Source organism: Grampus griseus (genome assembly GCF_964374135.1).
Source record: "Grampus griseus genome assembly, chromosome: 2".
NCBI classification, from domain to species: Eukaryota; Metazoa; Chordata; class Mammalia; order Artiodactyla; family Delphinidae; genus Grampus; species Grampus griseus.
The window spans coordinates 82,166,956-82,239,044 of NC_139018.1; the positions used below are offsets into that span (position 1 = coordinate 82,166,956).

General features: G+C 37.3%; 2 protein-coding genes and 1 long non-coding RNA gene across 8 annotated transcripts in view; 2 read left to right on the forward strand and 1 right to left on the reverse strand.

Moving 5' to 3' along the window:
* The first annotated feature begins 15,550 nt into the window (after window positions 1-15,550).
* On the forward strand, window positions 15,551-50,991 carry FAM98B (family with sequence similarity 98 member B). 5 transcript variants are annotated; one of them, XM_082649749.1, is made up of 9 exons: window positions 15,551-15,658; window positions 23,726-23,871; window positions 25,023-25,157; window positions 30,818-30,996; window positions 34,115-34,195; window positions 34,797-34,913; window positions 46,348-46,515; window positions 48,803-48,926; window positions 48,999-50,991. In XM_082649749.1, exons 1-9 carry the CDS (start codon window positions 15,588-15,590, stop codon window positions 49,142-49,144), a joined length of 1,167 nt encoding a protein of 388 aa, XP_082505875.1. In that variant the 5' UTR covers window positions 15,551-15,587; the 3' UTR covers window positions 49,145-50,991. The 5 variants fall into 5 exon arrangements, with proteins under 5 accessions (XP_082505875.1, XP_082505877.1, XP_082505876.1 ...); XM_082649751.1 differs by having other exon boundaries at window positions 49,020-50,991; XM_082649750.1 differs by having other exon boundaries at window positions 48,803-48,917.
* A 3,976-nt stretch (window positions 50,992-54,967) lies between these two features.
* Window positions 54,968-72,089, reverse strand: part of RASGRP1 (RAS guanyl releasing protein 1) — a gene marked incomplete at its 5' end in the record, with an annotated part of 82,770 nt that continues 65,648 nt past the window's right edge. The window contains 8 exons of one of the 2 annotated variants that reach the window (XM_082649316.1): window positions 54,968-55,195; window positions 62,355-62,740; window positions 63,791-63,943; window positions 64,677-64,713; window positions 65,438-65,582; window positions 66,286-66,395; window positions 67,243-67,347; window positions 71,887-71,967. In XM_082649316.1, the coding sequence (XP_082505442.1) occupies window positions 55,061-55,195; window positions 62,355-62,740; window positions 63,791-63,943; window positions 64,677-64,713; window positions 65,438-65,582; window positions 66,286-66,395; window positions 67,243-67,347; window positions 71,887-71,967 (1,152 nt within the window). In that variant the 3' untranslated portion in view covers window positions 54,968-55,060. The remainder of the gene's footprint in view (window positions 55,196-62,354; window positions 62,741-63,790; window positions 63,944-64,676; window positions 64,714-65,437; window positions 65,583-66,285; window positions 66,396-67,242; window positions 67,348-71,886; window positions 71,968-72,089) is intronic. The other variant, XM_082649317.1, reaches the window with a different exon arrangement.
* Window positions 61,228-72,089, forward strand: part of LOC309819169 — a 23,220-nt gene continuing 12,358 nt past the window's right edge. The window contains exon 1 of the long non-coding RNA XR_014296421.1: window positions 61,228-61,261. This is a non-coding gene — a long non-coding RNA (uncharacterized lncRNA). The remainder of the gene's footprint in view (window positions 61,262-72,089) is intronic.

Here is a 72,089-nt window from a genome sequence, read left to right on the forward strand (position 1 = left end):
GTACAACATGTAGGGAGCCAATAATTGCAAGTACTTGACAAATGGGAAGATTTAACAAAAAATAACTTAGATCTTAAATGGCCAAAATGGGGCTCTTTTGACATTCCAAAATTGGTTTTTTGCATACACAGTGAGAAAGCCAGCTTGATGAAACGTCTTTTCAAAATTCTGATCCTAAGGGAACTAAAGTCCTTCTAGAGAAAGCTTACATTTTCTTTCTTTCTCCCTTAAAGTTATAAATCTTATGTCTTTGAAATGTAAACACAGCCCACATTGCCTGACACTACAACCTTGGCTCGATCAGAGGAACCTAAAACTAAAAGGGAAAAAAAAAAAGGAAACGAAACCTTTTTAAACTCAAATGAGTAAAGTTAACTTATTCCATCTGTTATGTATAGACTAGTGAGTTTTATATTGTAATACCTGATTCATGACTAAGTCTTAAAACGAAAACTGAGACCTCTGTCTGTGTCTTTCTGGATGTATGTATGTCTATGTATGTATATTATAAATGTTTCTACCTTCAGATGGCATTACCAAAATTAACTTGTAAAAGGGCTATATTTAATTGGCTTAAAGAAAATTAAACACTTATATAAATTCTCTCAGAAATATAATGGAAACTACCCAAAGGAATTTCAGGTTCACATGATCTGGGAAATATTCAATATTAAATTAATATTGATTTATTTTTACTTTTTATTGAAATATAGTTGATTTACAATGTTGTCCTAATTTCTGCTGTACTGCAAAATGACTCATTTATACACATATATACATTCTTTTTTTATATTCTTTTCCATTATGGTTTATCCCAGGAGAATGGATATAGTTCCCTGTGCTATACAGTAGGACCTTTTGTTTATCCATTCTAAATGTAATAGTTTGCATCTACTAACCCCAAACTCCTACTCCATCCCTCTCCCTCCCCCCATCCTTGGCAACCACAAGTCTGTTCTCTATGTCTGCGAGTCTGTTTCTGTTTTGTAGGTAGGTTCATTTGTGCCATATGTTAGATTCCACATATAAGTGATATGGTATTTGCCTTTCTCTTTCTGACTTACTTCACTTAGTATGATAATGTCTAGGTCTATCCATGTCACTGCAAATGGCATTATTTCATTCTTTTTTATGGCTGAGCAGTATTCCTTTGTATATATGTACCACATCTTCTTTATCCATTCATCTGTAAATGGACACTTAGGTGGTTTCCATGTCTTGGCTATGGTGAATAGTGCTGTTGTGAACATAGGGGTCCATGTATATTTTTGAATTGTAGTTTTGTCCAGGTAGATGCCCAGGAATGGGATTGCTGGATCATAGGGTAATTCTATTTTTAGTTTTTTGAGGAACCTCCATACTGTTCTCCATAGTGGCAGTACCAATTTATATTCCCACCAAAAGTGTAGGAGGGTTCCCTTTTCTCCACACACTCTCCAGCATTTGTTACTTGTAGACTTTTTAAATTAATTTATTTTATTTATTTATTTTTTTATCTTGGTTGCATTGGGTCTTCGTTGCTGCATGGGGGCTTTCTCTAGTTGCGGCAAGCGGTGGCTACTCTTCATTGTGGTGTGCAGGCTTCTCATTGTGGTGGTTTCTCTTGCTGTGGAGCATGGGCTCTAGGCAGGTGGGCTTCAGTAGTTGTGACATGTGGGCTCAGTAATTGTGGCGCATGGACTTAGTTGCTCTGCAGCATGTGGGATCCTCCCGGACCAGGGATTGAACCCATGTCCCTGCATTGGCAGGTGGATTCTTAACCACTGAACCACCAGGAAAGTCCCACTTGTAGATTTTTTAAAGATAGCCATTCTGACTGGTGTGAGGTAGTTTTGATTTACAATTTTTGAATAATTAGTTATGTTGAGCATCTTTTCATGTGTCTATTGGCCATTTGTATGTCTTCTTTGGAGAAATGTCTATCAAGGTCTTCTGCACATTTTTCGATTGGGTTGTTTGTTTTTTTGTTGTTGAGTTGTATGAGCTGTTTGTATATTTTGGAGATTAAGCCCTTGTTGGTTGCATTGTTTGCAAATATTTTCTCCCATTCCATAGGTTGTCTTTTAATTTTTCTTTAATGCTTCCTTTGCTATGCAAAAGCTTGTAAGTTTGATTAGGTCCCCTTTGTTTAGTTTTGTTTTTATTTCTATTGCCTTGGGAGACCTAAGAAAACACTGGTATGATTTATGTCAGCGAATGTTTTGCCTATGCTCTCTTCGAGAAGTTTTACGGTGCCATGTCTTATGTTTAAGTCTTTAAGCCTTTTTGAGTTTATTTTTGTGCATGGTGAGAGGTGTGTTCAAATTTCATTGATTTACATTCAGCTGTCCAACTTTCCCAGAACCACTTGTTGAAGAGACTTTTTTTGATTTTATATTTTTGCCTCCTTTATTGAACATTAATTGACCATAATTGTGTGGGTTGACTTCTGGGCTCGCTATTCTGTTCCATTGATCCGTATGTCTGTTTTTGTACCAATACCACGCTGTTTTGATTACTGTAGATTTTGTAGGATTGTCTGAAGTCTGGGAGAGTTATGCCTCCTGCTTTGTTTTTTTTGTCAGGATTGCTTTGGCAATTCTGGGTCTTTTATGGTTCCATATAGATTTTTGGATTTTTTGTTCTAGTTCTGTGGAAAATGTCATGGGTAATTTGATAGGGATTGCATTAAATCTGTAGATTCCTTTGGGTAGTATGGACATTTTAACAATATGAATTATTCCAATCTAAGATCATGGGATATCTTTCCATTTCTTGGGATCCTCTTCAGTTTCCTTTATTAATATTTTATAGTTCTCAGTGTATAAGTCTTTCACCTCCTTGGTCAGATTTATTCCTAGGTATTTTTTTTTTTTGGTGTGATTTTAAAAGGGATTGTTTGTTTACATTTCCTTACTGTTATTTCATTGTTAGTGTAAAGAAATGAAACTGATTTCTGAATGTCGATCTTGTATCCTGCTACTTTGCTCAATTCATTTATTAGATCTAGTAGTTTTGTGTGGAGTCCTTAGGGTTTCTATATATATCAGTAGTATCATGTCATTTGCATATAGAGTTTTACCTCTTCCCTTACAATTTGGATACTTTTATTTCTTTTTCTTGTCTGATTGCTGGAGCTAGGACTTCCAGTGGTATGTTGAATAGAAGTGCCGAGAGTGGGCATCCTTGTCTTATTGCAGATTTTAGTGGGAACGCTTTTAGCTTTTCACCGCTGTGTATTATATTGGCTATGAGTTTGTCATAAATGGCTTTTATTCTGTTGAGATATGTTCCCTCTATACCCACTGTGGTAAGAGTTATCATGAATGGATGTCACATTTTGTCAAATGCTTTTTCTGCATCTATTGAGATGATCACGTGATTTTTGACTTTTCTTTGTTGATGTGGTGTATTGCATTGATTGATTTGCATATGTTGAACCATCCTTGTGAACTTGTGATGAATCTCACTTGGTCATTGTGTATGATCTTTTTATGTGTTGTTGGATTCAGTTTGCTAATATTTTGTTGAGAATTTTTGCATCTATATTCATCAAAGATGTTGGCCTGTAATTTTCTTTTTTTGATGGTGTCTTTGTCTGGTTTTGGTATCAGGGTGATGGTGGCTTCATAGAATGTCTTTGGGAGTGTTCCCTCCTCTTCAGTCTTTTGGAAGAGTTTGAGAAGGATCGGTATAGGTTCTTCTTTGTATGTTTGGTAGAATTTGCCTGTGAAGCCATCTGGTCCTGGACTTTTGTTTGTAGGGAGTTTTTTTTTTTTTTAATTACAGATTATATTTCCCTTCTAGTGATCAAGGTGTTCAAATTATCTATTTCTTCTTGATTCAGTTTTGGTGGGCTGTATGTTTCTAGAAAGTTGTCCATTTCTTCTAGGTTGTCAAATTTTTTGGCATATAGTTGTTCATAGTATTCTCTTATGGTTTTTTAGTATTGCTGTGGTATCGGTTGAGATTTCTCCTTTTTCATTTCTTATTTTGTTTGTTTGGGTTCCCTCTCTTTTCTTTTCTTCTTGGTGAGCCTGGCCGGAGGTTTGTCAATTTTGTTTACACTTTCAAAGAACCAGCTCTCGTTTTTTTTGATTTTCTTTCTATTGTTTCCTAATCTCTATTTTATGTATTTCCTCCCTGATCTTTATTATTATTTTTTCCTTTTTCTGACTTTAGGTTTTGTTTGTTCTTCTTTTTGTAATTCTTTTAGGTGGTAGGTTGTTTATTTGAGATTTTTCTTGTTTTTTGAGGAAGGCCTGTATTGCTATGAACATCCCTTGAAGACCTGCTTTTGCTGTACCCCATAGATTTTGTATGGTTTAGTCTTCATTGTAATTTTTATCAAGGTATTTTTAAATTTTCTTTTTTATTTCCTTGTTGACCCATCGTTCTTTTAGTAGCATGTCGTTTAGGCTCCATGTCATCATTTTTTTCTCATTTCTTTTCCTGTGGTTGATTTCTAGTTTCATGCCATTGTGATCAGAGAAGATGCTTGAAATAATTTCTATACTCTTAAATTTGTTGAGGTTAGTCTTATGCCCTAGTATGTGGTCAATCCTAGAGAATGTTCCATGTGCACTTGAAAAGAATGTGTATTCTGGGTCTTTTGGATGTAATGTCCTGAAAATATCAATTAAGTCTAACTGTTCCATTGTATCATTTAGGATCTTTTGCCTTACTGATTTTCTGTCTAGAAGATCTATCCACTGACGTGAGTGGGGTGTTAAAGTGTCCTAATATTATTGTATTCCCATCGATTTCTCCCTTTATGTCTGTTAGCATTTGTTTTATGTATTTGGGTGCTCCTATATTAAGTGCATATATGTTGATGGGTGTAAAATCCTCTTGTATTGATCCTTTTACCATTACATAGTGTCCTACTTTATCTTTCTTTATGGCCTTTTTTTTTTTTTTTTTTTTTGCGGTATGCGGGCCTCTCACTGTTGTGGCCTCTCCCATTGCGGAGCACAGGCTCCGGACGCTCAGGCTCAGCGGCCATGGCTCATGGGCCCAGCCGCTCTGTGGCATGTGGGATCCTCCCAGACTGGGGCACGAACCTGTGTCCCCTGCATCGGCAGGCGGACTCTCAACCACTGCGCCACCAGGGAAGCCCTATGGCCTTTGTTTTAAAGTCTATTTTTGTCTGATATGAGTACTGAAACTCTTGCTTTCTTGTCATTTCCGTTTGCATGAAATATCTTTTTCCATCCCCTCACTTTCAATCTATGTGTGTCCTTTGCCCTAAGATGGATCTCTTGAAGGTAGCATATTGTAGGCTCTTGTTTTTTTTATCCTGTCTGCCACTCTATGTCTTTTTTTAAAATATATAAATTTATTTATTTTATTTTTGGCTGCGTTGGGTCTTTGTTGCTGCACGCGGTCTTTTCTCTGGTTGCAGTGAGCGGGGGCTACTCCTCGTTGCGGTGCATAAGCTTCTCATTGTGGCGACTTCTCTTGTTGGCAGCACGGGCTCTAGGCGTGCAGGCTTCAGTTGTTGTGGCACGTGGGCTCAGTAGTTGTGGCTCATGGGCTCTAGAATGCAGGCTCAGTAGTTGTGGCACATGGGCTTAGTTGCTCTGTGGCATGTGGGATCTTCCTGGACCAGGGCTCGAACCCGTGTCTCCTGCATTGGCCGGCGGATTCTTAACCACTGCCCCACCAGGGAAGTCCCCACTCTGTCTTTTGATTGGAGTATTCAGTCCATTGACATTTAAGGTAATTATTGATACATATGTATTTATTGCCATTTTAAACCTTGTTTACCAGATGATTTGATGTTTCTTCTTTGTTCCTTTTTCTTTTTTTTGTGGTTTGATGATTTCCTTCTATTTTATGCTTGTGTGCTCTTATTTTTGGTCTTTGTGAATCTACTGTATGTTTTTGATTTGTGGTTGCCCTGTTTTTCAAGTATGTTAACCCCTTCCTATATCTGCTTACTTTAGACTGATAGTAATATAGGCTCAGGTACATTCTAAAAAAAAAATTCTACATTTTCTTACTCTCCTTCCCCACCTTTTATGATTTTGATGTCCTATTTCACTTCTTCATGTTTGTCCTTTTGCTGTTCCTTATGTTTATCATCACTTTCATAAATAGTTTTTTTTCTTCCTGATCTGTTTACTAGCTAATTTAAGTGATTTACTTTCCAATTATGATTTCCTCCTTCCTGTATCATCTTCTTTACTATTTAGAGAACACTTTCAGTATTTCTTTTAGGATAGGTTTAGTATTGCTGTATTCTTTTCATTTTTGCTAGTCTGAGAAATTCTTTATTTCTTCTCTTATTCTAAATGGTAATCTTGCTGGGTAGAGTATTCTAGGTTGAAGTTTTCTTTTCCTTTCAAGACTTTGAGTATATTTTGCCATTCCCTTCCTGCCTGTAGAGAAATCAGCTGATAGCCTTATGGGGGTTCCCTTGTAATTAATTCTTTGTTTTTCTCTTGCTGCCTTCAGAATCCTCTTTAACTTTTGCCTTTTATTATAATATGTCTTGATATAGGTCTGTTTGGGTTCATCTTGTTTGGGACCCTTTGTGCCTCCTGTATCTGGATATCTGTTTCTTCTTTAGGTTTGGGAAGTTTTCAGCCATAATTTCTTCAAATACATTTTCAGTCCTCTTTTCTCTTTCTTCTCCTTCTGGAATCCCTATTGTGCATAGATTGACCCAGTTTATATTAGCCCATAGGTCTTTTATATTGCTTTCATTTTTTTAATTTGGTTTTCTGTCTGCCATTTTGACTGGGTAATTTCCATTATTCTTTCTTCCAGATACTTATTCTTTCTTCTGCATTATTCATTCTACTATTCATTGCCTTTAGCTCAGTTATTGTCTTGGCAAATTAATTTTCTAATTTTTCTTGACTCCTCCTTAAAATTTCGAATTCCTTTTTACAGTAATCTGCTTTTCTGTTGATAGCCTTTCTTAATTCCTTCAGTATTTTCATTACCTCCTTTTGAACGCAGTGTCTATTAGACTGAAGAGGTCTGTTTCACTGTTTGTTCCTTCAGGGGAATTCTGTCAGTCTTTTAACTGGGAGTGGTTCCTCTGCTTCTTCACTTTGCTTATATTTCTCTAAGGAAAAACAATTATCTACTGTAGTCTTGGAGGGCTATTTATATGTGGGAGTGGCCCTGTGTAGCTTGTGTGGGTATAATATGTTTTTGGTGTGAAGGCTGTTTTTGGTTTGAATGCTTGCCCTCTCTTTCCTCAGTGTGTGCTGGCCGTTATCCCCTTGATAGGGTGTGTGCAGGTGCGCAGCCCACACACATTCCCAGGAAGGCAGGGGCAGCGGTTGGCACCCTTTTGTGGGACCCTCAGTGGTGGCAGCGGTCTGCGCCCACCTCTGGAGTCTGAGATGGTAGTGGCAGCTCACTCCTGCCCCTGAAGTTCATGTAGGCAGTGCCCTGCCACCTGAGAGCTTGAGTGGAGAGAGAAGTTCCTATGGCAGTCCCTCCCCTCTTTTCACACCCCCTCCCAACAATGGCACCTTGCCTTTTTGGCGGGCCCAGGCTTCTTCCTGTATTCCCTGGGTTATGGTACACCACACCCTTGCCCCCTCAGGCTGTCTCTACACAGCCAACCCCAGTCCTTTCCCCAGGTCTGACCTCCGAAGCCTGAGCCTCAGCCCCCAGCCCCCTGCCCATCCCAGTGGAGGGGCATTTCAGGTTGGGGAGTGCCAGGTGGTGGTACCAATTGTGCAGGTCCCTCTGTGCTTTGCCCTCCTCAAAGCAAACCAGTTGCTGTGCTCTCCTCTGAGGCTCCAAAGCTTCCCCTTTGTCTCAGCTATCTCCCTGCCAGTGAGGGGACTTACAGTGTGTGGAAACCTTTCCTCATCTTATTTCTGTTGCAAAATTTTGTCAACAAGAAAAATGACTTGGTATGATAAAAATTTTTATAAGTAATGAAATAGATATAAATGATATGAGAGTTTTTAGCTAAAAGAAAAATTATGTTTTGGGGTATGTCTATTTAAAAATAGTTTCCTCAAAACTTTTGGTAACTTAAACCTTAGAGTTTTGTTAAGTTAAATTAAATAATGGAAATTCATTGAATGTCTAGATAATTTTTAAATGAGATAAAATACTGAAACATTAATTGCTTAAGAAGTCTATTTTTATCTACTTTTGACCCCTTATTATAGAGACTAAATATGTTTGAGACTATTAATAAATATATTTTGTGCTTTATTGAAATATTGTACTAAAATTATTAGAAATAATAAGATTAAAAAATGACTGTATGTGTAAAGTAGGATATATGTTGTCAGTAAGAGAAAGTATAAGGAATGGAAATGCATCTTGTTAAAGGAAAAGAAAATAATTTTATCCTAAGAGAGGTAGGAAAAAAAGAGAAAAGAGAAAGAGGGAAAGCATAGGACAAAATCTGAAGGTAAAAAAAGAAGTTATAGAAAGCTTGTGGAAAAGAAATCCTAAGAAAAAATTTTGTATGTGATCAGGACTGGCTAAGATTGGAATGAATTTAATTAAGTAAATGAGTTTTAATATTAAATGTAAGGGTGGTACAAAACTAGAATCTGATTTTCTCTGTCTATTAAGAAGACAAAGTCTTCTTGGAATAATTATCTGGTTTTGATAAAAGATTGTAAAGTTTCTTTAACCTTTTAAGGAATCTGTTGCAACTTTCTGTATTTGCCTTTGAAATCGTTTTCATTACCTTGGTTTAGAGAATAAGTATTGTTTCGCAGTGACCTATGACCCCATTTGAGTAAGTGTTTTAAGATCTTTTTGGTATTTTTGACAAACTTCCTCCAAATCAAATTCTAATAAAGTCTTTTGACTTACAACTTTGGATGTCCTCTCTCCTTACAAAAAGAGAGACATTTAACTAATCATGTATATTTGATTTGTTAAATTACATAAGAAGCATTATCAGATAAGAAGCAATGTTAAGCTTTCTTTATGTTGTGTCTGTACAGATATAAATGTTCCAGAATATTATGTGAAATTTCTAGAAGCCTTGTATGTCCTGAGGTAAAATGTTATCTGTCATCAAAATTGAAGCTCACACTAAGAGGACTGAACCCAAGTATCAGGGAAATGCCCAAACTGACTTTCATACAAAGGCAGAAACAATAAAAGAATCTGTAAAGATTGTGACACATGTGGATAAAGCCCATTCCGCTGCAAAAATTTGATCTCTCATTGCCAGGCTTTTGCCATCCTGATGTCCTTGTAACATGGCAACAGTCTGCTCCTGAATCAGAGAATTTAAGATGAGTAAACAACAGCTATAAAGGAAACAAACAGCGCAGTGGGAAACCCAAGATGGTCGCTTGGTTCTTCCCAACTCCCTGGCAAACCTCCTTTTTCATGTGATGTGTGAAAGCCTCCTCTTGCCATGAGGCTGATGCCCTCACAATAGCAAAGAAACTTTTTAAAAAATGTGTTTTCCACTTGGGGTATACCTTTCACAATGTCTAGTGAGGAAGGCACCCACTTCACGAGGCGAATCGTGAAAGTGTTAAGAAAAACCTTGTGGAGGCATCCCTGGTGGTCCAGTGGTTAGGACTCTGTGCTTCCACTGCAGGGGGCATGGGTTTGTTCCGTGGTCAGGGAACTAAGATCCCACATGCCATGCGGTGTGGCCAAAAGAGAAAAACAAACCTTGCAAACCTCTTGAAATTGTCACTGTCCCTAACACCTTCAATCATCAGGCAAGGTCAGTGGAACTAATGGAAAAACTGGACTCAAGCAGAGCAAGAATTAATTACATGGGGGACTTCCCTGGTGGTCCAGTGGTTAAGACTCCACGCTCCCAATGCAGGGGGCCCGGGGTTTGTTCCCTGGTCAGGGAACTAGATCCCGCATGCCACAACTAGAGATGCTGCAAGCCACAACTAAAGACCCACATGCTGCAGTGAAGATCCTGTATGCTGCAACTAAGACCTGGTGCAGCCAAACAAATATTTAAAAACAAAAAAAATCCTTTAAAAAAGAATTAATTACATGGCGGGGGGCTGGTGGTGGTGGGATGAATTGGGAGATTGGGATTGACGTATATACACTAATATGTATAAAATAGATAACTAATAAACTGTATAAAAAATAAAATGAAAAAAGAATTACATAGGATTGAATGAACTGATAAATATGATTATAATTTTTATCGTTTTGTCTAAAATACTACTGATTTTTAATAATTTGTTTTCCAGATAAAAGGAAAAAATTTTAAAGACTTAAAACAATTTTGTAAATTAAACATTTTTAAGCAGAATTGAAACACTTATCTTTTTCTCCCTGATTTCTCCAGAATTCTCAAACTAAGCCCTTTTCCTGAAGCTAAATGACTTGATACAAACTTCAGAGAAATTGCCACAACAGCTCATATTTAAATAATCCTCATGTTTGTTTCTGTATGAGCCACTCAGAAAGTTTACTTGAACACCTAGTGACATCATTAGAGACATTTCAAACTGCAAAAGATGCTTTGACCCTGACATCTAGAAATCTTGATTGACTGCCTCTTGGGCCCAGAAACTGGTTTATAAGTTGCTTTATTGATTAACCTTTGTTTTTCTTTCATTTCTATGAAAGTCCTCTTATTAAATACCAGATTGCTTGCCCCATAGTCCCAGCTTTGGGAACACACCTGTATCACCACCTCCTAAAATGAGATATAACTCTTTAACTAAACTGAGCTGTTTTCAGAACTAAAAACTGGTTCAAAGAAATGGAAGACTCTACTAACCCATTCTCTTCACAGTTACCAGCTCAGCTTTTAATACGTGAAACTTCCAGGGATGTTTCAGAAGAGGAAACTATTGGGCCCCTAGGTAGGCAACCACAAAATGTGCCTCAATGGCATATTGATTATTTTGAATTAAAGTTACTTAAGAAACAGCCAATGCAAGGGGGACACTCTCACCCTCCTTTCTGTCTCCCTGAAAGCAGGAAATATATCTCCCATGTGAAAAGTGCACCCCTGCATCTGGAAGTAGAAGGACACCCTTATCACCAGAGATAGGAAATTCAGGCCAAGAATCCTATGTAAACAAATATTATATCTTTAAGTTACTATACCAAGCCCAAACTCTGTTAAATTCAAAGTAATTAAATTAAATAATCAGGTGTAATTCTGGTTATTGTAACCAAGTTTCTTTATTGATTACTCTGTAACCAGATATTTAACCATGCCTTTTAAGTCTTATAGACAGTTATTAGTGTACTCTGATGCTGTTGCAAAAGTGCTTCATCTTCAAGACGATTCATAAGAAGCCTATGGAAGCAGTTAACAGTTCCACATCAAGAGGATGGCTGTGCGAGGATTCTAGCCCACACTGACTTAAAACAAGGAGCTGTCCTGCAGCTAGAGCCCCTAAATAAAGCATCCAGAGATTTTTACTCCCTGACAGGCAGGGTCAATGCCTCTACTCAACACTGAAGCAGCTACAGGAAACAGATCATCTATCGCCCCTCTGCTTCCCATACAATCATAGGAGTAAAATCTCTGAAGGGGGAATGAGGTTTGGGGGGAAGGGGCAGGGCACATGAAAAGAATGACACAGCTGTTGAAAATATGACAAAAACTGGTTAGAGCCAATTAGGCCCAACATGGAGGAAGATTCGACTTCCAGTAGACCTTGAGCCTCATTTTATGCTCATTGTAATATAAATATAGGCATCTAAATGACACACCCAGAGGTGCCATGACAGTTCTGAGGCCAACCATAAAAGGCCAAAAAGTGGGTGGTGGCCTAATTCCTGGAAATCCCTGCCCCTTCCCCAAAATAGCTGGAATAATCCTCCCAATTATGAGCCTATGAAATTACCCACCCTATAAAAACTAACCACCTCCACACCTTTGAGAGGGCCCACACTCTGTCTATGGAGTGTGTGTCTCCCAGGGCTGCTTTCCACTTTTGAGACAGACACATAAGGAACGTGTATCTCTCTAAATAAACCTGCTTTCCCACTTAGAGCCCCCTTGCCTGTCCGCTTGTATCCTTCACAAGCATCCTATATTAATCTACTTCTTGCCTGTCTTCTTTGCCTCTTGCAGAATTCCTTCTGTGCTGAGACATAAAGAACCTGAGCTTCATTAAGTCCTGAGACCAGGTATGTGATTTCAGCTGGGAGGTTGTGGGTTTGAGTCCCCTCCTAAGCCAGAGATTGTGGATTCAAGTCCCATCTGAAGTGCAAATGGGTTCGAGTCCGAATCTGAGATGTGCAGTTTCAATTATATCCCTGAGGGATCAACTAACCTCGATTGTAATCAAAACGCGACCTGCCTGAGACCATACTCCTGAAGTCTATCTGGGCTCAAATGTGACCCAAGCTTGTAACAGACTCTTTTTTTTCCTCCTTGCAATGTGAATTTCCTGGGGGCAAATCTACCCCAGCTCTGAGGAACTCAATGGATTTGGAGCAGGTTATTAGCCATTCCGGCGATGAAAGGACATGAGACCAAAATTGATCATCAGTGCTTTCTAAAGGAAAGATTTCAATGATGACATATTTAAGATCAATTAAAAATTAAGATGGAGTAACTGGGGTTCAGACATCCAAAATGGAGCCTGGTGGCCATTGTGGATATGGTTTCAGACATGGTCCTGCATCCCTGAGAACTTGAATTTTCTGAGCTGTATCAAACTCAAGGATACCACCATTCATTTTCAAAACAGTATCTGCCAGAGGCTGCCAGCTGCAACCTTATGGTCTCAAGGTCTCCCTCTGTGACTGTGCAACTATTTTGGACATCAACTAACCTTGCTTAACAAGCATCCTTACTTCTTGCCAGCTCCAATACTATTTCTTGACAAACAACTTCTGTAACTTTGTGGTTTTTGCCTATATAAGCCTCCCCCGTTTTGCAGTCAGGCAGAACACAGTTCAAGTGCTTCTTGAATCTGTGCTCCCTGGCTATAGTCCTCAGCTTGGCTTGAATAAAACTCTCTTCTATTCCTTAATATAGATTGTTTATTGATTATTTGTGTTGATAATAGCATGAGGTAGCACGATTTGGATATCCCATTGACCCAGCACCATGTATTGTAAAGACCTGAACTACAATGGTGATTTTGTCATACTCGAGTGACTGTGTAAGTGCAGCTATCTGTTCACTAGAGGAATTGGTCAATAAATTCTTTTTAATAATGTCCTTATTGATGATTGTTTTAAGGTAATGTTCTCTTAAAAAGCATTGCAAACTACTACATGTTTTTCTAGTTTCTGGAAATGTTTGTATAAGGTTGGTGTTATCTCTTTCTTAAGGGTTTGGGGAAATTCATCAGGAAAACACTTTGGGCTTGGAGTGTTCTTTGTGGGTGATGTCTAATTTGTCATTCAATTTATTTAATAGATGTAGAACTTTTCATATTTTAAATTTTCCTTGTGTCATTTTTGTTAAATTGTGTTTCTCAAGGAATTTATCAATTTCATCTAAATTTTCAAATTTATTGGCATAAAATTATTCATGACATCCTCTTACTCTCCATTGGTACTGACCAGTACCAATGTCCCCCTTTTCATTTCTCATATTGGTTATTTGCTTCTTCTTTTGTACTTATTTTTTCTTGATCAGTTTGGCTAAAGGTTTGTCAATACTATTATCCTTGCAAAAAGACTCAAATTTGGCTTCATTTCTTTATTGTATTTTCCCTCATTTCGTTGATGTCTACTCTTTATTATTTCTATCTTTTTGTTTCTTTGAATTTAATTGGTTTGCTTTTTGGCTTCTTGAGATTGATACTTAGATAATTAATTTTCAATCTTATCATTTCTAATATTTGCATTTAATGCTATATATTTTCTTTTAAGAATGGGTCTACCTGCATCTTTCACATGTTGATGTGGTATTTTTTATCACCATTCAGTTCAAAAATATTTTCTTATATCCATTTGTTGTTTAATTTAATCCCTAGTTTAATTCTAGTTTAATCTGATTATTTAGAAGTGCATTGCTTAAATTCTGAACATCAAATATTTGGGGACTTTTTTAGTTTTCTTTTTTTCTTATTGATTCCTTGTTTAATTCTAATATGGTCAGAGAACATACTTTTTATGATTTCGGTCTTTGAAAGTGATGAAACTTACTTTCAGTTACAGTATAAAGTCAATTTTATAAATTACATACATGAACTTGAAAAAATTCATATTCTGAAGGTTTGAGGAGCAGTGATTCTTATATCACATTTGTAAATCATGTTTTCCAAGTCTTGTGTATGTCTATTGATTTCTTTCTCGTTTTTTTTTTTTTTTTTTTTTACTGCTTATTACATCAGTTAATGTGTTTAAAATCTTCCTTTGTGATTGTGGATTTGCCTATTTCTCCTTCAAGTTTGTTAAGTTTTTTATTTATATATTTTGAGGCTGGTTGGGTCCTATAACATTTAGGGTTGTTATAGCATTGTGTTGTCCTGACACATTTATCATTATGAAATGTCCTTATTGATGTCTCCTAAGGTTACTAAGAATAGTACTTTCTATGACTTCAACTCTTTGAGAGAGGCAGTAACCACTTAGAACATACATTCTCTGCCTTTGGTTTAGAGATGAATTCAAATACATTAAGCTGCAAATAATTTTATACTTAAGCCTGGGTATATGGTAGAGGAGTCATTATTGATATTTGTTCAAATTTATGTGTAAGCTTCCCTCAGGGGATTTTACAAATTTATTGGTAAGCTTTTAATTTGTAACAGTGATTTGGGAGGTGACAGCATTAGTGTCTTTAGTGCATTAGGGCCAGGGATGTTATGTATTCTGTGAGGCATGGGACAGTCCTTTACAAGGACCAATAGTTACTGTTTTGCACAACTTTCAATAGTTCATTTGGTTATTCATTTGGGTGATATAACTGTTAATAATTTTATGCTCTATGCTGACTCTTTTACATATGAACCCTAAAATATATTTTGTATTCTTTAGATAGACACTGAATTCTCCATAAATAGTACACAGAGGGACTACTGTGTTTTGTTTGTTTGGAGTTTTATGGAGAGTCAGTCACAATTTGGGGAAAGCACATCAGCTACCCTATTCTGCCCATGGAATTTTTGTTTTTTATACAACTCGCCTATATTTTGTCAGCAGTGCAACACATAGCCTGTATGTGTGTTGAAGAGGATTCTATAGATAGATGCAAGCATCTGATCACTTCATTGATCTTCTACATTTCATAATGAAACAATATTTTGTTATAAATTTCCTTCTCTATTTTTTCTTTAAAGTTGGAGCTTTGTTGTGTATATTCATTTAAAAATTATTTGTTTAGGTACATGATATTATGTACAACTTTAGCTCAAGATAATTAATATTTCATTTAGGGATTTTTGTTGTAAAAAGGGAAAGCCGGAATCTGATTGGTTGAGAACTTGGTAGAATCACGATGTTTGCTAAGACAACTCAAAGAAGTCTTTTTATTTCTACTATTTATTGTTATTATTATTTTTAAAAGTTAGCATTGTTACATAAGTTGGTTTTAGGCAGGAGAGCCAATTGCCTCCGGGCCGGGAACGTTTTGTCCCCCAGTGCCAGAGGCACGCCTAGGCAGTCCAGGTTGAGAGCCGGCCGGAACCTTGGCGCCGCGACGCCAGTTTCCGGCGGGCTCCTTAGAGCGCGGAACAGCTTTGGGCCGAAGGACCATGAGAGGGCCGGAACCGGGTCCCGAAGCTACGATGGAGGGGGACGTGCTTGACACTCTAGAGGCACTGGGGTGAGTAGTCCTGGGGCCGCCTTTCCCCCGAAAACGTAAGCTGTACCTCCGATGGCTGCCTCAGTCTCCTCCCCGTGGGCCTTCGCTGAGCTCTTGCCGCTCGGTGCAGGCCTCCGTCCCTGCCTCGCTGTCTCCGGCGCGGACAGAGTTAAGAGAGAGGCGGGAGAGAAATCCGCTTGGGGGGTGGAGCAGGCCCGGAGAGCTGGGGCGCTTGTCCCCCTCTTCCGAACTACTTGCTTCGGAACTCCGCAGCCGGGACCCGCGGCGAAGGCGCGGAGGGGCCCGGCTGGCAGCACTGCTGTGGGCAATTAGTTGCTGCCCCGCGGGTGGTATTATTGTTGACGCTCCGGGGGAGAGGCGCTGGAAGTCGGAGTGCAGCTGTTGACTGTTGTCTCCCACCTTGTACAACCTGTGGATTAATTAGGGCGCGGGAGCGAATCTCGTGCTTCCTTGACCCGAGAAAGGGGTTTTAGTTCAGTGCAAGTCCATTCATTTCACCGTTTCTTCCATTCATTAACAACATTAATTTAGTGTTAATCTGTATTCATTAATGCGTATTTGTGTGCTAGGCCGAGGAGGAAGACAGTTTTCAGATTACTAGTAGGTTACCTAGTCGGGAACTATAAAGAGTCTACTGCTGTTTGCAATTCAGGGTGGTTAAGTGCTATGAGAGCTCCTGGAATGATGTTAATACTTGCAGGCATGGGTATCAATACATGCAAAATAGTCTCTCCTTCAGCCTCATCCTGTTTTTCTTCATAGTCCGGGGGTCCCAATCCCAAATTATCTTGTCCTGAACATTTATTTATTGTCTCTTGAACATCCACCCTCCCCACCCTCCACCCCCTAATACACAAAAGTCAGCTCCAGGAGAACAGGTACCTTACCTGTCTTGTTCCCCAAAACATCCTACAACCAGATCTGCTACAATAAATAGTGGTTGGATGAATGGGTAAGTAAATGAAGAAAAGTTCAAAGCAGAGAGTGCACAGAGGTAAGCATAGGGCCAGATAGTTGCAAGTCAAAAAAATACACATTAATTAAAGACATTGGAGCCATCTGTAAAATTGTGTGCCCTGCCACGTCTGGAGTTTCTTGGATAGGATAGGCTGTGCCTTTGCAGTACTGTCGTGAAGCTTGAACCACCCTCTCGCCCCCCTTTATTTTTCTTAAAACTGCACTTGCTCCTCTATTAATTGCTTCTTTGGGACCCTGATAGTACCTACTTTGCAGTGACTCATTGTTACAGAGCCTTGCACTTACTAGATCCTGAATAAATATTTGTCAAGTGAAAGAACAGAGCCAGTGATTATTTAGGGGGCATTTTTACTTCTGTGAAATCCCGTGGAAATTTTCACGGAACTTGGTTAAGGAAGTAACCAACACAAAAAGTTAAAATAATTAAAGTGTTTCGGACCCAAATGGTTTGAGCTCCCAAGTATTCCAGATAAAACTAGTGGGATTCTATAAATAGTTTTTGAAAAATGGAAAGTCAGTGCTTTTTTTTTTTCTTTCATTCTTTGAATTTGTTTATATTATAGGTGTTTTGAAAAATGAAGTTTGGTATAATCTTGGCTTTTATCAAGGAAAATTATTTCAGATTATTCACTATAGAAAGTAAAACAGTTTAGAACTGATTTAAAACATACTTTAGAACTGATTTTTCCTGGAATAATTAAGGACAAGATTTTGAAGTTTGAATTTTCCTATAATGATAATGAAAAGTGAAAAAAGTAATTGTTTATTTACAATATGTGTTGTAATTGAACATGCGTTTCAAAATCTCCATGTAGATTGTGAATAACGCATTTTCTGTTGTGATTAAAACATTTAGGATATCAGTGAAGGTACTTCAGTTTATCAGATAAAATAGGAAATTAAAGGGAGGAATTAAAAGGGAAAATCTATGTGAAAGAACAGTTTAGTGATGTAGTACGTTATAAAGGAAAACAGTGTAGTAATAACTTAGTTTCCTAATCTGTGAAAGGAGCAGGCTGGATCAGATTTCAGAAGTCTCTTTCAGTTCTGACAATCTATGATTTTGTAGAACAGTGTATCTCAACCCTGGTAATACATCAAAATCATGTTTGGAGCTTGTAAAAAAAATGTTTCAGTGTGGTATATACCACCAGCTGTGTGAAGCATGATCTTCAGGGGTGCGATATAGGCATGCATATTTTTAAAAAAGCTTCACAGCCTAGGTTGAGAACCACCATTGTGGAGGGAAATTTATTTCACATATTTACTGAGCACAGCTCTGTATTGGACGCTGTTCTGAGAAGTCATTGGTGAGCAAAACAGACTTGGTTCCTGTCCCAATGGAGCTTACAGTCTGGTGGAGAAAAAGACATGATCACACAAATATTTATAAACTAAAATAAGTGTTTCAAAGGAAAAGAACAGGGTGACATAATGTGGCAGGAGGACCTATGTAGTCTTAGGGGTTAGTGACAGATTACTGAGGAAGTGACATTTGAGTTGAAATAGGAAGGGTGAGTAGGAGTTAACTAGGTGAAGTTGGCTGGGAAAGGAGGACAAAGGTGTCCTTACAGTGAGGACAAAATATGAAAGACCTTAAAGTGGAAAGGATCTGCCATATTAGGAGAACTGGAAGGGGGCTGATGTAGCCGGAGGGCAGAGAGCAAGGACCAGTGTTAGAAGATTGGATCAGCGAGGAACAGGGCATGCAGCACCTTTCAGGCCATGTTGAGGATTTTGTTCTTTGTCATGACAGCAATACGACATGATTGAAGAATTTTAAATAAAACAGGGAGTGATTAGATCAGGGGTCCCCAACCCCCCCGGGGCTGTGGGCCAGTAGTGGTCTGAGGCCTGTTAGGAACCAGGCTGCGCAGCAGGAGGTGAGCGTGGAGCGAGCGAAGCTTCATCTGCTGCTCCCCATGGCTCACATTACCGCCTGAACCAGCTCCCCTACTCCCCTCCCTCCGCCCCCTCTGTGGAAAAATTGTCTTCCACAAAACTGGTCCTTGGTGCCAAAAAGGTTGGGGACCGCTGGATTAGATGTCTAGTTTGAAAAGTTACCTCTGTCAGCAAGGTGGAAAATAGATTGGAGAATTAGTTAGTAGTCTAGGCAAGAAGTGATGGTTGCTCAGTGGCAGTGGATATAGAAAGAAGTATATTACTGGTCTCAGTGATTTGATTGGCTATTAGAGCTGAAGGAGATGACAGTATAAAGAATTCATTTCTTCAACAGGTATTTATTGAGCAACAAAATAAAATGATACACTTTGGAATCTCAATTGGACAGGGAAGAAAGTGAAGACAGCCGGAAGCTAGGAAATGCAGAGAATGTGGAGGGACCATAGGAACTGAGGTAGAGATGATATTAAGTGTGGTCAAAAGAGCAAGCTGGAAGGATAGATAGTAGGCTATGGTCAGGGAGTGTTCAAATTAGTGATTTCGGAGGTGACGTAGTTCCAGGTGATGGCATGATCTGGGTGTGGCTTACTTATGTGCAGTGGCAAAGGTTGGAAAAGAGGAGGTTAGGGAATTGAGAGCTCAGGGTATTGGAAAGGGTATCCATACGGACTTCGAAGAAACTCAGTATAATTGAAAAAAATAGGAATGGAGAGGAAAAACTGAGCACAGGGAATGTTGAAGAGTGTCCAAGAGATTGACAGGTGAAAACCACGAGAGAAAGAGGGTGGCATATCTGACTGGCCTGAGCCTGGAGAGAGCGGGAGATATTTATAAGATAATGAGGGAGTCGATCAAAAAATGGGCAGAAGATCTAAATAGACATTTCTCCAAAGAAGATATACAGATGGCCAAAAAGCACATGAAAAGATGCTCAACATCTCTAATTATTAGAGAAATGCAAATCAAAACTACCATCACCTCACACTGGTCAGAATGACCATCTTCAAAAAGTCTACAAACAATAAATGCTGGAGAGGGTGTGGAGAAAAGGAAACCCTCCTACACTGTTGGTGGGAATGTAAATTGGTGCAGCCACTATGGAGAACAGTATGGAGGTTCCTTAAAAAACTAAAAGTAGAACTACCATATGAGCCTGCAGTCCCACTCCTGGGCATACATCTGGAGAAAACCATAATTTGAAAAAATACATGCACTCCAATGTTCATTGCAGCACTATTTATAATAGCCAAGACATGGAAGCAACCTAAATGTCCATCAACAGAGGAATGGATAAAGAAGATGTGGTGTATTTATACAGTGGAATATTAGTCATAAAAAAGAATGAAATAATGCCATTTGCAGCAACATGGATGGACTTAGAGATTATCATACTAAATGAAGTAAGCCAGAGAAAGACAAATATCATATAATATCACTTATATGTGGAATCTAAAAAAAGAATGATACAAAAATGAACTTATATACAAAACAGAAATAGACCCACAGGACATAGAAAACAAACTTACGGTTACCAAAGAGGAAAGGGTGTGGGTGGGGAGGGGTAAATTAGGAGTTTGGGATTAACATATACATGCTACTGTATATAAAATAGATAAACAAGGACCTACTGTATAGCTCAGGGAACTATACTCAGTATTTTTTAATAACCTATAAGGGAAAAGAGTCTGAAAAAATAGGTATATATGGACGTATAACTGAATCACTTTGCTGTGCATCTGAAACTAACACAACATTGTAAATCAACTATATTTCAATTAAAAAAAAAAGATAATGGGAGAGCAGTGATATGGATGCTGTATTCAGAAGCAAGGAGGACAAAAACCCCACCATTTGACCGTCAGGCACTTAAGAGTAAAATACCCAAAGCTAGAGGCAGTAGGGATAAATCTTTCTGAGAAGACATTGACAGAATAGGAGAGTTGTTTTTTATGGATGGAACATATGGAAGAGTTTGAGAAGCAGGCAGAAGTGGAGAGCTGGATCAGAGGCAAGCCAGTAGGGTGGGTAAATGACAGGGGGAAAGAAAGGGTCTAATATTTTATATGTTGACCGATGAAAATAGAAAACAGAAAGTAAGTTAGACCCCGGCTGTGTCTTTATGAAGGTTTACCAATGGCCCTACTGGACTGAAGGTTTGGTTCACCCAGCTTAGAGCAGTGTCAGATCAGCAACTATGGTTCAAGTGTGCATGGCTCTGGGGGAGTCTAGGCCTAGGGGAGGTGTCCCCAGTTACTACTAAGTTATTACTCTTCGGAGTTACTCTTTGGAGTAAGAGTAGCACTTTCCTAATTCAATAAGAATTTATAGAACAAACTAAGCATGATAATAATACCTATCTTATAGGATATTGTGACAATTAAATAAGGTAATATACATACAGCACATAGCACTGGCCTAAGATTAGTTTATAAATGTTAGTTGCTATATGATTATGTTTGTTATTAGATATTCAGGTTTGTTAAATGCATTTCTTTTTTCTTTTTACCTATTTTGAGGAACTGAGGCATTAAAGCTTGTGTATTCAGGATTTAGTATTTTTGGTGATTTAGTAAATTTTTGCTGAATTTTAAAATTGGCATTTCAGTAAAAATAACTTACCAATAATATGAATTAGTTACATTTTTTCAGGAGCTTATGATTATTGCTTTATTGCAGAAGTGAAAGCAAGTAGGGGGAATAAGATATTTACTGTTAAGTCTCAGTGAGAGGTGCTGTAAGATATGGTAGAAAGGTAATACAGGGGAACCAGTCTTGGTTGGAGGAGCAGAGACTGGTCTAGTCCCAGCTGTCTTTACCTGGCTGCATTACCTGGCCAGGTTATTTACTTTGTTTCCTTATTAGTGTAGACAGAAGTTTGAGTTCACATGGAGCATTTGGGGTCAAATCTGGATTTAAATCAGTGTCGTCATTTATCTTCTGATATTATCTTCTGGTCCTACAGAATTAGGATAATAATAACTTCAAATCATTGCTGTAAAGAGTAGATGAATTGGAATATTCATCTGGCCTGCTACTTAAGGCAGGTATCCTAACCTTGTTGAGCCTTAATTTCTTATCTGCAAAAATGGGGCTTTGAAACTACTCACCCTTCGTGAAATATGACCAGAGAATTTAGAGAAAAAGAAACACAAATGGCCTTTAAACATATCAAAAGATGTACAGTCGTGCCATAAGAGAAATGTAAATTAAAACTATACTGAGATACCAGATGGTCAAAAATCCAGATGTTTGACATGAGTCAAATGTTTGGTAAGTTATGGGTAATGGATACTCTTCTACTTTAGTGGTACAACCCCTGTATAGGCAAATTTAACATTATCCAGCAAAGTTGGATAGCCATTTACCCTTTGATCCAGTGATCCTACCTCTAGAAATCTATTCCAGATATACACTGACAAGAATTTGCCCAATTTTTTTTAATAGCAAAGCATTACAAAAAACCAAAATGTCCTTCAGTGGGGGCATAGCAAATAAAATATGGTATATCCAGACAGTGGATACAACTATAAAAATGTTTGAATAGTATCTCTACAGATCTCTAGTATATATAAATACGTGTCTGTGCATGTGTATGTTTAAAAAAAGGAATAGAACAGTAGATAGTAGGCTGCCTTTTATCTAAAAAAGATACATTTATATATATATATATAGTGTGTATATATATGTTTATATTTTAAAACATTATGGTTTGACAACCCCAAACTAATAAATACGGTTTCCTATGAGGAAGGGAGGAAACAGAGTACTAGATGGAACAGTATTAAGATTGCAAGCTAGAATTGTCTGAATGTACCTTGTTTTGTTTTAGACTTTGAAATCGTATAAATGTTTTACATAATTGTAAAGCAAAATTAAAATGAAATCAAAACAAAAAAAGAGAGACAAATCCCTAAAAATTAAAAGCAAAATGAAAAAAATACCTATCAGTGTATTGAGTAGGAGGTTTAATCACATGGAAAGGAATTGTTTTTCTATACATCCTTACTGGAATCTATCCTAATGATAAAAATATAAATTGTTTTCATTAATTTTATTTTTAGTAATAATGCTGTTTTTTCTATTTTGAAACTATGTAATTTATGTTATTTTTATATTTACTAGGATTCTGTAAATGTCATAAAAAAACAGAATTTTCATTGTAAGAGAAAAATAGATAAAAATGTAAAACAAAATAGGTAAAAACCCTATAATTTTAAATTTGAACTGGAAATAGCAGTGTGAACTCCTGATATAATTTCTTTTAAAAAGGTACAGATACAGTGATTAACCTTTACGACCAGATTGTGTATTCTAAATACCATTGAAGAGAATCAGGGCATCTTGGAGAAATGGCTGATTACAGGTATAGGGGAGGAACATATTGTCATAGAAAGCAAGGAAAATATTCAAAGAATAATGGGGACAAATCAAAGGACTCATTGAGTAACATGAATGTGCTCCCACTAATCAGAGATAGGACAATTTGAGTATCAAAAGAAAAGTAAATGCAATGGATTAAAACCCATCAACTGTGCTAAAACTTACAAGTTTAATAATGTGGGGGAAAAAGGCTCAGTTACAGAAAGAACAGTAAAAGTAGAAAACTGGTATCAAATTCAATTAAGGTAATATATAAAAATGGTTTGAAAATTTAAGGTTCTATTCAAATACACTTTGTAGCAGTGTTTAAAAGTATAAAATTATAAAAGAAATGGTTAAGGTTAAAATCTCATATGTCCTCAGTTTTAATTTTTTTAATTTAAATTTGCATCTGTTCTTTTTTCACTATATTGCCTTTTTCTTATTCTTGTAAGAATAAGAAAAGTTATAGTTATTAGACTCTATTCTATTTGATTTTGTTATATGTAATATTTATCTTAAAATTGGTTGATAATTTTACTAAAAAATTTTAAAACAAAGTCAAATGTTAATTATATAGAGCAGAAATCAGCAAACTATTTCTGTAACAGACCAGATAGTAAAAATTTTAGGCTTTACTGGCCACACTGTCTCTGTCACAAATACAGGAAAACAGCCAGAGAGAGTTTGTAAATGGGTACAGTTGTTGGCTGTGTTCCAGTAATATTTTATTTACAAAGACAGGCAGCAGACGTTGATTAAAAAGTATTAGGTGTATTAGGGTTTTGTTTGTTTGTTTGTTTTAACCTTTTATATCTTCCTTTCTAGGTATAAGGGACCACTGTTAGAAGAGCAAGCCCTTATAAAGGCAGCAGAGGGTGGACTATCTTCACCTGAATTTTCAGAGCTCTGTGTTTGGTTAGGCTCTCAAATAAAATCATTGTGCAACTTGGAAGAAAGTATCACTTCAGCTGGTATTGCTATTGAGTTTTATTTACTTTTCTGTTTACTAGTAAAATGAAATGATAGGTTATGATTTACAGTTTTATCTATAATGTGCTCACTGTACAAAGAAAAGTCATTACTACAAACAACTTCAATATGTGATTTAAATATCTTTGGATTATATTTTATATTGACTAATCCAAAATTGGTTCTTAAATTTATGTAAAATTATAAAAAATTATTTATCTGCTGTCTTGAACTTAGTATTGTTCTTTAGAAAAAGAAGAGTCTGAATTTGGTTATTTAAAAAGTTTAAGTTTTGAATACTGCTTATTTTGAATTAAGGTGTTTTTTTCCCCTAAAGTATGCATATATTTAATCCCTAATTTAAGTTGTATTACCAAACCTATAACTCAGGACGTGGATTCACATAGGAATACGTTTATAAAAAACTCCTGTACTAGCTCACAAGGTTTATTTAATTCACTACTGTATTGGTAGCTGGAGTTCTTGTGGGTCTTTGATTGGTAGAATTTCAGACATGTAATAAAATGAAAAATAAAATTTGTGGGGACATTTGCTAGGAGACCAGTAGCCTTCCCTTCTGATGCTGTCCTTACTTTTAAATTGTTTTTTTCCTTGCCAAATCTAATAGAATTCACTTGAAGCTAAGTAAAATAAGCTGAATTCAGAACTTATGACACAAGTTCCCACATAATTAGATGATGAAAGAAAGATAAGCGCTGAGGCTTAATTTGATGATAGCATTTATTATCCAAATCCATAGAAATACAATAGAAATGGATCATTTGCTCTGAAGCCAATTAATAATTATAGCCATAATAATGCTTTTAATATTTCAGTTACTAACATAAAATATTTCCATTTTATCTGCTTTTATGGAAAGCCCATTGGAAGATATCAGAGATTTAAATATAAAAATATTTATAATTTCATGATTAGATACTTATGTTCTTGAATTTAAGTGTTGCTTTCCATATGTAGAAATATGTTTTGGTTACTTTGACCTAAGCTTTTGGTGTCACACATTTAAGGATTTAATGTCAAAGTGAAAATTTGGAATTGAATATAAAATTAAAATCAACTAGTGGTAGATTTGATAGTATCAGATTACATGGTAAATATTTAGTAAATGTTTTATACCTTTTCTTGTTTAAAGGGAAAGATGATCTAGAAAGCTTCCAGCTTGAGATAAGTGGCTTTTTAAAAGAAATGGCATGTCCATATTCTGTACTCGTATCAGGAGATATTAAAGACCGTTTAAAAAAGAAGGATGACTGTTTGAAACTTCTATGTAAGTTATGTTTCTTTGAACAATTTAAATGCATGTGTTTAATCTGGTTTGTGTTATTTTCAAGTCAAGATTTATGAACTTTAATTAATGAATCATTAGATATTTTGTGTATTAGAAAGTTTTTAATATTTGGCTTAAAATATGAAACTAACTCAGATTTTTATATAAATGTAGTATAAATTCTACTAAAGTACTCTTTAAGATTTCTAACACTTATGATTTATTTGGCCAATATAGAATGCCCAGCGTTTGTGACTTGTATGGTACTTCAGTAATTTTTCCTTCACCTAATTCATCTCTTTACATTTATGACTAATTGGCTAAAGTGGTGATCTCCAAACTGCTATTTAATCTTAAAACTCTCTGAAACTAGGCTGCTAAGCAGATTATTAGATGATAGGCACTGAATGATGGTTCAAAAATATTCATTGATCCCTTTCTACTGTACCAGAAACTGCTCTAAGCATTAGGGATGTATCAGTTTAAAGAAAAAATTGTGCCCTTGTGCCACGTGAATTTTAGTGAGTGTGGCCTATTTTCATCAGGCGTGAATTTGGAGTACAGATTACCTATATCTAAACAATTACTATGAATAACATCCATTTATTTATATTGGCTCCCTTAAAAGTTTTTTAAATTCAGTTAGTTTAATTTCATGCTATTTTGGAAGTTCTACAAGTGGTGACTATTTGAAAGAATTTTTCTAACATCTTCTATTATTGAAGATTTCTATTTTAGGTTGTACCATTTATAAAAAGATGCATGTGATATATTCCTCTATGTTCTAGTGTTAAAATGTTAGTTTCATTAGAGCAGAAATCATGTTTATGTGTTTCTATGTTCTAGTGTTAAAATGTTAGTTTCATTAGAGCAGAAATCATGTTTATGTGTTTAACTACTGGTGGTGTTGGAAGTGTTGACATTTGAATTATCTTGTTTGTTTTGGGGAGGATAAAAATTATGTGCCTTTCCCCCATTTCTTACACTATTTCCTTGTCTTCCTCCCATTCAGTGTAAGTCACTGATTTAATGAACCATTGTTACTAATGGGAGGTCACAGTAACCCTTAGGTGTATTGGGACACAAAGGAAGGTAAGAAGCACTGGCCATGAGGAACTTGCATATAGATATAGGTAATCCTTAGATTACCTTATCCTTACCTTAGATATAGGTAATCTGTAATTCTTTATGTTAGTCAGTGAGAACTGTGTAAATCATCATGTTTCCCTTTTTGCCTTTGCTTCTAAGAAGCTCAGCAATAACGGTAATATAAGTTTCTGGTCCAAATAAAAGTAAAGAGGAGATATAAGAGAGGTTGGTATAGTTTTTTCTGATTATAAAAATACATGCTCAGGAGGTGGGGTGAAATGGGGAATTGTTAAATGAGTACAAAGTTTCAGTTGAGGAAGATGAAAATGTTCTGGAGATGGATGGATGGATGGTGGTGATGGTTATACAACCGTGTGAATGCACTTAATGCCACTGTACACTTAAAAATAGTTAGAATGGTAAATTTTATGTTACATGTTGAAAAAATACATGCTCATCATAGAAATCTTACAAAGTAGATAAATATGAAAAGAAGAAAATAATTTATAATTTCACTCCCCAGAGAGGATCATGAATAACTTTTCAGTGTATTTCCTTTTCCTTTGTACACACATATTTAAATAAGATTTAGATCTGTTACAGATGTAGTTCCTGCTCTTCCTCTTCTTCATTTAATGTATTGTGAGCATTTTCCCATCACTTAGTATTTTTTGAAAAAATAATTTAAATTGGCTACATAACATTCTATGTTATGGGCATTTTTACTTAACAGATTTCAAATTTGGGGGTATTTGGATTTTTCTAATTTATCTATCTATCTATCTATTTATGGCTATATTGGGTCTTTGTTGCGTGTAGGCTTTCTCTAGTTGCAGTGAGCGGGGGCTACTCTTCGTTGCGGTGCGTAGGCTTCTTATTGTGGTGGCTTCTGTTGTTGCAGAGCATGGGCTCTAGGCGTGTGGGCTCAGTAGTTGTGGCTTGCGGGCTCTAGAGCGCAGGCTCAGTAGTTGTGGCGCACGGGCTTAGTTGCTTCGCCGCATGTCGAATCTTCCTGGACCAGGGCTTGAACCCGTGTCCCCTGCGTTGGCAGGCAGATTCTTAACCACTGCGCCACCAGGGAAGTCCCAATTTTTCTATTTTAAATTAATTTTTTTGTTCATATTTTTGGTTACTTAGACAAAGATCATGAACATTTAAAAAAATTCTCTGGTCTAGATATATTGCCATAATTTGCTCCAGAAAGGTTATACCAATTCACAATCTTACCAGCATCTATTTCATCTTTATCTTTAGTTTGACTACCTTTAAAACATGCTGATATAATAAGCTTCTTCATGTTCTTTTAGAATTGTTTGCAACGTGTGTAAAATGAAAAGGGCCACATTCCTAAATATGTGGAGAGCTTTTATAGAGATAAAAACTCACTGGACTACTGAGCCTGCGCGTCTGGAGCCTGTGCTCCGCAACAAGAGAGGCCACGACAGTGAGAGGCCTGCGCACCGCGATGAAGAGTGGCCCCCGCTTGCCACAACTAGAGAAAGCCCTTGCACAGAAACGGAGACCCAACACAGCCAAAAAAATAAAAATAAATATAAATAAAAAAACTCACTGGAAAAATATGTAAAGTACCTAAGGCATGAAAAGGCATTCTACAGAAAAAAGTTAAAAAAAAATTGCTTCTAAACATGAAAAGATGCACAGTTATACCCCAGAGTTAAAGAGTTACAAAAAAAAAAAAAAGGATACCATTTTTCACTTACCAGACTAGCAAATACCAGAAAAAAAAAGTCATAATACAAGTTTGCGGGGAGTAAGCCTTCTCATATACTACAGGCGTTGGAGTGTGGTGGGAGAGTAATTGGTACAATCTTTTGGAAAGGCAAATTTTCAATAACACAATTAAAATTCACCTGTCTTTTGACTTGGCAGTTCAGTGACTAGGAGTTCATACTAACTGTACAAAGATATATGAAAAGAATGTTCATTATGGCATTGTTTGTAGTAGTTAAATAGAAATGGTACATCTTTGCAGTGATACCATTCTATAGCCATTAGAATGAGAGTAGATAAAATGTGTAAATATGGAATGATCTCTAAGATATATTGGTAAATAAAAAATATATGGAACATGTATCGTATGCTCTTGTTTCTCTAAAAGAAATAAAAGTGCATAGGTGGTAGAGACATATACTAAATACACACACACACACACACACACACACACACACGCGCGCGCGCGCATGCCTAAAAATATGCCCAAGAAACTAACACTGGTGATTGCCTCTGGGGAGGGGGAATCTGAGGATCTGTGGTGGGAAGACGACTTTTCACTGTATTATTTCCCATCTGTGAGGATTAGCATTTTAAATACTAGACTGAACTCTTGTTTGTACTGTTACATACAGCATGTTTCCATAGAACATAGACAGACTTCAGCCATGATTGTGCACAAAATATAAATTTTTGAAGAACTGGTGATCTGCTTAATGAAGTTAAAAAATCAGAGGGACCTTGGCATAGTCCTCATGTGCAAAGTTTGATACGTTGGTCTTAACTTTTTGTGGGTTCTTTAGACTATCGTGTATAGATTACATGAAAAAATCTTAAATTAGTGGCTCTCGATTCTGCCTGCCCATGAGAGTCACCTTGGGTCTAAAACCACACAGATTCCCAGATCCTACTTCAGACCTACTGGTTCAGAATCTCTGAGGGTGCGACCCTGGTACTTGTACTTTTAAACAATTTCTCAGATATTTTTTCTGCTCAGCTGAAATCGAAACTGTTGTATTAAATTGTGTGTGTGTATAACTTTAAACAAATAAAAACAAACCCCAATATCTTTACTGTTGTAAAAGTTAATTTTAAAAAAGACTGTAATGATTTAAGATAATTTTTTGCTTTCCAAAATGATATTTTTTAGGTTTTTTTTAATTGAAATAGAGTTCACATAAAATATTATTAGTTTCAGGTGTACCACATAGTGATTTGACATCTGCATACATTATGAAATGGTCACCATGGTAAATCTAGTAACCATCTGTCCCCATACGAGGTTATTACAGTATTATTGACCGTATTTTATATTGTGTGTTACACCCCCAAGGCTGATTCCTTTTCTTTCTGGAGGTTTGTACCTCTTAAGCCCCTTCACCTATTCTACCCCACCCCCACACCCCTTCTCTCTGGCAACTACCTATTTGTTCTCTGTGTATATGAGTCTGTTTCCATTTTGTGTTGTTTGTTTCGTTTTTTCCATCTAAGATTTTGGAATGATTTTTAAAAATATGGCTGTTGAAAGGATGAAATAAAATGATGACAGTGAAAGGACTTGTGAACAGCCTGGGGTGGTCTGTCTTAAAGGCAGTTTTTCAAATTGCTCAATCTGCTTAATAGATCAGTTAAAGCTATACATTCTCCCCTGGCTTGAGCTGTGCGTATCAGAGAATATTTTATCAGTCTTACACATTCTTAAGCATTTTAAAATCGTTGAAGTACAGGTGGGTCTCTCCTACTAGGCTTTAAACTCTTTGCAAGTAGGCACTATTTAAAAAAAAAAAATTTCCTTCTGCCCTCTTTATTATTATTTCTTTTTGTGATAAGAATACTTAATGTAAGATTTACTGTCTTAGCAAATTTTTAAGTGTACAATATAGTATTGTTAACTATAGGCACTATGCTGTAAAGTAGATCTCTAGGACTTATTCATCTTATATAACCAGTATGTATCAAACTTTGCTTATGAGGACTATGCCAAGGTCCCTCTGATTTTTTAACGTATTTATTTATTTTTTGGCTGCGTCGGGTCTTAGTTACTGCGCATGGGCTTTCTCTAGTTGTGGCGAGTGGGGACTACTCTTCGTTGTGTTGCACGGGCTTCTCATTGTGGTGGGTTCTCTTGTTGTGGAGGACAGACCCTAGGTGCATGGGCTTCGGTAGTTGTGGCTCGCGGGCTCTAGAGCGCAGGCTCAGTAGTTGTGGCGCACGGGCTTAGTTGCTCCACGGCATGTGGGATCTTCCCAGACCAGGGATTGAACCTGTGTCCCCTGCATTGGCAGGCAGATTCTTAACCACTGCGCCACCAGGGAAGTCCTGGTCCCTCTGATTATAAAACTTCAATAAAACAGATCACCAGTTCTTCAGAAATTTATATTTAACCAATATAAAATTTATATTTAACTAAACGCCTTGTTTCCTCCTTCCCCGGCCTGGCAATCACCATTCTACTTTCTGCTTTAGGAGTTTGAGTGTTTTAGATTCCTCATAAAAGTGATATCATTAGTATTTGTCTTTCTGCGTCTGGCTTATTTCTCTTTGCACGGTGTCCTCCAGGTTCATCCATGTTGTCACAAATGGCTGGATTTTCTTCTTTTTTAAAGCTGGATAATAATTCCATTGTATACATATACCACATTTTCTTTATCCATTCATCTGTTGAAGGACACCTAGGTTGTTTCCAAATCTAGGCTGTTATGAACAGTACAGTAGTGAATATGGTAGTGAAGATCTCTTTGAGATCCTGATTTTTCCTTTGCATGTATACTCAGAAGTGGGATCTTTAAAGTATTCTTGTGCATTTTAACATTATTTGTTTTTCCCTTTTCTTATTATAGTATTTTTAAGTACAGAGCTTCAGGCTTTACAGATATTACAGAACAAGAAACGTAAAAATTCTCAATTAGATAAAAATAGTGAAATTTATCAGGAAGTTCAAGCTATCTGCGATACCCTTGGTATTCCCAAGTCAACAACTTCTGACATTCCACTTATGCTGAACCAAGTGGAATCAAAGGTATTGTATTTGTTTTATTTTTCATTTCCCCCAAATTCAGTTAAATGCTGATATGTAAATGTTGAATTAAAAATGAAAGTACAGTTGACCCTTGAACAATGTGGGACTTAGGGGTGCTAACCCTCTGCAGAGTCGATAATTAACATACAACTTCACTGTTGTCCCTCTGTATCTGCAGTTTGCATTTGTAAATTCAACCACCTGTGGATCAGATAGTACTGTAATTTTATTTAGTGGAAAAAATTCACATATAAGTGGACCAGCACAGTTCAAACTCATGTTGTTCAAGGGTCAACTGTATTTCCTTTAAGTACAAGATATACATTCTATTTAAAGAAACATTTATCTTCGTGTAAACTAAATTTTGGATTTGGAGTTAATATGCATGTGACCTAATTTGACTATAAGTAATATTCAGGAATCAGATCTTAATGAGTGAGTGCTAGGCTTTGTGAAGGTTTGCCCTGATAGAAATCGTTTTGCAAATTTAAGGGTCCCTTTTCTAAACAAGGTTGTATTACGGTATAATGAAAGAAGTATAGTTATCCTATGAAGTCAAAGGCAAACTAAATTTCTTTTTAATGGATGTTGTTAATAGAATTGCAGTGTGGTTGTCTTTGGCAGTGAGCAAAGAAATGCACAATTTCTGGTGGATAAGTGTTTAGTAAATGTTTGTTGTATAGTGAATAAATGAATGAGCACCCTGATGGAGTAGTTAAAAACAACTAAAACCTGTGTACTTCTAGCTTTTTTTTTTTTCCAGTTATTAAACTATCCTTGTTCCCAGTCAAGCCATCGATTAGAGAGAATGATACTCTCACAGACCAAATTCTGGCTTAATACCTAGGTTTTGTAGGAGTCCTCTAGGGGAATAATACAAGATTCATTTTTAAGGAAAAGAAAATTCTCACCCTCAAGAATAGGTACTAAAACTCTGTTTTTAGACATGCTCTTTTAAACTAAATTCTTGAATAAAGTACTCTTTGCATTGATAATTTATGAACTGAAAAATAAAAAGATTTGTCTTACTGAATGTCAGAGAATTTTAGTATCATTAAGATGAAAACACAGTATAAAAACTTTTTTTTTTCCCCTAGAACTTGTAAACCAAAGAATAAGCCTATGAATCCCAGCTCAGAAACACTGGTTAGAGTGTAGAGTTAATAAGTTGCTCTTCAGAATTTGTTTCTCTGGATTAAGAATGATCTGGGGTTGGCTAAAATATCTGGGGCTATTTCAAATTGAGACAGATTTCTAGACTCTTCCTAATCTCCCAGTGCTTACACATATTGATCCCAGAGAGGTTTTTTCCTTTTATGAGTTTCAGTTAGAATTTAAAAATACCCCCAAACCTCTTTTCCCTGCTTAAAGCAGGCTGTAATGCCTGTGTTCAAGTGCTGGCAGGCTAATTATAAGGTAGTAGTTACTATGGCCATCATGGCTAAATATTTACCTATAATGACTTACTTCTCCATTCAGTTCCTATCAAAAGCAAAAATTTCCATATTTTCTTCTATGTACGATGTGTCCAGAAGACACTTCTCACCATTGGGAAGGAAATTTATCATTATCTTTTAGCTCGAAGCTGTTCAAATGTAAATCTAAAGTAATTATAGTAATATTAACAGCACACATACAGCATTTACTGTGCTAAATGTTTATACGTAATAACTCATTGCATTCTTACATCACCTATAATGAAGTAGTAATATTATTATTTACAACAGCCATTTGAGAAAATTGAGGTACTGAAAGATTTAATAAATTCGACAAGCAAGTTTCTAAGTAGTAGTAGTGGTAGACTGGAGTTTCAAACCCAGGTGGTCAACCTCAGAGTCTGCTCTTAACTCCCTCTTTATCACAAGTAATTCTCAAAGTTATTAAAACTTTTATCTAATGTTGAAATACAGGGAATGTGATTATATGTGAGAAACTTAAGCATGCATTCAGAGTCCCTCTTGAGTAAGGGGTTATGACTAAAACTTTTAGTAGTATATGAAATATCAAAATCGAAGGTACTTACAATAGTGAGGAATCTACAGAAATGGTATGTTTTAAGAAAATAATAATTCTTTTCAATGTGTAAGAGCAGTGTCAGTAATCACTGTTGTAGTGGTAGATTTACTGTGATGTAAAGCTTAAGCTTTGGGACCCCCTAATTTGCACAAGTTCTTTCTAAGCTCATTTTTCAAAGATAGCTTTCTCAAGATTTAATTTAAGTGCTATAAAATTCGCCCATTTAAAGTGTACAATTCAATGAATTTTAGTATATTTACAGAGTACAACATCATCAAAATCTAATTTTAGAACATTTCCATCATTCTCAGAAGAAACCATGTGCCCATTTACAGTCACTTCCCATTACCACCACCAGTTTCCAAGCTAATTTTGTGTTCATAATTTTTAATTCTTTTTAAAAGAGGTCCCCCAACATTAAATAAGGTTCATACTCCTCAAAATGTGAACTCTTCCTGATTATTTTCTCTAGTTACTTTATAACTAAGCAACTGTAAATATTTCATTCTGTTTGAATGACCTCTGATATTGCTGAAGCAAAAGCGAATGTCTAAATCTTGTTCACCAAAATAAAAATGTTTCAAGTAATTCAAATCAGTGGCTTTGCAAAAGTAATGAAATGTGTATGTGGCGACTAATTGAGAGGGCTTGCTCTCCTGTGTTGTCTTGCTGAACAATGGAATGTGTACAGAATATTTAAGGGAGTAAAACCAACATACTCAGCAAAGGTTTTAGTATCCCTTTTGAGAATTTGTCAGCATGTAAGAGCGTGCCATCTTAAGAAGAAACTCTGAATTTATTTCACATATAAATTATAGATTCTCATAATAAAACCTTTTAGTAGCTACTTCTTTAGTTGTCCATGTACATTATTTCTTACTCTGGAAAAGGTGTGCTATAGCTTGAATTAATGTAACTAATGCTTCTTTGAGAAAGATACTCTGCATTGTAGTGATATTCTTTCCTATTATGTGAAGGTATATTTTAACTATTTCTCTTTAACATTTTATTAATTCTCTAGCATTCAAAGCGTTTTAAGCAAGAATAAGATCGTTTTAAATTAGGGATACACATTTTCACAATCTTTTATGTTTAATTTTAGGTGAAAGATATTCTCTCACATGTCCAGAAAAATCACGTGGGAAAACCACTGCTGAAAATTGATTTAAATCTGGAACAGGCGGTAAGTCACCCCCCCCCCCACCTTTTTATTAGCTTTATGTAATTAAAGTAGTGAATATGACTTAATTTTATAGATGGACATCTAGATTTTACAGTGTGTAGCATGCATTTTTTATATTGGAGAATTAAAATGGAATGATATTCTAGAACAGTAGGTCCTAACATTTCTTCACTCAGATTATTAATTAAAAAAAAAACCTGGGCAAAAGTATTTATAGTGCCTAATATGTTAGCATAGTTGTAATTTGAAAAGTGTAGTAGCTCAACGCCAACAAGATGGGAAGTTGTTGGTATTTTCTTTCCTTATTGGTCCAGACTACTTTGCAAGTAGACGTTTTACGTAAATTAACATGTTTGATTGAAGATCAGGTAAACTGTACCAATTGTAGAGTTTAATTTGTATGTTTAGTATCTTCCGAATATTTTATATGTTCTATCAAATATCTTTATCTAAATAATTTACTGTAAAGTCTCATGGGATCAGAAAATGACCATCAAGTACTACCTTTTGAATTAATAGGATGTATTGACCACAATTCTGAAATTTCTTTTCTGTGCATAATGAGTCTAAAGGTGATGATTTTTGTTTCCAAATTCCTTAGGAACAACTGGAAAGAATCAACGATGCCCTTTCCTGTGAATATGAGTGCCGTCGGCGGATGTTGATGAAACGATTAGATGTAACAGTGCAGTCCTTTGGATGGTCTGATAGAGCAAAGGTAAGGCTGTTTTTCCATTTGTGTCCTGTAGGTGGTACTCTGTGACAGCTCTTCAGGCTCTCTTGTCTGTTAGGTAACGATGCCACATTTGTACTTTATCACTCTGTCTGAAGCTCCTGCCCAGGCCAACTGCTGGTCTTAAATAATGATCCTGGTCTTGTATAAGTCCCTGTTTGCAAATATCTTAATTTCTCCCCATATCTTTCACATTTATTTAAAACTCATAGATGTTGTGATTTATGTAAGGATATACATAAAAGAAGGCATCATATGTGATAGTGAGATAGATATAGTGAGCAACTGGTCAAGAAAGAAGGATTTACTGCTAAACACCCTACAGTACACAGGATAGCCCTTCACAACAAGATCTGTCTGGTCCAAAAGATCAAAAGTAGTGGTTGACAAAATCTGTTTCTGATGATATGAGATCAGATTTTTCTTTATACATAATATATTGTTATTTTCATTCAACAGATAGTTGAATGCCTACTCTATTTCATGTACACATTAAAGGACATTTATTAAAACATATATTTGAACAGCAAGTGCAATGTGGCACACTGTACACAAAAAGAGGTGACTCTTCTGTAAGCATCATGCCTGTCTGCTTATTGTGCTTACTGTCGCTTTGTTTATTTAACTAATGTGAGGTTCACTATTCTTTTTCACCTTTGCAATCTGGTTAAAGTAACACATCACTCCTCAATGTTATCCTGTCTAAACCTTCTCTGATAAATAGCACCTGTCTGCAGAAAGCACCTGCTCAGAAGCAGTGTTAGACTCCCTGTTACTGTTAAGCTTGTGAGAGGTCACCCAGGCTGAGAGGAAAGAAATTAACAGACAAGCTGCTACTGTGTTCTGAAATTATGGGACTGAGGCCACGTATTCTTTGGTTTCTCTCCTCATGGTCTTTGCAGTCTTTCCAGTATAGTATGTCTCTCTTCCTATTCCACAGAGGGATTAAAACCCTTTTTTCCCATTTGATATATGTCTAAATCCTTTTATTCAACTGTCAAAAAAGTAAAATACTGATTTTTTTCTTCAGAAAAAAATAAAAAAGAAAGAAGGATTTAGGAATGAATCAGGTAGCACTGATGCCTGAACAAACCTTCTTAAAGGTGGCTTAAGGCTGTGGAGTGTGTTCCAGTTGAAGAGGGTGTTGGAGGGTGGGGGCATTCCCAAATATGGATCTCTTCAGGTAGTTTTCTAGAGAGCTGTCACCCATCATTCCCATTTTATGCCTCTAATCTGTACCCAGGCGGCATCTGGGATCCTCCACTCCAGACTGTAAGCTGGGACAATTATAGGAAAACATTTGCTTCCCCTGTTTGAGGGAGCATTGTGTCCTGTGCTCCTTGATGTCCAGTGTCTGAAAATCACTGGTTCTCGTGGGTTGTCCAGTTTTATAGTTGTTTCAGGTAGGAGGGTAAATCTGTGCCTGTTACTCTCAGATATTATTATTACATTCTTTGGATTAACTGGGTAGTTGTCCTGCCCCCATATTGTATCAACTGGCGTCATTTATGCAGCTTCATTCAACTGATACCTGGGCTGGGTTGGGCTGGAACATCCAAGACGGTTGCCTCACACGTCTGGGTTTTGCTAACTGTTTCTTGGGGTGCTTCACTTGTCATCTTGGCCCTTAGGTGGTCTCTCTCTCCTGTGGTGCCCCACATTGGTTTCCTATGGCTGCTGTAATAAATTACCACAAACTTAGTGGTTTAAATAATACACATTTATTTTCTTACAGATCTAGAGATCAGAAGTCCTAAAATGAAGGTATTGGCAGGGTTGCATTCCTCCCGGACACTTCAGGGGAGAATCTGTTTCCTTGCATTTACTAGCTTCCAGATACCACCTGTGTACCTCGAGTCATGACCTCATCCTCCATCTTCAAAATCAATAGTGTAGGATCTTCCATTCTTTCTCCTTCTGCTTCCATTGTCACATGCCTTCTGCTGTCTCTCTCTTATCAGGAGCCTTGTGGTTACACTGGGCTTACCCAGATAATCCATCTCAAGATCCCTAACTTAACTCACATCTGTATCTTCAAGGTGACATATTCACAGGTTCCAGGGATTAGGATGTGGAGATCTCGGGGGAGCCATTCTGTTTACCAGGTGTCTTCTAATTGGAGTTTATTTTTTTCCTGCATTGTATTTTGTTATCATATGCGGCTGCTGCTTTTTTCTTTTCTTTTTCTCTTTTTTAAATATACTTTTAAAAATCAAGTATTCTAATGAGTCCTCTTTTCTATACTTTCCCTCCTAAAAGCTTGTATCCTTCTACTACAGTTTGGGCTGTTTGCGTGCCTATCCTTGGCTACTCCACTATTTCCTGGATTCCATGGCCTTCTCTTTCATTGTTTATTCCCTCAATCTGCCATAGTAAGTCCACAAATAACTTCCTAACAAAGGGTGCATAGGAGTGATTTTTCTGAACCCTTGAATTCTAAAAATGTTTATTCTGCTGCCACATTTGATTGATAGTTTGGGTAAATATAAAATTCTAGGTGGAAAACATTTTTCTCTAAGAATATTGAAGGCAAAAAAAAAAAAAGAATATTGAAGGCATTGCTTCATTGTTTTCTAGCATATAGTGCTGCTGTTGAGAAACCCAGTGCCATTGCCTGTCCTTTTGGATGACCTTTTATTTTTCACTGGGAGCTTTTGGACCCTCTTCTTTTTTTGAGAGTTACATTTTATTTGACAGACTTGCTGAGGACTTAAGCCTGGAAGACAGCCTCTCAGATGACTCTGAGGGACTGCTCTGAAGAGAGGTAAGGGAGGAGTCAGGATATATAGGAGTTTTTGCAAGGAACGAGGTAGTAGGAACATCAAAAGATCATTGTTAAAAAAAAAAAAAAGAAAGATCATTGTTAATTAAAGAAAAACAGGGACTTCCCTGGTGGTTGGACTCTCTTCTTTATCCTTGGAGTTCTGAAATTTCACAGCATATGTCAGTCTGGGTCTTCCTGAATTCATTGTGCTAAACATTAGGTGGGCATTTCAATCTGTAGACTCTTAGCTTTTATATTTCTCTTTATTAATTTATTCCCTTTTGTTTTCTCTTTCTGAAACTCTTGTTATTCAGATATTAGACCCCCTGGATAGATCCACTTGAGTTTCTTTATTTTTTTTCTCATTTTCTGTCTCTTCCTTTTTGATTGACTTTCTTGGAAATGTCCTCAATTTTATTTTGTGCTTGGCACTAAATTTTTGTTTCTGCCATCATTTTTTCATTTCCAGGAATTCTTTTTGCTTCTTGAGTTTTCCTTTTTCATGTTTTTTTTTTCTTGTTTTATGAACGTGCTATCTTCTTCAATGGGGATGAAAAATTTTTTTAAAAAAAGGTTGTTGTTTTTTTTCCCCCCCTTTAATTATTTCTGTCTCTTCCAGGGCAATTTTTGGTTTGTTTTTCTTGGTCTCTCTCTCGTGGTGGCTTTCTTCAAATCATGATGGTCCTTTGTTGTCCATATTTAAGAGAAGACACTGAAAAACTGATTGGGAACTGTAGTCGTTGATCAGGATTGTTGATATCAGACTCTGGAGCTGCCTCCTGTGCTGTGGAAATTCCTGATGCTCATTTGGAGAAGTCTTTTCTCTGTAGCTGCTCAGTGTTTCAAGAAGGGAAGCCTCATTTTTTTTTCTATACATAATTCTCCTTTGGCCAGAGGAGGAGGAGTGGCAACATGGCACCAGGGGTTGGAAGAATAGACTATTCCACAAATAGACAGTTAACCCCTATTTTTGGCTCCCAGTTTCATTTTCTGAGATGTTGGTTCCCTTCTTACCTGTATCCCCTTTTTCCATTCTGTTTATTGTAGTATATGTATATTTTTTGAAAAAAATAATTTAGTGTGTTTGAGAAAATACCTTTAGGAAATATCTTGATATCTTCTCATCTTGGTCTTTTTTCATCATGTTTTAGGACAAGGAGGTTGTGTTTTTGTTGTTTTTCCCTTAGTCTGGAAGATTTTTTAAATATCTTTTTTCTCAGAGTATAGGTCAAATTTTGGCCTTTCATGCCATCCTTTTCAATTGATTATGTGAGTATATACATTTATACCCTGAGTTTTCTTTTCTTGTTAAATTTAATATATCTTTATCTTATTCTCCCTATTTCATGTGTCTGATGTTGAATGACTCATCAAATATTGTTCTACAGCATTTAAAATCTTTTGCATACAGATATACTCTATTGATTGACATTGAGTTTTCCTTTAATTTTGTCTCCTTTGACCCTGTAATGAAATTTTTGGCAGCTAAATTTTTGTTCATGTCCATGATATATTCCTAAAAGTGGAATTCCTTGATCAAAGAATATGCATTATAATGCTTTTGATGCACACTCTAGAGTTGCCCTTCAAAAAGATTATACGTGTTTATTAGTATGGTTAATCTGGTTTCTCTGTTACTTTGCTGGTATTGAAATAGGACTGAGTATACTTTTATAGTTTCCTTTTTTTTTTTTTTTTTCCTGAATATATTGTGATCATGGTCCCATATCTCTAAAAGTTCTATTTCGGTGTCCTTTTAAAATTGATTTTTAATTTATTTCTTATTTTTTGAGTTATAATTCACCATCTTAAAGTGTACAGTTCAGTGGTTTTTAGTATATTCACTGTATTCTGTGCCATTATCTAATTCCACAACGTTTCCCTCACCGCCAAAAGAAACATGCACCTATTAGTGGTCATTTGCTGTACCTTCAACTTCCTTTTCTGACACTCACTACTATAACCTACTTTCTGTCTCTTTGGATTTGCCTGTTCTGGATATTTCATATATATAAGGAGTCATACAATATGTGGCTTTTTATGTTTGGCTTCTTAGCATAATGCTTTCAAGTTTCATCCATGTTGTCCCATGTAACTGCACAATCAGCCCTCCATGTCTGCAGATGTGAAACCCATGGATTCCTAGGGATTCCTAAATGGAAATTTACTGTGTGAAAGGTTATGACTCTTAATGCTCTTGATTCACATCACCAAATTGTTTTTTACAAAGTTTGTATGAATTTAAGCTCCTACAAGTAGGGTAAATGAAATTTTGCCTTCACTTTAGCTTCTTTAGTATTTAGAATATTATCAATTTTATGGCTAACTTGATGGTTAAAAAAGACTAAGTTGTTTTAACGTGTATATTTTTTATTAGTGGTACAGTTGAACATTTTTTCATAAGCTTATTAGTCATTTGAATTTCCTCTTTTTTGAAATTTCTATTTGTGTCTTGTCTTTTTTTCCCCTTAAGGTCTTCCTGTTTTCCTTCTGATTGAGCTTTTTATATATTAAGGAAGTTAGCTAGTTGCTTTATTTGTTGAAAATATTTTCCCCAGTGGTCTTTTGTTTTATGTCTTTTGCTGTGCAGAAATTTTAGTCTATAATATGGTTAAGTTTTTCAGTTTAAAATAAAACTTTAAACAGTGAACTCTTTTTAAAAATTTATAATTAATTTTTTTATTGGAGTGTAGTTGATTTACAGTGTTGTGTGAGTTTCTGCTGTACAGCAAAGTGAGTCAGTTATACATATACCTATATCCACTCTTTTGTAGATTCTATTCCCATATAGGTCATTACAGAGTATTGAATAGAGTTCCCTGTGCTATAAGGTAGGTTCTTATTAGTTATCTATTGTATATATAGTAGTGTGTCTATGTCAGTCCGAATCTCCCAGTTTATACCTCCCCCCTCCCTTTCCCCCTTGGTAACCATAAGTTTGTTTTCTACATCTGTGACTCGATTTCTGTTTTGTAAATAGGTTCTTTTGTACGATTTTTTTGGATTCCACATATAAGTGATATCATATGATACTTGTCTTTCTCTGTCTGACTTACTTACTATGATAAACTCTAGGTCCATCCATGTTGCTGCAGATGGCATTATTTCATTCTTTTTTATGGCTGAGTAATATTTCATTGTATATAGGTACCACATCTTCATTATCCATTCCTCTTTTGATGGACATTTAGGTTGCTTCCATGTCCTGGTTATTGTAAGTAGTGCTGCAGTGAACATTGGGGTGCATGTACCCTTTCTAATTATGGTTTTCTCCAGATATATGCCTATGAGTGGGATTGCTAGATCATATGGTAGCTCTACTTTTAGTTTTTTAAGGAATCTCCATACTGTTCTCCATAGTGGCTGTACCAATTTACATTCCCACCAACAGTGTAGGAGGGTTCCCTTTTCTCCACTCCCTCTCCAACATTTATTGTTTGTAGATTTTTTGATGATGGCCATTCTAACAAGTGTGAGGTGATACCTCATTGTAGTTTTGATTTGCATTTCTCTAATAATTAGTGATATTGAGCATCTTTTCATGTGCTTTTTTTTTTTTTTTTTGCATACAAATTCTTGACCTTATATATTCATTTTGTCATTTTTTTCCCTGCCTGTAATGGGTTTCTTAACACGAAGTCAGTCCATGCCCAGGATTTCTTTTTTTTTTGTTCATCAACATTAGACTATATTTTGCATTTATATAATAAAATATAGAAGACAATAAAAATAAGTGAGTATTGTTATAAGCAACAACAGAAATAAAACACATGAGCAATATTCAGCAAAACAAGGCAGACATAAAATGATATACATTGTATGGTTTCTTTTTAAAAAATTCAGAACTGGGCAAAACAAATTTATGGTGAAGGTAGTAGTGATTATGGGAACAGAAAGCAGGGGTCATGACCAGGAAATAGTATAAGGAAGGCTTCCAAGGTGCTGGGAAAGTTCTGTTTCTTGATCTGAGTAGTGGTTATACTAGTGGGAGTTCAGATAACTCACATAAGTCATAAGTTTATAGTTAAACTTACGACTTATACACTTTTCTCTGTGTTATAACTTATTAAAAAAGCTAAGACAAAAGCCTTATTTAGTTCATTAAGATCAGCAGTTGGCAAAGAATTACTGAATATTATTTTAGACACCTACAAAGTTCAAGGAAGTGTCTTAGGTGATCAAAGATTCCAAGTCCATTCCACTATCAAATATATATTTTTTTCTTATTAGTCATCCATATTATACACATCAGTGTATACATGTCAATCCCAATCTCCCAGTTCATCACACCACTCCCGCCCCACACCACTTACCCCCTTGGTGCCCATATGTTTTTTCTCTGCTTCTCTGTGTCAATTTCTGCTCAGCAAACTGGATCATCTGTACCATTTTCTAGGTTCCACATATATGCGTTAATATACAATATTTGTTTTTCTCTTTCTGACTTCACTCTGTATGACAGTCTCTAGATCCATCCACGTTTCAACAAATGACCCAATTTCGTTCCTTTTTATGGCTGAGTAATATTTCATTGTATATATGTACCACATCTTCTTTATCCATTCGTCTGTCGATGGGCATTTAGGTTGCTTCCATGACCTGGCTATTGTAAATAGTGCTGCAATGAACATTGGGGTGCATGTGTCTTTGAATCATGGTTTTCTCTGGCTATATGCCCGGGAGTGGGATTGCTGGGTCATGTGGTAATTCTATTTTTAGTTTCTTGAGGAACCTCCATACTGTTCTCAATAGTGGCTGTATCAATTTACATTCCCACCAACAGTGTAGGAGGGTTCCCTTTTCTCCACACCCTCTCCAGCATTTGTTGTATGTAGATTTTTTGATGATGGCCATAACAAGTGTGAGGTGATACCTCATTGTAGTTTTGATTTGCATTCTCTAATAATTAGTGATATTGAGCATCTTTTCATGTGCTTTTTAGCCATCTGTATGTCTTCTTTGGAGAAATGTCTCTTTAGATCTTCTGCCCATTTGTTGATTGGGTTGTTTGTTTTTTTGATATTAGGCTGCATGAGCGGTTTGTATATTTTGGAGATTAATCCCTTGTCAGTCACTTTGTTTGCAAATATTTTCTCCCATTCTGTGGGTTTTCTTTTAGTTTTATTGATGATTTCCTTTGCCGTTCAAAAGCTTTTAAGTTTCATTAGGTCCCATTTGTTTTTATTTTCATTACTCTTGGAGGAGGATCAAAAAAGATCTTGCTGCAGTTTATGTCAGTGTTCTGCATATGTTTTCCTCTAAGAGTTTTATAGTATCTGGTCTTACATTTAAGTCTTTAATCCATTTTGAGTTTATTTTTGTGTATGGTGTTAGGGAATGTGCTAATTTCATTCTTTTACATGTAGCTGTCCAGTTTCCCCAGCACCTCTTATTGAAGAGACTGTCTTTTCTCCAGTATATAGTCTTGCCTCCTTTGTCGTAGATTAGGTGACCATGGGTATGTGAGTTTATCTCTGGGCTTTCTGTACTGTTCCATTAATCTATATTTCTGTTTCTGTGCCAGTACCATACTGTTTTGATTACTGTAGCTTTGTAGTATAGTCTGAAGTCAGGGAGCCTGATTCCTCCAGCTCCGTTTTTCTTTCTCAAGATTGCCTTGGCTATTCAGGATCTTTTGTGTCTCCATACAAATTGTAACATTTTCTTGTTCTAATTCTGTGAAAAATGCTATTGATAATTTGATAGGGATTGCATCGAATCTGTGGATTACTTTGGGTAGTATAGTCATTTTGACAATATTGATTCTTCCAATCCAAGAATATGGTATATCTTTCCATCTGTTTGTGTCATCTTTGATTTCTTTCATCAATATCTTATAGTTTTCTGAGTACAGGTCTTTTGCCTCCTGAGTACAGGTATTTTATGCGGTGGTAGATGGGATTGTTTCCCTAATTTCTCTTTCTGATCTTTAATTGTTAATGTATAGGAATGCAAGAAATATCTGTGTATTAATTTTATATCCTACAACTTTACCAAATTCATTGATGGGCTCTAGTAGTTTTCTGGTAGCATCTTTAGGATTTTCTATGTATAGTATCATGTCATCTGCAAACAGTGATAGTTTTACTTCTTTTCCTATTTGGATTCCTTTTATTTCTTTTTCTTCTCTGATTGCCATGCCTAGGACTTTTAAATCTATGTTGAATAAAAGTGGAGACAGTGGACATCCTTGTCTTGTTCTTGATCTTAGAGGAAATGCTTTCAGTTTTTCACCATTGAGAATGATGTTTGCTGTGGGTTTGTTGTATATGGCCTTTACTATGTTGAGATATGCTTCCTCTGTGTCCACTTTCTGGAGAGTTTGTATCATAGATGAGTGTTGATTTTTGTCAGAAGCTTTTTCTGCATCTATTGAGATGGTCATATGGTTTTTATTCAGTTTGTTAATGTCGTGTATCACATTGATTTATGTATGTTGAAGAATCCTTATATCCCTGGGATAAATCCCACTTGATCATTGTGTATGATTGTTTTAATGTGTTGTTGCATTTAGTTTACTAGTATTTTGTTGAGGATTTTTGCATCTATATTCATCAGTGATATTGGCCTGTAATTTTCTTTTTTTGTGATATCTTTGTCTGTTTTTGGTATCAGGGTGATGGTGGCCTTGTAGAATGAGCTTGGGGGTTGTTACTTTCTCTGCAAGTTTGAGAAGGATAGGTGTTAACCCTTCTCTAAATGTTTGACAGAATTCGCCTGTGAAGCCATCTGGTCCTGGACTTTTGTTTGTTGGAAGTTTTAAAATCACTGTTTTAATTTCAGTACTTGTGATTGATGTGTTCATATTTTCTATTTCTTCCTGGTTCAGTCTTGGAAGCTTGTATCTTTTTGAGAGTTTGTCCATTTCTTCTAGGTTGTCCATTTTATTGGCATATAGTTGCTTGTAGTTAAACAATGAACTCTTTATTATATTTGGAATCCCCTTAGTTATATGTTGATTATTATTATTATTTTACAATTAGACAACAGTTCATTGCAGCACGATTTAAAAAATCTATTTCTTTTCTCATTGCTCTTTTTTTTAATGTTTTAATATTCTTCATTTTTAGAGCAGTTAAAGGTTCATAGCAATATTGAACAGAAGGTTTTGAGATTTCCATTTACCTCCTGCCCCCCCACACACATAACCCGCCCATCATCATCCCCCACGAGAGTAGTAAATTTTTGCAGCTGATGAACCTACATTGATACATCATTATTATCCAAAGTCTCATAGTTTATATTAGGTTTCACTCTTGGTGCTGCACATTCTATGGTTTTGAAAAAATACACAAAGACAGGTATCCACCATTATAGTATCGTACAGAATATTTTCACTGCCAGAAAAATCTTCTCTGCTTTGCCTATTCTTCCCTCCCTCCGCACAACCCCTGACAACCCATATAATCTTTTTACTATCTCTATAGTTTTGCTTTTTCCAGAATGTCATATAGTTGAAGTCATACAGATTATTATTTTCAGATTAGCTTCTTTCACTTAATAATAGACATTTAAGTTTCCTTCATGCCTTTTTGTCTCACTGATCTTTGATGCCTCCTCTATCATTTATTGCATTCATGCATTTATGAGGCCCTGAATCTCAATTGCCTCTTTTGTTTCATCAATCTATTCCCCCTACCAGTTCCATTTAATTAGACCGAGGTAGGATAGTATAGTGTTATCTATACAACCACTCTAAAAGGATGTTTTGAAGATTAAAGATATGATATTAGATGAAAAATAAATAGCTTGGCTTATTTAACAAGTAGTCAATGAATGTTAACTCTTAAGGCAATGATGATTTAGATATCCCCTACCTCCCTGCCCACCACTCTCCCCCAAAAAATATTCCAGTAGGACTGCAATAAATCTATAAGTTAATTTTGAGGGAAACCAACAATACTCAATGTCCCCATCCAGAAACTTGGTATTTCTGTTTATTCAAGTTTTACTTCTGTTTTTGTAGATTTACTAATGTTTTCTTCTTAAAGGTTCTGTGTGTGTTTTTGGTACAGCTATTTTTAGGTATTTTGCTTTTTGTTAATATGAATGGGATATTTTTTTCGTTACTTTTTAAATGAGTTGTTACTGGTAGTTATGTAGCCTTTTAGCATCTGTTGGGCTTTTTTTTTTCTCATTCTACTTACAGATTATCAGATATTTGAATGTTTTGCTCCTCTGTTTCTTTGCTTGTGTTATTATCTCCTTTTTTTCTTTCTGAAGATTATGATTGCCATCGCCCTTTTTTAAAATTAATTAATTAATTTGGCTGCGTTGGGTCTTAGTTGTGGCACGCGGGATCTTTGCAGCATGCAGGATCTTTAGTTGCGGCATGCAGGATCTTTGTTATAGTACGTGGGATCTTTAGTTGTGACATGCAGGATCTTTAGTGTGGCATGCAGGATCTTTTGTTATTGCGTGCGGACTTCTCAGTTGTGGCGCACGGGCTCTAGAGCGCGTGGGCTGAGTAGTTGGGGTACGCAGGCTGAGTTGCCCCACGGCATGTGGGATCTTAGTTCCCTGACAAGGGATGGAACCCACGTCCCCTGCATTGGAAGGTGGAGTCTTAACCACTGGATCACCAGGGAAGTCCCACCATTGCTCTTTCATTGAAATGTTCTTTGGTTCCTTTTTTCCCTGAATTTTGTCATTTAGATAAAAACAGATGACATAGCAAGAATTTACCAGCCTAAGCGTTACGCTTTGTCACCCAAGACAACAATAACCTTGGCACATCTACTTGCTGCCCGTGAAGATCTATCCAAGATCATCAGGACAAGTAGTGGCTCCAGCCGGGAGAAGACAGCATGTGCCATTAATAAGGTTGGTCTTTCTTTCAGTAACAGCGGGTAATGAATTTATAATATCCTTGTTTGATGTTTTTACAGATTTAATCCATTTTTCTTTTAATCCTAGTGAACTCCTAGAAAAGAGAGTGGTGGAGGGCCTTCAGTCAATTTAGGCTTAGTAATGTTTTCTGTGTGCATGTTTGTTTGAATTTCTGTATTCATAAATTAAACCACAGTTTTATCTGAATTAGAGGAATTAAGAATTATTTTTATGAATAGCATTAGCAAGAATTATTTGCCTTCTTTCCAATAATGTAATCATTTTTTGTCAGTAAAAATCTGTAGGAGTCATTTCGGGTACTCACATATTCCTTAGATCCTTGGTGTAAAGGGAGGAGTCCATGCTTTGGGTTCACATCCTAGCTCTATCATTTACTTAGAGCAGTCACCTTGGGCAAGTTGCGGAATCTCTTGGAGGTTCCATTTCCTGATTCAGAGTATAGATCCATTGCTCTGACAGTAGTCTTAAATAAGCTCAGAGTCTGAATTTTTTACTTTATGACATTAGCATTAACAATAAACTAATTTAGAACGTTTATATTAGCTTGATTAGCATATACTTTTTATTTAGATAGATCACTCTATGACAAACTACTACAAAAGAGCAAGAAATCAGAAGTAAGGGATTTGGGTAATTTTAAAACATCGTTTCTCACTCAATGCAGTGAGAAAGGTATCCTGTGTCAAGGGATAGCTGTATGTAAAGTCAGTTTGCTGATTATTGCTAAGTTAGGCACCAGTGTTTGGGCCTTCCTGCTTCCATTTTAGACCAACCTCCTCTCTTCTTAAAGTGTTCTGTCTTTAAATATGTTACTTAATGTCTTGCATCAGGTTATAAGCTAGTCTTGATGGATCAAGAGTTCTATTTCTTTAAGTGACATTACCCATCTCTTTTCTGAGTTTGTAATTTATAGTCTGGTTATTTGAGGGCAATCTTATGAGATCTTGGAACAGCGTCCCTGTATATCCACCCACATAGCATGTTTGGTGGAGAGACCAATGAAGATAACAACCAAGAAAAAAGCTACTGATATTTTTTGGATTTGGTAATTAGGATGTTATTGCTGACTTTTAAAAGAAAGTTTGCTTCTTCGAACCTTGTCCCACAGTGAGGATGTTGTACTTTTTGTCTTTCATTTATGACATAAAGTAGTAAAACATGATTTTGATTAGAGAATCAAAGGAAGTAGAACACAACTGATTCATAGATCATTTTAGTTGAGGCACTTCTGGTTTACCTTCTTTCCTGAAAGAGACTAGCAGGAAGCTATTTGCTTCCTGTTGGTCTCTGTACACAGGCATATAAAGTAGTTCCTTTCTACAGAAAGTTGGGGACTTAAAGCAAACTCTTCCTTGGTTTATCCTTCAAAGCATTATAAAGCATGGTTAAGGAAGTGTATCAAGTCTCTCTTTTCTCTATAATATAGTAACTAGTATCATTGAAAGTTAGCTTAATTTCTCATAAAAAAGGAATAGTTCAGGCTTCCCTGGTGGCGCAGTGGTTGAGAGTCCGACTGCCGATGCAGGGGACATGGGTTTGTGCCCCGGTCCGGGAAGATCCCACATGCCGTGGAGCGGCTGGGCCCGTGAGCCATGGCCGCTGAGCCTGCGCATCCAGAGCCTGTGCTCCGCAACGGGAGAGGCCACAACAGTGAGAGGCCTGTGTGCCACAAAAAAAAAAAAAAAAAAAGGAATAGTTCATTGAAAATCCTTGTATCTCTTTACAGTGATAACCTTGGATTATAGCCATTATGTTCATCTCTGACTGCATTATACCCACATGTTATCATATATACTTCATACTCTGTTGAAATAAAATGTGCTCAGAAATAGTCTTTTATTGGATAATCTATTACCAAACCAATGGCAATAGAAAGTCCAGAGTTGTTGCATAAATGGATATGAAGTCATGTAAGGTATGTATTTTATGTATACTGTAAATGTTTTGCTAAAAAAATTTCTTAGTGTGATGGGTACTACATTTGTTATAAAATTTGCTAAACAAATTTAAACAAGTCGTTAAGTTTCAGAAATATTTCCCCACATTGCTTAAAAATAACAGCACATTGTGAGGAATTTGTCACACATCACATTTGTATTTTCAATATTAATTCATACTGCTGTGTCTGATACTTTCATGTCCTTAAATACTTGACTTCTGTTTCTTTATTAGAACAATAACTTCAATATTGCTTGTATCCTTTATGTAAATTTTAACTTTTAAAATATTGGAAACTGAAAGAAGATATTTCTTTACACAGGTGCTGATGGGAAGGGTGCCTGACAGGGGAGGACGGCCGAATGAAATTGAACCACCACCCCCTGAAATGCCCCCTTGGCAAAAGAGACAAGAAGGCGGCGGAAGGGGTGGTTGGGGTGGTGGAGGTGGAGGTAGAGGAGGTGGTGGGAGTGGAAGAGGCGGTTGGGGAGGGGGAGGGGGAGGGGGGTGGGGTGGAGGTGGAGGAGGGGGTGGTAGAGGAGGAGGTTTCCAAGGCAGGGGAGATTATGGTGGAAGAGGGGGCTATGGAGGAAGAGGGGGCTATGGAGGAAGAGGTTATGGAGATCCATATGGAGGAGGTGGTGGTGGATATAGAAGATATTAAAAGCTAAGCATTTAGATAGCAGGCTTACTTCTTAATAGATACATTAGGCATAGTGTTCTAAATAACTACTTGAATGTCATCTTTGAAGTAAACACCATGTTAGATACCCTGATGATATCATTCTTGAATTGGGTTTAGTATGTAAAGAGCATTGTTTTATACTACTATTTGATCTCTTAGACAAAGTGATGATTTTTTCTGTATTCTGTGTACTCTTGAGCATGTTATGTCTTTTTAAAAAACAAAAAAAAAAAACGAGCAAAAATTATTTTTAAAAGTGTAAATATATTATTACCATCAAACTTGGAAAATAGAAAGTATTTTATTGTCATGATTGAATTTAGATTGTTACCTGTATTTTATTCAGGTCTGAAACACATAAATGACCCCACTTGTAGTGGAAAGGAATACAGACTATTGCCTCATCTGTATTCCTGTGGCTGTGTTTTGTGTTTGTTAATCCTACTTTACAAAATAGGGAAAGGGGCTGATTGATAGTTGTGTTCAGGAGGAAGATTTCTTGACTTTTTCTTTCTTTTATATGAGCAATTCCTCTGGCCAGGTTTGTGTTAAAATTCCATTAATTGAAGCTGAAGTCTGGTTTTTGCTATGCATATTTGATTTATTTTCCAACTGGATTTGAAATCTATATGGTTTTGTTTGACAGCAGAATTAAAGACTGAGGTCAGAATTACTCTAAAGGGACAAAGACATGTACTAATTTTACATGGTGGTGTGAAAAATATTTCTAAATTGGTTTCTTCATCATTTGTGCCATCACTTTAGGTCTCCGAATATTAAAAGGCAGGCTGCACTGTGCTACACAGGATTAGGACACTCATATCCAGTTTCAGTAGATCAGAGGCAGGGCCAGGGTATCCCGTGGTAATTCTGATTCTCAGCTAGATTTGGGAAACAAAGGGTTGGGGAATGATTAAATGTGGTTTGGTGTTTGGAGCAGTCGAAGGCTTGAGAATCAGGAGTTGTGAATTCAAATCATGGCACTAGTCCAGGGGAGCTATGGGTTGAAATGGCCATAGCTCTCAAGGATTAATTTGTCCTCATTTGTCAAATAAGGAATGTGATACTTGTACCTTCTCAGGTTGTTTTATGAAGACCTAAGTACAAGTCCAATTTGTTGAGAATTTATAAAGGCCTGTTGTGAATGGTTTAAGAGGTGGCCCAAGTAATGCATTTTTCTCTTAGTGTAGAGAGAGAAAAAGATAGTCACATAAATGTTTTCAATCCCACTTTAAAATCTGTAGGCTCCTGGTCAACTCTTGTGCATAACAACTTTCTGTGGTCTAACCAACTCAACAGATAGAAGGCTGAGTACCTGTGGACAAATGGTATTTGATATTTGGCAGTGTTATTCTTGTTGTTGTTTTGTTTTACAGTAAACCCTGTGGAGAAATCTAAAATAATGTTAAACCTTCACATATTGTGTACACCGCAGTCTTGGCCATGTATTTTTCAAGCTAACCCTTTGAGGAAATTTGTTCAGGATAGGAAAACATAAATTTTTTTGGTTATTCTTAAGCTTAGATTTTAAAAAAAATTTTACATGTAATTAAGAGACTTAATTTCTTTTGTGATAGTTGAAGAAAAGCCTTTCCATATAAGGAAACACTTTTATCAGTAGCTATGAACTCTGAAAAATAAATAATTTTAAAAAATATATACGCAAAGACCACTGGAGTAAAATATTTCAAAAAAGTTATTACTTAAACTGTTCATTTAAAACCTTTACATTTCTGCTTCATTTCTTTTCAGGAGCTTTAGTTGCTGATACAGGATGGGTTTACAACTACTTTCAGCTTCTTTTATTACTAAAGGTTTATGGCTAATAATGGTAGAAACATTAGTTTATTAATTTCTGTAAGATTTCTTTGTACCTTCATAGGAGTGCTGTTGGGTTATCTGCTACTCACTGTAAATCTTATCCAAGTTTAGCACTTGCTCCTGGAATCTTGTTGGAGCCGGAACCACTCTTATTTACACATTCCTATAAACTTCACTTGAATGAAAAGCTGAGTGGTCTAGAACCTAATATCTTATTCTTTCCTGTGAGGTAGGATTTTCATGAAAATCTTCTTTCAGTAAAAATTTCTTTCATAGAAAAGTTTGCTAAGCAATATCTAGAATAGCAATAAGGCAATTTGGGGCCTTAATGTGAAAGGCCATAATGTGCAAATGCTTTTATAAATTGAATGCAATACAAATGCAGAGTATGATGAATGGCACCTCACTGCTTCCTAAAATCTAACACCTTCTTCTGTGCCACCTCTTCATCATTCTTTTTTGCCTAGTTCTTAATCTTATTTTTTCCTACTACCTCATTTTCCCTCCCCTTTTTTCTTCTCCCTGCCTTGGTCTATCCTGTGGTATCTAATAGCACCTATAGACATGATCTTACTGGGAGTTTCTGGATTAAAGAAGTAACTGACCTGTTACCTGGATTTGTCCATCCATACATAATTACCACAACATTACACATAAGCTCTCAGTAAAAGAAGAGATGAAGTATTTCCTTTTAACCTGTTCCCTTGTGTTCTGCAGATCAGGGAAATCTTGCCTCACTAAACAGAAAAAAACATCTTAAACCAAAAAGCATTTAATTACCTTTATGTGTGTCAAAAGAAGGTATGATAACCCCCAAAATATTTGTGATGGAGAATGTTCTGAGGAATGATACAATCTATACCTTGTAAGGGGCACAGGGTAGAGAGATTTGGAGTGGGAATTGTGGGTGGAGGAGAGGGTAGGTAGTTTAATCTCTCTTCTAGGGCCAAGTTGTCAGTGTGACTTCATTGTTTTCTATGAAGGACTATGAAATGCCAAAATGATAAATATACCACATCCAAGTGTACCAGAATACATTCCACCATGGAATTTGAGTGATTGGAATATGTTCCTGTTCTCCCCCCCCACCCCCCTTCATTGGTCTAGTTAAACAAAAGTTGGCTGATCATTAAGGAAAAATCACAGCTATCTCTAATCACTCTAGATAATCATGAGCATAAATGAATTGCTCTGGGTGATCTGTCCACTAGATTGAACCATCCTCTACCAATTCCATCCATAGCTTCAAAGTTTCTCTTCTTTACTTGCTAGTTTTCTTAGATAGAACTGTGGAATTAAAGCTGAAAGGCACAGGAATGACAACCTCAGACTTGTCTCCTTCAGTGTTAAGTATTTGTAGATATAATATTTGGGGATCACTGTAAGTCATTATGCAATAAGATGGGAAAAGGTTGAATATTTCTATATGTTACTACTTCATGTTATAGAAAGATTTAGAAAAATGTATACTGAATAATTAGTTGCTTTGCTTTTCCTTTCAGGAAGACTCAGTTTGGTTTGGTTAACAGAAGTAGGGAGTGGTCTCAGCTGTCGATTATAGTAAAAATTCAGGTGAGGCTTCTATATGTTCATGAACTAGAAGAAACACAGGACATCTATGCCGTAGGGATCCTAATGTCTTTTATCATACAAATATTACACAAAGAAAACTTACATTAGGTATCAAAAAAAAAAACCACCTTTACAATCTGTACATTTGTTTTTTCCTTGCAGTTCTTTTACATTATACATCTTTAAACAGAAATTCACATTTGGCCAGTAAAACAGCAAATCAATTACCAAAGAAAATAAGAAATGACACTGTTGTTAACAAGATTTGTCCTTGTTTCAGCAGATAAATATATGCCCAAATTTATTTCAAGTTGATACAAGACACAAATTTGTATCCTAGGCTTGATGAACAAAAAATTTGTTTCATATTATTTCTGTAGATTTCATTAATCCCATGTAGTTCAGAGCAAATAATATTAATTTATACACTATACTTATTTGGCCCTTGCTGGACTGTAAAGACTTGTGGTGAAACTACTGCTTCCTATCCATTTCAGTGATAAATTCTGGAATGCTTGAGACTTTCTAGCCATGTTAATTTGACTAATTAAGGAGACTGTGACCTTTTGAATTCCTCTAGATCACAAATTATTTACATAGAAACTAACCTGGGCTCTGTATTTTGGATCCTGGGTAACAAGAATGAAAAAAATTTAATTGTGTTTCATAACTATGCTTAAAGAAATTGCATTGTACCGTCTTTGGTCAGAGGAAAAGAATAGGTGAAGAATATGAATTTTAAGGATGATTATAAACTCATATTTGTTCCACATAAGGTAAATAAGTAGCAAAGTACTTCTTATAGGATTATATACCAAGTGGTGGACCTAAGCAGCCCTGCCATGGGGATTTCTGAGTTTGGATTTAGAAAAAGGTAGATTTGTGTGTAAAGTGATTCCTTAAATCACTAACTGAAAGCTAGTCACTAGCTTTTTCACTCAGTTCAGTACAAGGAGGTATGCAAATGGGAACTGGTCTTTCATCAAAGAAACTTCTTAAATGTTATGAATTCTCCAAGGAAGCTTATACTATATATATAATTTGTTTCTGATTAAGACTTGGTGTTGTTGGCTTTAGGTTTGGAACTTTTGGTTGCTGAGATTATATGCTTGGCAGTTGGTCAACTTGTGTATGAACTTTAAGTCAGCTTGGTGTCAGGCTTTCCAAGCATGGAAGGTAAGTTCTCCCCACCAAAAGAAAATGATCATATGAATTTTTTTTAGAGAAATAAAGAGTCTGACAAAGAAATTTGTGAATAGTTGCCCAGATAATTAAATGAGCCCATTTATCATTAACCTTAACAGAAAACTCACAGGACTCTTGTGATTTTGCCAAACAATACAATTTACATTCTGAGCAATTTCTTGATCTTGTAGCAAACTGAACTTCGTGAATTTGTGTACATGACCAAAAGTCGTTTAACTCACACATTTTACTAAGGAAGAAACAGAATTCCAAGCCACATGCATGACTGATGTTGTATATACATAATATGTACATATGTACATGCTGTCAGCTGTTATTGAAGCCTCTGATCCAATTAGCTTATTTCTAAATAATATTAATAGTGAAGACAGTACAAGCTCAAATTCAGTTCAGAAACTTCAAGAAAAAAAAAATAGGATGGCATATGAGAGTTAAACATTTTTAAAAAGCCATAAATTCTTCATTCTATCCGGTGTAGATTATATGAGGGACAAACATCATGTTTGCGTTATGTTTGTTTTAGCTAATTAGCCAGCCATGTGTGAGGTGCTAATAGCCACATTTCCAGGTACTTAACTTGGCTACTTCTTTTATGACTCAGACTAAAACTATGAGTTGACCTGTAATTGGATGATGTCATGTTGTTTAATAGTCCCTTCCTGCTCTCCCCAAATTTATGGCTGCATCTCTAGAAGTTCTCTTCTAAGTAGATATCCTCATGTGTGTTAGAACGTAGTGAGGAAGAAGGGGAAAAGGCAAATTGATTAGATCTGAGGTAGTGAAGTGGGAACCAGATTTGTAAAGAATGCTGAAATATAGAGGAAGCGGTTCTACTTTTGGAATGTGAGTATTTTTCCACTATAAGCAAGCTTTGGATGGAACAAAATAAATGCCTCAGGAAAAAATGGGAAGGAAACAAATTCATTTTCCAGGGATTTTAGTTCTAAGGAAGAAGCAGCTGGGCAGGCCACATAGAAGCTATCTTGTCAGAAAACTATAGTCATGTTTTCTATCATGCTTTTGATATTAGTCCCGGTGGTGGGGGGGTAAATTCTGGTATGAATGGCAAATACTTTGCATTCTTCAGCTTTCCTCCCTTTGATTCAACTGGCTGGAAGAGAAAACCATACCACACAGTTGGAATCTTTTAAGTAACAGAAGAGTAACCAGCTTTCCTTCTTTAAAGTACCCTTTTGAAAGCCAGTCAGTCTAAGGTTTCCCAGGTCTTTGTGTTAAGAGTTTTAGGAAATGAGATCTCTGATACACTCTGCAGTTTGTGCTGCTTGAGTTTCTGGGCTAAGAACAGTCACCCTGCTCCATCTGAGCCAAGACATGATTGCTTCTTGCAAGCTGGAGGGTTTCTATCTTCTTCTGTGCATATTTCAGTTGGATCTTTAGAGCATTATTATCTGCTTTCAGGGTGTTTATTTCCTTTAAAAAAAAAAAAAGAATGAGGTATGTTAATAAAGCAGCAACGAATGGCAAATCAGTTACAGTACTGGGAGTACTACACTTGATTGGCATCTATTCACTGTGGCTGAGAATTAAAAAGTGTTTTCAAGGCATGTATTTTGCCCTGAATAAAAAATAACACATTAAATATCAAATGAGCATGTGTAAACAACAATTAGTTTTGTTACATCAAAGATGTGAGTGGCTAGCAGGCAGAATAAACCATTCCTGGGCAATAGATGAATAATGAGAAAATCTTTGAATATTGTGTAACAGACCTAAACTTGGCAGAAATAGTCTTGGTCAGGTCTGAGGTATGAAAGCAGTGACTTGGAATTCTATAATATGTGATATTATAGTTCACATGCGATATTACATATATAATCATATTACATATTTTCTCCTCCAAATCATTGAAAACTAACAGACTCTTGAGAAAGATAAGAATTTTATCCCATCCCTGTAAACTGGGATTTATTTAATTTGCAGTGATTTAGTTATAGAGGCAGCTGTTGATTTGCAGTGTTGTAAGTGGCAGAATTTCATTCTTTGTTTATGGCTGAGTAATATTCCATTGCATGTATGTATATGCATATATATATACATACATCTTCTTTATCAATTCATCTGTTGATGGACACTTAAGTTGCTTCTATATCTTGGCTATTGTAAATAATGGTAAGAACATTGGGGTGTGCGTATCTTTTTGAATTAAGTGTTTTCATTTTCTTTGGATATATACCCAGGAGTGGAATTGCTGGATCATATAGTAGTTTTTTTCAGTCTTTTGAGAAATCTCCATAGTGTTTTCCATATTGGCTGCACCAATTTTCATTCCCCCCAGCAGTTCACGAGGGTTCCCTTTTCTGAACATCCTCATGAGCACTTGTTATCTTGTGTTCTTGATGATAGCCATCCTAATAGGTGTGAGATGATATCTCATTGTGGTTTTTTTTTTTCTTTTTTTTGCGGTACACGGGCCTCTTACTGCTGTGGCCTCTCCCGTTGCGGAGCACAGGCTCCGGACGCGCAGGCTCAGCGGCCATGGCTCATGGGCCCAGCCGCTCCGCGGCATGTGGGATCTTCCCAGACTGGGGCACAAACCCACGTCCCCTGCATCGGCAGGCAGACTCTCAACCACTGCGCCACCAGGGAAGCCCTCATTGTGGTTTTGAATTGCACTTCTCTGATGATGGGTGATGTGGAGTATCTTTTCATGTACCTGTCGGCCATTTGTATGTTTTCTTTGGGAAAAAAGTCTATATAGTTCTTCTGTTTTGTAATCAGATTTTGTTGTTATTGAGTTGTATGAGTTCTTTACATATTTTAAATAACTCCTTACCAGATATATCATTTGCAAATATCTTCCCCCATTCAGTTGATTGCCTTTTCATTTTATTGATGGTTTCCTTGCTGTGCAAAAGCTTTTTAGTTAATGTAGTCCCATTTGATGATTTTTTGCTTTTGGTGTCATATCCAAAAATTCATTGCCAAAGACCAGTGACAAGGAGCTTCTTCCTTCGTTTTTTTCAAGGAGTTTCATAGTATCAGGCTTCATGTTTACCTCTTTGATCCATTTTGAGTGAATTTTTATCAGTGGTGTAAGATGGGGGTCGAATTTCGTTGCTCTGCATGTGCTTATCCAGTTTTCCCAACAACATTTGTGAAGAGACTTTCCTTTCTGCTTGGGTGCTCTGGGCTCCCTTGTTGAATATATTAGTTGACTGTATATGCAGGGGTTTAATTCTGGGCTCTTTTCTGTTCCATTGGTTTATGTGTCTGTTTTTGTGCCAGTACCATACTGTTTTTATTACTGTAGCTTTGTAGTATAATTTGAAATTAAGTGTGGTACCTCCAGCTTTGTGCTCTTGCATCAGGATTACTTTGGTTATTCAGGATCTTTCATGGTTCCATATAAATTTTAGGACTTTTTTTTCTATTTCTGTAAAGAATTCCATTGGCATTTTGATGAGAATTGCACTGAAGCTATAGATTGCTTTGGATAGTATGGATATTTGAAGTCTTTTAAAAAAATTTATTTTGTTGAAGTCTAGTTGATTTACAGTGTTGTGTTAGTTTCTGCTATACAGCAAAGTAATTCAGTTATACACATATACATATTCTTTTTTCATATTCTTTTCCATTATGGTTTATCACAGGATATTGAATATAGTTCTCTGTGCTATACAGTAGGACCTTGTTGTTTATCCATTCTGTATGTTAACAGTTTGCATCTGCTAATTCCAAATTCCCAATCGACCCCTCCCCCACCCCTCCCCCACCCCTCCCCCCTTGGCAACCACAAGTCTGTTCTCTGTGTCTGTGAGTCTGTTTCTGTTTCATGGATAAGTTCATTTAGGTCATATTTTAGATTCCACATATGGTAAGTGATATCATATGGTATTTTTCTACTGACTTCACTTAGTATGATAATCTCTAGGTCCATCCATGTTGCTACAAGTGGCATTATTTCATTCTTTTTTATGGCTGAGTAGTATTGCATTGTATATATATATATATATACACACACCACTAAATCCATACTATATCTTTATCCATTCATCTGTTGATGGGCACTTAGGTTGCTTCTGTGTCTTGGCTGTTGTAAATAGTGCTGCTGTGAACAGTGGGGTTCATGTATCTTTTTGAATTATAGTTTTGTCCAGATATATGCCCAGGAATGGGATTGCTGGATCACATGGTAGTTCTACTTTTAGTTTTTTAAGGAACCTCCATACTGTTTTCCATAGTGGTTGTACCAATTTACATTCCCACCAACAGTGTAGGAGGTTCCCTTTTCTCCACACCCTCTCCAGTGTTTATTATTTGTAGACTTTTTAATGATGGCCATTCTGACCAGTGTGAGGTGGTACCTCATTGTAGTTCTGATTTTCATTTCTCTAATAATTAGTGATGATGAGCATCTTTTCATGAGCCTTTTGGCCATCTGTATGTGTCCTTTGGAAGGAAAGAATTCAGGTCTTCTGCCAGACCTTTTAGCAATCTTAATTCTTCTGATCCATGAACACAGGATGTCTTTCTGCAAAGTCTTGTAGTTTTCATTGTAGAAATCTTTCATTTCCTTGATTAAATTTATTCCAATTTTATTGTTTCTGATGCTATTGTGAAGGGGAAAGATTTCTTTTTCAGATGTTTCGTCCTTAGTGTATATAGAAATGCAACTGATTCTATAAGTTGACTTTGTATACTGCAGTTTAACAAAAAATGTTTATTAGTTTCAACAGTTTTTTTTGCTTAATCTTTAGGTTTTTCTATATACAGATCATCATCTGCAAACAGTGACAGTTTTGCTACATCGTTCCTGATTTGGATGCTTTTTTACTTTCTTGTCTTGCCTAATCGCTGTAGCTGAGACTGTCAGTACTTTAGGTCATATTTTAGATTCCATATGTAAGTGATATTATATGGTATTTTTCTGACTGACTTCACTTAGTATGATAATCTCTAGGTCCCTCCATGTTGCTGCAAGTGGCATTATTTCACTTTTTTATGGCTGAGTAGTATTGCATTGTATGTACATACACCACTAAATCAATACCATATCTTTATCCGTTCATCTATTGATGGGCACTTAGTGGTGAGAGTGTTCTTGATCTTGGTGGAAAAGCTTTGAAATTTTCTCCATTGAGTATAATGTTAGCTGTGGGTTTGTCATATATGGCCCTTATTATGTTGAGGTTTATTCCTTTTATCCAGTCTGAGCAGGGTTTTTATCATGAAATTTTGTCAGATGTTTTTCTGCATCTGTTGAGATGACCACATGATTTTTATCTTTCATTTTACTAATGTGATGATTACATTTATTGATTTGCCTATGTTGAACTGTCTTTGCATGCTAGGGATAAACCCTACTTTTCATGGTGTATAAAAATCTTTTTGATGTGTTCTTGAGTTCAGTATGCTAATATTTTGTTGAGAATTTTTGCATGTATAGTCATCAGTGATACTGGTCTGTAGTTTGGTTTTCTTGTAGTTTCTTTATCTGGCTTCGGTATCAGGGTAAAACTGCCCTCGCAGAATGAGTTTGCAAATATTCCCTCTATTTTTTGGAAGGTTTTAAGAAGGACTGGTGTTAATTCTTTGAGTATTGGGTAGAATTTGCCAGTGAAGCCGTCTGATCCTGGGGTTTTCTGTGTTGGGAGGATTTTGATTACTGATTCAAAGACTTTGTTACTGGTCTGTTCAGATTTTCTGTATTTTTCTTGATTCAGTCGTTTGGTTGTATATTTCTGTAAACGTATTCATTTCTTCTAGGTTATCTAGTTTGTTGGCATATAATTACTCATAATAGTCTCTTATGGGCCTATGTATTTGTGTAGTAACACTTGTAATGTCTCCTTTTGTCATTTTAATTTTACATATTTGAGCCTTCTCCCTCCCTTTCTTTCTCTCCCTCTCCCTCTCTTTCTGGCTGTGTCAGGTCTTAGTTGCAACACGCGGGATCTTCGTTGCGGCATGTGGGACCTTTCATTGCAGTGCATGGGCTCCAGAGCACGTGGGCTTAGTTGCCCCATGGCATGTGGGAATCTTAGTTCCCTGACCAGGGATTGAACCTGCGTCCCGTGCATTGGAAGGCAGATTCTTTACCACTGGACCACCAGGGAAGTCCCTCTTTTTTCTTAGTGTGAATAAAGGTTTGTCCATTTTGTTTATCTATCTTTTGTCAGTGTACATGAAGCTTTGGTTTGCTGTGGCGCAACTGGCTGTTTTAAGAGCAGTTACTGCTAAATGATTATCGATTTTATCTTTTTTGTCGATCCTTTCTATTTGTTTTTCTGGTCTCTATTTTATTTATTTCCAGTCTGATCTTTTTCCTCCTGATAGCAGCAAGTTGATGTGGGGCAGGCTCACCAACTCCCTTGGCTTCACAGCCCTCTCTGAGGTCCTGTGAAGCTATTCTCTTCTCTGAAGAACAGGTGGGTAGAAATCTACTGGGTGGTCTGGTGTAAGGTGTAGAGTCACTTTTGTTTGTTTATGAATGACCAGTTTAGCTGTAAATAAAAGGAGAGAGAAAAAAGGAGCAACACATGCCACCGTGATGCTGATGTTGCTGGTCTTCAAGACTTTGAATCTCGTGTTTTTACCTTACTTATACCATACTGATTACCCCTCAAAATATGGGAGGGTAATTTGGGATACATGAGTTGTTTCTCAACGTAAATTACCTAGATAGCTGTCTGGTAGCTACTGTGTAATATTGAGTATTTGCTATGTGCCAGGTACTGTGTTACATGATTAATAGAGGTGGATATAGTATCAGACTGGGGATTTGAACCTAAGAGGCTTTGCATTTTCTTTTGTCCTGTGGTGGCTTAGAGGTATACACATACTTAAAATAATGTATAATATTTATTAATTATAATATGAATATTACATATTATTTTAAATACTCTAAAACATGCATAGTGAATTCTGGTCCTTAGGTCCCAATGACAAGGATAAAAGTAAAGAGGGTTTACCAGCTCTGGTATTACCGGGTAGGAATGAATACTGGACCTAACTAACTCAGTCACCTGAAATCTTTCTACCACCCACTTCTTGCAGCAAGAAGTCACTGTTGCCAACAACTACATTGCTCCTTTTACACGGCATGTAAAATGTCAGGATCTGAAGCAAGCTGTAGAGCGCATGGATTGTATCTTACAGAGTTTATCAGCAGGAGTAAGAAATACCCGGGACTAGAAGCACAGATCTTTGTCCCCAAGACTGAAGTTCTTTCTACTCTATCAAGTTCACTTTTCAAGGTTTCTTTCATTGTTCTTGAAAGTTGATTCTGGCTGCTTCTACCCCTAGAGAGGGCTTTGTGTCACCCGCATCGGAAGATGTTCTGATTGATTCTTAAAGCATGTCTTAAAATAGTCTGAGTGACTACTTTTATTCCAGAAAATCTGTTCTTTTCTCAAGCGTTCCTCCTAATATTATGTTTTTGTTCTAGGCACCAAACCGAGAGTTTCACGTACATTATCTAACATGTTTCTTCAATTCCTGGGGGTCTGACAGGGAAGGTGCAACCCTGAGGACCAGGTAGGGAATCCTGAGAACCTCTTGGGCAGTTTTACTATGTAGTGTGTAGAATTATGTAAGGAATTCTAGCCAGTTAGATGTTGGTTTTGTGTTTGTACTGATTGATAGGCCTCCAAATGATGTTTTGGGGAAAAAAGGCAGACAGGCCTTACCCTATCTTTGGTAAGAAACTACTGTCCCATGACAAGAGGTCTGTCTAAACCAGCTCTCACCCTGAGCTTTGTACTCTAAACAAAAAGAAGTAATTAGTGATGACCCTATGGAATTGAGTATTTGGACAACTGCCTGTTGTCCCCCGTTGTCCTAGCTCCTACTTTCTTTTTTTCTATTCTTAACCTTATTATCCCCCTTCTCATCAAACCTTGGCATCATATTCTTCTTGGTAAACCTTATTTTGTCTTTTCTAACACCTCCATTAGATAACTTATGATTAGGACATTGTGAGCCTAACAGATAAAAAGCAATTCTGCTACCACAACTGTTACAGTTTACTACATTATATTGCTATAGATTATAATCAGTGGTGCATTTTCCAACTACTGTTGATTTAGCTGTGTGTGTATGTAAAATCAGCACATCCCCTGATGTTTTAGAGAAGAGTTCCCTCATTCCGTATTAAGAAGGAGGCTTTTTCTGCAGTGAGCTAAAATACTCCCTCCCTTTTTTTTGATAGCACGGTGCTCACCTCCTTTTAGGAAGATGTCCAGGCAACCATGAAGGCCCCCAAAGACCTCTAGGGAGGGAGGATTTAGGCAACTTGCTTTTAAGTCTAGAAAAAGGGTGTGGTGTCACCACAGTAAAGCTGATCAATAGAAAGTGGTTTTTCTCAAGGAGCCTACTGTGCACAGAGCTTTGGGCCCTGGTACCAACACTTCGAGATTGTACCTTTATGGCAATAGGAGCCCTGTCTATCCTGTCCTAGTTACATAATGTGAACCAGGGCCCCCCACTGGTTTCTTTGAGACAAAGCAGAATCCTTTTTTTCCCCCTTTATCTTTCTAATAATCAACCTGGTCTGAATCTTCAGTTTACATGTTCTTCCCTGGTTGAGCCCCACTTTTCTCAGAGTCTGAAAAAAAGGAAAAGAGGGTACCTGTTCCAGCTCTTGGTAGGTTGGGAGTCTGAGGTGACGGAGCTCCTCCTTTGATTTTATGAGGGATTCTTTATTCTCCCACTTGACGAAAGCCCGCTTTCTGACCAAGACTGGGCTGGGGCATGGAGATGTAGTGCTGGGAAGTACATACAGAGTATCCTGGGCCGTCTTCCTTGGGGAAGATAGCACAAAGTGACTGGAAGGGCCCTCACTGCCAAGCCAAGACAGTGCTTCGGTCTGGGTGGCCTTGTGGGCAACAGTCCTCTTCAACCGAACAGAAATCTTCTGTGAGGACACTCCCATGAGCATGATGGTCCGATCCTTACTTTCTTCATTGTGTTCCACAGCCTCCCCATTAGGGAATGTGAAAGGTCCTTCCTCTGGTGCTGTAGGAAGGTACGTGACATGTTAGTACTTTGGCTCAGAAGAGCAGAGACTCAGTATTGACACATTAGTTTCAAATGAGACTTTTCTTATTGGTACAGGAGTTCCATAGGCCCAAAGTGGACTCATTTTCAAGCAGGCAGTTTAGGGGGTAAGGGGGCTGAAATCCAGGGGCCTTGCTGGCCAAGCTATGGCCACTGGTGTCAGGCTGCATCCACCCTGAGGAAAGGCCATCCTTAAAGGCTCCTTTTTTTTTTTTTTTTTTGCGGTATGCGGGCCTCTCACTGTTGTGGCCTCTCCCGTTGCGGAGCACAGGCTCCGGACGCGCAGGCTCAGCGGCCATGGCTCACGGGCCCAACCGCTCCGCGGCATGTGGGATCTTCCCGGACCGGGGCACGAACCCGCGTCCCCTGCATCGGCAGGCGGACTCTCAACCACTGCGCCACCAGGGAAGCCCTAAAGGCTCCTTTTCTGTTGCTTTTTTCTATTTGCTTGCTTTCTTTTGCTCCCCAAAAGGTAGCGTGCCTAAGATTCCGTCCCAAGCTTTCTGTATATCTAGGGTTTATATTTACCATTTAATAGATAACAGTGATAACCAGTAGTCGGTTTTTTCACTACAAGCAGACCTTGCCAAATAGCACTTCTACAGCAATTTTCGTTTGTTGCCCATGATACACCTATGTTTAACCTACCTATTAGTCTACTTCCTGGCAGTCCTCTTGTCACTATTGGGCAAAGCTCTGGGGACTGGGCAGAGATGGTCTGGAGAAGAGAAACCTCTAGGTGCAGCCCCTTTCCAGGCTTCACTCTGAGGCCGCAGACCTTCATGGTGCTCTCTGCCACTTTTCTCCCAAGAAAGTCTGCATTGTGTGTGACAGAATTGTGGTGTCCACAGGTGAAATGGAACTCGTAAAATACAGGGTGCATAATATACAGGCATGTTTGTGGTGGTTTTTATTACAAGTAGGAAGGATAAAGGTAATCTTTCCTCCCCGAAAACCATATTCTTCTACCTTCACTTCCCAAGATGAACATTCCCAGTGCCTGCTTACCATGGTGCAGATCTTTGGCTCCCAATGAGTAAAGGTTGGACGTTGGCCCCACAGAGGTGCTGTTCTCTGTGGGAGCTGTTGAGTTCTTGGCTCGCTTCTTGCACTCGAACACAACCAGGTCTTTGCATTGTTTGTGGCAGTTCATCCCGCAGTCTGTGGACAAGACACCCTGATCAGGAAGTCTTTCACTTTCTCCTCCAGGGTCTCAAAACCACATGCATGCAGTGCTCTCATCACACATGCCTGTCCTGTCTTCTGGAGCTAGGACACTTAACACTTCTATTGAACTTAGCATTCTTCTCACTGGGTTGTTCTTCTCACAACCTTGTCACAGCCCTTATGAGTCTGGGAATCAGAAGTGGCATCCTGCTCTCCTAGACAGAAGTGGTGTTTTTCTTGGTCATCCTGCACATACTGCCTACTCTAAGGAGACCCTGGAGGCTCCCAGCTGTTAGGTCTTATTCTTTCTTCCTTGCAGTAAAAGGTCTTTTCTCCTTTACTCCTGAACTTTTCTAGTCATAAGGAAGGACAATTATCCTGGGATATCTACTGGTAAAAGGAAAGCTGACAAGGGCCTTTGGTAATCACTTATCTTTTGTTTCAGAAGTGATTCTGTGCCTGTCTTTGGGGACCCATGACCATATGAGAGCATAATCTACCAGTCATCCCTATTTCCAGGGCAAACAAGGCAAAGTGAGGCTCTTGTAATGAGCTGCATAACTAGTCACCCAGATTCCTCTCTTCTTTGTGGTGGCAATCACTCTCAGGGGGTGCTCTAGGGAAGCCAGTTTGAAGATGAGGTTGTGAGGTGTGCTGAGAAGCTGTGGACTGAATGGACAACTACTATGGGTAGAGCGACAACACACTGGACAAAGCTGGGCCTTACCTTTACACCGATACCCTTGTTTGATCACTCCCCAGAGCTGTGGGACAAAGAAGAGACAGTTAGAATGCACCATAGGTCCTTCATCTACCTGGCAGGAGGCTAGACATCCATTCTTTGTTTTCCCTCATTCTACTCTACCTCAAGTGGGAAGGAAACCTCATTTATCTCTCATGTGTCTTAATCCCTCCTGGCCTTAAACTGAAAACAGGAAAAGTTTGTGCTGATCAGAGGTAAATGTTCTCAAGAAGCTTACTACAGTGGATTTATGACCCAGGTCTGAAGTGGATGAATCACAGGACAAATAGGCTTCTTGAGACTCCAAACTAAAGAGCAAGTATACAGAATCCTGGGGTCACGACTGAGTTTAGGAGGAAACTGTTGGTCGGGGTGGGACAGGGGAGGGGCAGAGCCCAAGTGACTTCTTAAAAGGCAGTTCCTTTTGAAGGGGTGAGGATGTCTCATATTTCTCTTTTCTAACAGCATATGGATATAATACTTTAAAAGTATATCCCAAATTCAACATTTCCTCACCATTTATCCCAGGCCCTTCTACCAGAGGAGAAAATAAACCAGGAAGAAACGGGAAAAGATGAGTGCAAGTAAAACCCATGCATTTGAGGACGAGGTTATTAGGTGTTTGCTTAGGCTCTAGGCAGGAAGAGTTGATAAAGGTGCATGAAGTCTGTACCTGGCTTAATCACTTTAAACTGTCTCATACCCCTCCCCACGTTCAACCCCAAAGCACTCTGAGAACAACTCACAAATCCAGCACAGTTGTCACAGAAAGTGGGCTTCAGGTAGGTTGTCTCTTGGAAGTTGTGAGGAAAGCCCAGGCCCAGCTTGGAGTAGATGGAGCTGGCCCTCATGAAGTAGGCAGTGATCTCTTCTCTGCTGATGAGACCTTCCCTGCCCGCAAATGAGAGAGAAGGATGTGAGCGGGGCTGGGTAGCAAGGCAGCTTCTAGCCTTAGAAACTCACTCTCTTTGTATCCTTGAGGGGTAGTACAGTATGTATTACCTGACACTTACTTCCATGAGCCCTCCTTTTAATAAGGATGTCTGGGTAGCATGTGTAAGGAGGTGAGATGGCATTACTCATTTCCACAGAGTCACTCTTTGGCTAAACCAGGTTTTCCTAACTAACTTAACCACTATCCACAAGACTTGAAAAAGAAGTGATGGAAATGTGGGTATAGGGAAATATCTTATGCTGAGGTTTCTGACTTTAGACAGCACCTACTATATAACTGTAACCCACCAACCAAACAGTTGGTTTCACACAGAGAACCAACTTCTTGAGAAAAGTAAATATGCAAAATATTAGTAAATATTAGTTGTTCCTCATAATCTGTAAGGACAAAGCAAGAAGGAAGACTAAACTTTTTCTTACTTACCGTTGACTAGACTATTCCTAAACTGGCAGAATTATGGAGTCTTTGCATTTAAAACATGCATTTTTTCATGGTAAAGCCGGACAGGCATAGCACTGAGATTCATTAAGTGACCACATCAGCAACACATCTGAGTTTACAAATTCTTCTAGTGACACACCCATAAAGCGTTCTTACCAACAGGTTCACAGCCACATATTCCCATACACAAACCCTCACCTGTCTTTGTCCATCACACAGAAGGAAAATGGAAAACTCGCAGCAATCTTTTCGAATTCTTCCTGGGAAATGTATCCATCCTGGTCGTGATCATAGTTCTTGAATACAGACTGTGAAAAAGGAGTTTCTTTGGTGATTACGAAAGAGAAACCAATCATAGCCAAATGACAAAGGGGCCAGAACACCTCAGTCTAAGTGAGAGGAACAAGGAAACCTGCTCCTTAAGCTGCTGCCGAGATTCAGTGGGCCACATCCCAGGTCTCTGCAGGTACCAGCATCTGGAGGGTGGCCAGATGCTTTCAATTCCATTAGCATGTCAATATGCCCTCACCCCAGCTGCTCTGTACTCCTAGCTCACTGCACTGGGGGATGTTCCCCCTTCACTCTGCCCTTTCTTCACTGCACAGCTCAGATTGCCACTTCTCTGTGTAGCTTCTACTAACAGCCCAGTCGGAAGTGCTCCCTACCCCCTCTTAATCCTCTACCAATTGTTCTGTCACTTGCTGGCTCGTTCTTTTCTTGTTACACTGGAATGGTCCACAGGATAAATGTAGAAATATGAAGGTATACCCCTCCTCAGCATTTAGCACAGTGAATTGAATCAAGCAGTGTCACACTTTTCAGTTTTAGATTCTCATCACCCTTACTTACACTCAAATCTTTTCCAACCTCTCTCTGCCCCCAAATCAACTGACAACCTTTAAATATATGATCTCTTGCTAGGCCTTTAAGAGGTACACCTCCCCCCAGAAGAGGCCAAAGTGTGTTGGCAAAATGTAACTTCTGAACTGTTCTGCAGCCACAATATGAGAAGTAACTGGTTCCCTGTGCTCACATAGGAACGAGTTTCAAGTTTCTTACCTTTGTGTTTCTACCACTGTGCTCCCCTCTCCCCATACACAATACTAAGCCAGGCAATGCCTTGCTTTTCATCTGTGCAAACACAGCTGTACTTACATCTACCATCCTCTGGACGTGTTTGCTTATGGTCTTTGGATCAGGTTTGGGAGATACTCCAGAGGCCCAGTCCACAACTACTGGTGGCTTTGAAGGTGTTAGTGGCTAAAATGAAATATTCAGAGAAATCCCCATGACTATAATGCAATGCTATAACCTTAAGCTCCTTCCTTTCCCATTACCTGGTAGCTGCAGCTGTGGACAACCCTCAACTATGTGCAGTGGCAAGGAGCAGAGGGCCCGCACGTAACTGAAATCTAGAACAGTAACCTTGCCTAACACAAGTGTTGTGCTTTAACACAAGTGTTGTGCTTTACAGTTTATAAAGAGCTCCTCACATACATTGTCTCCATCTAAGATAATTTAAAATTTTCAATATGCCTGGAGTTTCACTTCCCTCTCTATTAAAGCTTTTGTTGAAGCTATCAACAAAGAGTAAAGTAGATCATTTAAGTTTTCTCTTTCTAAAGCAACTACAGAAAGAAGAACAAACAAAACCCAGTTAGTAGAAGGAGAGAAATCATAAAGATCAGAGCAGAAATAAATGAGATAGAGATGAAGAAAACAACAGCAAAGATCAATGAAACTAAAAGCTGGTTCTTTGAAAAGATAGATAAAATTGATAAACCTTTAGCCAGACTCATCAAGAAAAAGAGGGAGAGGGCTCAAATCAATAAAGTTAGAAATGAAAAAGAAGTTGCAACTGACACCACAGAAATACAGACTACTACAAACAACTCTGTGCCAATAAAATGGACAACCTAGAAGAAATGGACAAATTCTTAGAAAGATACAAGCTTCCAAGACTGAACCAGGAAGAAATAGAAAATATGAACAGACCAATCTCAAGTACTGAAATTGAAACAGTGATTTAAAAACTTCCAACAAACAAAAGTCCAGGACCAGATGGCTTCACAGGTGAATTCTATCAAACAAAAAAAAACAAAAAAAGAGTTTAACACCTGTCCTTCTCAAACTCCTCCAAAATATTGCAGTGGAAGGAACACTCCCAAGCTCATTCTAGGAGGCAACCATCACCCTGATACCAAAACCAGACAAAGATACCCCCCGCCGACCGCAAAAAAAAGAAAGAAATTACAGGCCAGTATCACTGATGAACACAGATGCAGAAACTCAACAAAATATCAATACTAGCAAACCGAATCTAATAATACATTAAAAGGATCATACACCATGATCAAATAGGATTTATCCAGGGATACAAGGATTTTTCAATATCTGCAAACCAATCAGTGTGATACACCACATTAACAAACTAAAGAGTAAAAATCATATGATGATTTCAATAGATGCAGTTAAAAGCTTTTGACAAAATTCAACACCCATTTGTGATAAAAACTCTCCAGAAAGTGGGCATAGAGGGGACCTACCTCAACATAATAAAGGTCATATATGACAAACCCACAGCTAACACCGTTCTCAATGGTGAAAAGCTGAAAGCATTCCCTCTAAGATCAGGAACAAGACAAGGATGTCCACTGTCTCCAGTTTTATTCAACATAGTTTTGGAAGTTCTAGCCATGGGACTCAGAGAAGAAAAATAAAAGGAATCCAAATTGGAAAAGAAGTAAAACTATCACTGTTTGCAGATGACATGGTACTTACTATACACAGAACATCCTAAAGATTCTACCAGGAAACTACTAGATCTCATCAGTGCATTTGGTAGTTTCAGGATACAAAATTAATACACAGAAATCTCTTGCATTCCTACACACTAACAATGAAAGATCAGAATGAGAAATAAAGGAAACAACATAATTTACCATCGAATCAAAAGAATACCTAGGAATAAACCTACCTAAGGAGACAAAACACCTGTACTCCGAAAACTATAAGACACTGGTGAAAGCAACTGAGGATGACACAAACAGATGGAAAGATATACCATGTTCTTGGATTGGAAGAATAAATATTTTCAAAATGACTATACCACCCAGAGTAATCTACAGATTCAATGTAATCCCTATCAAATTACCAATGGCATTTTTCACAGAACTAGAACAAAAAATTTTTAAATTTGTATGGAAACACAAAAGACCTCAAATAGCCAAAGCAATCCTGAGAAAGAAAAACGGAGCTGGAGGAATCAGGCCCCCTGACTTCAGACTATACTACAAAGCTACAGTAATCAAAACAGTATGGTATTGGTGCAAAAACAGAAATATAGATCAATGGAACAGGATAGAAAACCCAGAAATAAACCTATACACCTATGGTCAATTAATCTATGATAAAGGAGACAAGAATATACAGTGGAGGAAAGACAGTCTCTTCAATAAGTGGTGCTGGGAAAACTGGACAGCTATGTGTAAGAGAATGAAATTAGAACATTCTCTAACACCATACACAAAAATAAACTCAAAACAGATCAAGACCTAAATGTAAGGCTGGACACTATAAAACTCTCGGAAGGAAACATAGGCAGAACACTCTTTGACATAAATCGCAGCAAGATCTTTTTTGATCCACCTCCTAGAGTAATGAAAATTAAAAAAAATAAACTGGGATCTAATTAAACTTAAAGGCTTTTGCACAGCAAAGGAAACCATAAAAAACAAAAACACAGCCCACAGAATGGGAGAAAATATTTGCAAATGAAGTGGCTGACAAAGGATTAATCTCCAAAATAAACAACTCATGCAGCTCTATATCAAACAAAGCCACAAACGACCCAATCAAAAAATGGGCAGAAGATCTAAATAGACATTTCTCCGAAGAAGACATACAGATGGCCAAAATTCACATGAAAAGATGGTCAGCATCACTAATTATCAGAGAAATGCAAATCAAAACCACCATGAGGTATCACCTCACACTGGTCAGAATGGCCATCGTCAAAATGTCTACAAACAATAAATGCTGGAGAGGGTGTGGAGAAAAGGGAACCCTCCTACACTGTTGGTGGGAATGTAAATTGGTACAACCACTATGGAGAACAGTTAAAAGCTAAAAATAGAGCTACCATATGATCCAGCAATCCCACTCCTGGGCATATATCTGGAGAAAACCATAATTCGAAAAGATACATGCACTCCAGTGTTCACTGCAGCACTATTTACAATAGCCAGGACATGGAAGCAACCTAAATGTCCATTGACAGAAGAAAGGATAAAGAAGATGTACGTGTATATGATGGAATATTACTCAGCCATAAAAAAGAATGATATAATGCCCTTTGCAACAACATGGATAGACCTAGAGATTATCATACTAAGTAAGTCAGACAAATATCATATATCACTCATATGCGGAATCTAATTTTAAAAATGATACAAATGAACTTATTTACAAAACAGAAACATACTTACAGATATCAAAAACAAACTTATGGTTACCAAAGGGGAAATGTTGGGGGGAGGGATAAATCAGGAATTTGGGATTAACATACACACACTACTATATATAAAACAGATAACCAACAAGGACCTACTGTATAGCACAGGAAACTTTACTCAATGTTCTGTGATAACCTATATGAGAAAAGAATCTGAAAAAGAATGAATATATGTATACGTATAACTGAATCACTTTGCTGTACACCTGAACAGCAGGTACACTCCAGTAACATTAAAAAAAATTTTTCCTCTCTGTTTTCTACTTACTGTTTAGTAGAGACAAGGATAAGGAGAAAAATAGCTAAAAGGCAGGAAGACACGCAAGAAAAAAAAACAAGAAGTGAGGCCTAGACAAGCTGAGATGGAATCCATTCCTAAGTATCTGAGACTTGGCCCAAATTAAAATCTCTTCGAAAAATGAAAGAAGGTCCCCTTTTTGTTGGAATGCCCTCCAACACCCTGAAACCTGCCGAATATGTTCAGTGAACATCTTTGGTTACAATAGTATGCTAGAACTTGGTCTTTCTGTATAGAAACAATGAAATTTAGCCATCTGAACAGATAAGCTGAATTTCTCATGTACAGGCAACTCTCTACCCTTGAGTACCACTTGCTTGGAGCTGGGGAGCTGCCCAGGAGACTGTGGGAATTATTGGTTCTTCAGAAGGAAGACTGAAATTATTTCACCTGCCTGTAGGAAGCCAGGGCCAGATAACCTGTGAAGTCCCTACTGTGCAGCCAGGACTGTGCACAGGACTTCTCATCATAAGAGGTCAAAAGACCCAGCAGACTGCTCTTTCTGACCCACGTGAATACAAGATGTGGGGGCTTTTCTATCTACCAAGTTGAAAGTCCTCTGAAGCTGAGCATCTGATGAATATACATATCATTATCATCAACAAATCATGAAGAGAAACAACTGCCTTGAGGACACTTTATAATTAATAGGAGGGAGAGGTCACTCCAGCCTACCATGCTATATCCCTTCTCTAACTAGTAAACCACTGGCTGATTCCCCCACTCCTTCTGACACTCATGGCATGTAGTTATTTACTGTTCACATATTAGTCTTATCCCCTCGAGTTGTGTACAAACTCTTTATGGTCAGGAACTATTCCTAATACATATGCTGAAGCTTTTCTTATTCCTAGCACAATGTTGGGCACATAGTAAAAAGATAATATGCTTTTTAACCTGAACTAAAGTCCATTCCAAGATGGATGACCTTGATGAGAGGCTTGTAAAGCACCTGTTACACATGGGCGTCTTACTATGAAAAACTCACTGGGGCTTTGTGGTTCCTGGGCTCCCGGGCATAAGAAAGCTCGTAGATTTCGTCTTCAGTGTAGTAGAGATCTAGGGATAACTGCAGATCAAAGGAGAACAGAGTTAATTGCTAGGATGCTGTTTGCCTTTCCCAGGGCCGATGTGTTTCTTTCTTGGTTCTTCCTCTCTAGTGGTTTACCCTTTTAGGCTGTAAGTCATTTG

Excerpts from the sequence above, each read along its gene's own strand:
- FAM98B (XM_082649748.1), top strand. The coding sequence starts at position 15,588 with ATGAGAGGGCCGGAACCGGGTCCCGAAGCTACGATGGAGGGGGACGTG. Across the intron at positions 30,997-34,114 it reads TGAACCAAGTGGAATCAAAG|GTGAAAGATATTCTCTCACA; the intron begins GTATTGTATTTG and ends GTTTAATTTTAG. Across the intron at positions 46,516-48,802 it reads CAGCATGTGCCATTAATAAG|GTGCTGATGGGAAGGGTGCC; the intron begins GTTGGTCTTTCT and ends TTCTTTACACAG.